Source organism: Camellia sinensis, chromosome 5 (assembly GCF_055761805.1).
Source record: "Camellia sinensis isolate YWXY chromosome 5, ASM5576180v1, whole genome shotgun sequence".
NCBI lineage: Eukaryota > Viridiplantae > Streptophyta > Magnoliopsida > Ericales > Theaceae > Camellia > Camellia sinensis.
In genome coordinates this window covers 175,993,725-176,065,813 of record NC_138965.1, presented here as the reverse complement: position 1 = coordinate 176,065,813, position 72,089 = coordinate 175,993,725, and the positions used below count along the sequence as shown (strand labels likewise).

General features: G+C 35.1%; 1 protein-coding gene across 1 annotated transcript; it reads right to left on the bottom strand.

The window, feature by feature from the left end:
• Positions 1-27,109: 27,109 nt before the first annotated feature.
• LOC114296664 (transcription factor KUA1) lies at positions 27,110-29,362 on the bottom strand. The gene is made up of 3 exons (XM_028240987.2): positions 28,805-29,362; positions 27,883-28,079; positions 27,110-27,629 (listed from the first exon to the last, which is right to left on the bottom strand). The coding sequence occupies exons 1-3, from the start codon at positions 29,109-29,111 to the stop codon at positions 27,282-27,284; spliced, it is 852 nt and encodes a 283-aa protein (XP_028096788.1). The 5' UTR covers positions 29,112-29,362; the 3' UTR covers positions 27,110-27,281.
• Positions 29,363-72,089: the final 42,727 nt, after the last annotated feature.

Genomic DNA, 72,089 nt, shown 5'->3' with positions numbered 1-72,089 from the left:
TCTGAGAGGAGAGTCCTCGGGGACAGCCAACTCCTTCAGAGCAGCTATCCAATCAAGGGTGTAACTCTTGTTGCACGCCTCTCTGACTTGTTTTTTGCAGTCCTCGCGGACGTCGGCTGCCCCCTTGGCATAGGCTTTCTCGTTTGCCGCTTTGATCTCGGCGACTTTTGTGGCCAGGGTATCTCGGAGTTCGGCTTGGACTTCGATCGTTTTTGCTTCGGCCTCTTTCTTCTCGGTCTTGAGGACCTCAGCAATAGCCTCTGCAGCCCCGATCCTTTCGTCGGCCTTGTCTTGAGCTTGCTTGGCTTCCTTGGCCTGATCTATCAAGGCTTTCATATTGGCATCGCCTTTGTTTAGGGACTTGAGCAAACTAGCAGCCTCCTTGGTCTTTTGGACCAGCTCCTTCTTTATTTCCTTTGCTTGCATCGCAAAGGAGTGGGATGCTGGATTGCCTAGAAAAAATGCAAAGAACAAAGTTAGTAAAACCTTTAAGTACGAAAACAGAGTACCAAGTGTTAAGGATTTACCAATACAGAGTGCTGCAACATTAGAGCGAAATTTTTGTATTTGCTGACCTCGGCGTTGCGGTTGAGGTTATTGGGAAGGAGCAAGGCAGTAGAGAGGGCAACGCCGACCTCGATGTTAGTAGCGCTATCACCGGCTCTAACTGGCTTGTCCTCGATTGTGATGGAGGGGGCCCAGGGGCCTTCAGATTTGAGAGAACTCGAGATAGCTACTGAGTTTGACCTCGGCTTCTTTGACTTAGTGGATTCGGAGGGGACAGCTTCGACGGGCCTCTTCTCGGCGGCGGAGGATCTTTTTTCTGCCTCGGCCATTTTTGAAATTGGCAAGGTATCCTCAGAATCGATATGAGTCACCGTTGCCTTTGCTTGTGCTTTCTTCAGCCTTTTTGGCTTCGGTTTTTGCTAGGATTGAGAGGGCGAAGATTGGACTATGATGACATTTGGGAGATCGGGCAAAAGGTCATCTGCAATAGCCTTCTTGCGACCCATCTCGTCGGCGGCAACAGCGACAGTGACCTTAGTGCCGATGTGGATCACTGAAAGTGCAGTCGGTGGGTTGGCTGGATCGTAAGCCGACAGCTCAGTACTTTGGTGTCTTTGGCTACGAGTTATGCCTGCTGGGGCAAGCAATGGGGCTTGACGTCAGCGTTGGCGCTGAGAGGGTGGAATCCGTTGTGGCGCAGAAGTTGACAGCTGTTTTGTTAGGTCAAATGTTTAGGCTTGATCTGGCCTTAGTGATGAGGTAGTTGGGGGAGTTATTGTAGATGGTGGAGACCTGCTTTTTTTGGGGACATCAGGCAATATGAATTTATAGGTCGGGATGTAGTTCAGAAGCAGAGGAGCCTTGCACTAATTAACAGGCAAGTCTAGCAGCCTCTTGAAGTCCTTACTGGAGAAGAATGTCTTGCGAAAGTCTTTGGGAGGCTGAGGAAGGACTGTAAGTAAGAAACAGATGTTAGAACATACAAAAATATCAAAATATAAAGACTTAAAAGCAAATAAAGTGACACTTGGATCTTACCATTTCCCTCTGTGAACACTGTTCGGCTTACGGGGTAGAGGTGAAGGTCATTTTCTGGTGGTAACTCCCAGTTGCCTAAGACGATGAAATAATCGTCTCTAGCACCCTTGTTGGAGTCTGGGAGGTCAACGATGAGTTTGAATTCTGTGGATCTCGGCTTAAGGTAATAGATGTATAACAGTATTGGATATCGGCTAGGGTTATCCTAGCGTTTTCTCAGCTAGTTAGGGCAAATGATACCGTTGATGACTCTGTAAGAGTTAATGGCTAATTGCATCAGGTTAAGCTTATAGTAGTGAAGGACTTGGCGGAAGAGGATGTTAAGGGGGAACCTAAGCCCGCATTCAATGAAGGCTACTACTGGGAAGGGCATGGAGTCGTCTTTGGGCATGATGGAGTCTTCCTCCCCAGCCAACCTAAGATGAAAGTCGGCAGGGATGGAGAACTCTTGCCTAAAGTATTCAAGCTTCTCTGGGGTGTCTACCCTCCACCTAAACATACCCATGATGTCGGTTAAGAGGGACAAAGAGAGAGTTCAGAAGAAAATGGTTTGCATGGGTTTGAGGGACCTCGGCTAAACCCAAAATAGAAACAGGGGCAAGGGTTTTTTCAAAGATCAAGGGAAGATTGTTACAGTTTCCCTAAAGTTTGTGAGTTCTAAGGCAAATCCCAAACCTAGAGCTATTGAAACAGAAATTAGGAGCAAGAACCTAGAAAATAAGACAAAAAGAAAGAAGAAAAGTAATGTGATTGAGAACCCAGAATGCACAAATCAAGAACGATTGTACAAAAATGTATGTAAATGAGCAACAAGCCAAGAACAATAGCAAGATAACAAGTGTGTGAACCAAATGTGTACCTAGAAAAAGATGGCACAGAAGCAGGATGACAAACAAATATGATGAAATTCAAAAACATAGATGAGGAATTCAAGAACTTGAAAGCATTCACAAAAACAGTGTACAAGAGTAACATAGTTCGAAGTAAGTCAAAAATTTGAAAAGAGGAAAAAACAGTAACTTACTAAAGAAAATGGCGCTGAAGTGAGATTCTCCGAAGTCAAATGACAACGGTGAATGGAACGGAGCGATGAATGCTTCACTGAAAGGGATGAACGGAGCAGGTTACAGAGCTTGGGAGCTTGAAACAATGAAGGATTTGAGAGATGAGTGTTAGAGAGAGAAAGCTTGGGAGAAGACGAAGATGCAAAAGTGAAAAGAGGGAGAGAGAGAGGCATTTTTTATTAAAACACGAAAAGACAGAAAAATCACAATTAGTGTGCCTAGGACGGCGTGTCTGTTAGGCGGCGCGCGCAAAAGCGATGCGACCTGATGGCGCGTGTCAGGTACTATTCAATAGGGAAGAGATGTGTGGCGAAAACGGTTGAGTTACTGTGCGTGACAGCTCATACGCGTGTAGAAACTCTTGGAGTTCTTGATTTAATGAAGCAAAGACCTCGGAGTAGGGAACGATCTTGGTTAAAGAACTTAGAAAACTTGGTTCTAAGGCATTAATAAAAACAAACTACAAGTCTTGGCCATATGGAGTCGACGAACGACGACCTCGGTAGTGGAGATAGAACAAACTTAGCCAACGTGCTGAATGGACAAATGATATAGGTTCCATCACCTCAGGATTCCGAGGTATTAGAACGTAGGGGGCAATTGTGGGGACATATTTTTTGAATAACAACACATGGCTGAAGTGGCACCGAAGTGCTAGCCGAGGTGCCATGTGTCTTGGTCTTGACGCCGAAATGATCTCGGCTAGACCGAGGTTATCTGCGGAGATACCGGAACCTGGGATAGACGGGTACGCTATAAGAGTCCTAGAATGGGGGATGACCTTAGCCTGGATAAGGATAAAGCTCTTAGGGAGTTTATCTTTATCTATTGGAGTGTCCAGGATGAGCATTGGGCCAAAGTCTAAGGGAAGCTAGGCTTCTACAGGGATTAGGATAGTGCTGACTATAAAAGTAAGGCACTCTCGTGGGTCTAAGGTACGCTTTTTATATTCTGACTAGTGAATTAAGTACTATTTGCTATCTTTGAGAGATAACTGAGTATTGACTTGATCGTCGGAGTGCCCCTAGGTGGATGAACCACCGCCGGAATTCTTATCTTTCTCGGTGTTCTCCAGCTGAGTACCTGTTTTGCAGTGTGGTCAGAAAACAGTATACACAATAACTATCAAAAAATATCCACAAAAATAACCACAAATTACATGATCATCATCCAAATGCATACTAAAAATTAATTTGATAAAAAAATAAAAATGTAAAAGATTTATCATTTTTATATAATTTTATTTTTGGTAGGTAGAAATAATTTTTAAAAATTCAAAAATATTTTTTTGACATTTATTTTTGTTAAATTAATTTATATTTTATAAAGTTGACGACTTTATCCTTAAAATAGAATAACAATGTTTTCAATTGTTCTTACTTAAAATAAGATTAAAAATTTAAGACCAAATATATCATAATTAAAAGATTAGTAAACAACCTCGTCACCAAATTAGTGTTCCATCTATGTGAGGGAGCTTTGTTCTATGGAAGTGATTTTCACATTGTTAGGGTTAAGGAAACGGCTCATTCATTCTGACAGTCAATTACTTAAGTTGGGTTTGAAACATCACTTCATATATAACATAGATTGGGAAAATCTTGGATTGGATTCCTCGGTGAGAGAGAGAGAAAGAAATATGCCTTTTCAGAGAGAGAGAGAGAGAAACAGAGAGAGAGAGAGAGAGAGATATGCCTTTTCCCTTTGTTTTTTTTGTGACTTTCCATAGCTTTCAAACATGTTGATATTGTCCCCACTTTTTTCAATGGTTTCCAGACAAAACTGCAAGTGGAAACCAATGACAGAGAGCTCTAGAAGGTTGTAGTGTCATCTATGTCTCTTCTGAAAAAAAAAAAAGAAGGGACAAGCTTTGTCTTTTCTCTTTTCACCATCCTTCTTGTGATAGCAATAGCATTACTCTATAATTGAAGTTTTGGTGTGTCAACTTCTCAATCACACAATTCTCACTTATACAAATTCAACATAACAATCTTTACTTCTAATCTAAATTCTTAGTCTTATGTCCATCTATTCACCCTACATTCCTTTGTCTAGGTTTGGGATAAGTTTGTCTAGGTTAGTTCAACATAAGTGAGTCACAATTCCCACCTCTATATAGTTGAAAACAAAATGAAAATTAAAAAAATTAAGAGTAAGTTCTGTAAATGGTCTTATAGTTTATACGATGTGTCGATTTGGTCTATATTATTTTAATTTGTTTGGTTTTACCTTCTTAATTTAACGGATTATATCATAGTAGTCCATTAAATAATGACTGTCAGGTTTAGTAGATAGAAAGTCAAATGATGTGTTAATTTGATCCCTCTAGTTTATACGATGTGTAAATTTGATCTCTGTTAAAATCGAGCAAATGAAAACAACAAGGACTAAATTGACACAGTGTATAAACTACATAAACCAAATTGACACATCATTTGAGCACGTCATGACTTTTCATCCATCAATCCTAACAATCATTATTTATTAGATTAATATTATACAATTCATTAAATTAAGGGATAAAATCAAGTAAATAAAAATAATAAGGATTAAATTGACACATCATGTAAACTGAAGGACCATTTACATAATTTATCCAAAAATTAAAATTAAAATTAAAATCGCACTAGTAGCCCAGCTGTTAAAGGGGACCAACTATGGGATGAAATGTACACTCAAATGTCTTGGGTTTGATTTTCGTTATTTTTAGGCTTAACCGATACTTCTAGTTTACGGTCGGGGAGGTTTTGGTTCTTAAAAAAATAACGAAAGAATCCTATATTGTCTTCAAATTTTGAATTTATAAATGGATACACTTTACAAATGAACCCACTTCACTACCTAATCTTTTAAGGGCAGATTATACAAATAGTCTCTATAATTTATATGATGTATTAATTTGATCCTTATTATTTTAATTTGTTCAATTTTATCACTTAATTTAACGGATTGTGTCATTTTAATCCAATAGATAACGGCTGTTAAGTTGGTGGACGGAAAGTTAAATTATATCAATTTGGTCCCTATAGTTTACACAATGTGTCAATTTGATCTCTGTCAAAATCGAGCAAATTAAAACAATAGGGACCAAATTGACACATTGTATAAACTACAAAGACCAAATTAATACATTATGTAGATTTTTCGTCTACTAAACTTAACAACTGTTATTTCTTAGACTAAATGACACAATCTGTTAAATTAAAGGAAAAATCGAGCAAATTGAAATAATAGGGACCAAATTGTCACATCGTTAAACTACATGGACCATTTGTATAATTTCCCCATCTTTTAACTATCCCAGTTAACTCCCTAGATTTTGACTCAAGTTGCAATTGCGTCCATTTGAATAACATTATTTAAAAAAAATTAATAGAGAATAGATAGTATTAATTACACTTAGCACTCTTATAGTTTTACCAAAATTCTACTTTAGTTCTTAATATTCTTCTATTTTACTAAAATTTCACTTTAGTCCCACCATTAGTTTTTGAAATGGTGTTGTAAGATTGGGCCCAATTGCAATTTGTCTCAAAATCTAGGAGTGAAATTAGGTGTAAAGTATAAGGTTCAACATGAGATTTTCCAAAAAAAAAGAAGAAGATAATAATAAAAATTCATTATATTCACATTTTACATTTTTTTTCTCCGTAAATTCTTTTCAAAATCCCAAAACAACTTTAGTGACGGTATTCCTATTAGTCTTATTTCTTGAAAACCAGAAAAAGAAAAACAGAACATGTTTTTGCAAAGTTCTGTCAAAAGTGTAATGCTTAAAAATCATTGAGATAAATTTTCAATCATTGATGATGTAAATTACCCTCTCAGATGACATATACCCCTCATCATTCAGGAAAAAAAGAAAAGAAAAATCTCAAATCAGAGCTCACAAAGCTATTTGGCTTTCCATTTTGGCTGTCCCTTTGAGATTTTTAGAATGGCTTTGTAGAAACAATTCTTCACTACTATTCTGTATAAAGAAATTTGGTGTTTGGATTTTAAATTTTATAGAGGAATTGGGAAGATAAAAAGAAGGTAAATTACACTTTTTATTCTCCAACTATCACTTGAATTTTACTTTGGTATTTTATCTTTTAATGATAACAATTAAGTTTTTAGGCCTCAATCCTGTTTCAATAGTCTTCCCGTCATCCCACCATTAAAAATTTGGACGGAATGTGCTCTTGTGAAGGCTGTGTGAGTAAATTTTAGGCGCATTGAAAGAAAGATTTGTATGAAAGATTCACTCAATAATTTTCATTTATATTTTATTTTGATATCTCATGTTCACGTGAAGGACGCGTAAGCACATTTACGATCATTGAAAAAAAAAAATATTTGAATGAATTACATTGTTGGTCGTTCTAATTTGAGCAAAGTGTCACTTTAATTCCCATAGTTTCCAATTTGAACTATGTATTTTCAATTTTGTTGCAATGCTGTTCCTCCATCATGTGCCATTAACATTTTGAACTGAAAAAAAACACGTATAGTTTCTTTTGAATTCCACGGTGGTCCTTCTAATTTTGTATTTGATTTTTTTTTTCATTCAAAATGTTAACGGCACATGATTGAGGGATAACATTACAATAAAATTTAAAATATATGGTTCAAATTGAAATACAGAGACTAAAATGACACTTCGATTAAACTAAAGAGACTAATGATGTAATTTATCCAAAAAAAATGTATGAAAAATTTATGTGAAAATTGCATTTCAGTTGGACAATGAGAAAATAATTCCATTACCATGGCAGTGCAAGTCTCTCATCTATATGGTGCAAATTTTTTTTGTATTTGGTACAAGTTTTTCATGTGTGCCAGATTCACATCAAAAAAAAAAAAAAAATTCACTTATAGTGTAATTATTTTAAAATTGTCCCACTCATTTGCAATTTCTCCAAAACTCATTTTGTAGCTTTTATTCAAATTTAACTTTATACCTCATATTTTAACTTTTATACAAATTTTAAATGGTGGGATGATGGAACCACATTAAAACACCGTACATAATTGATGCAATTAAAAGATGAAAGACAAAGTAAAATTTAGGTAAATGTTGAATGATGAAAAGTATAATTTAAAACAAAAGATGGTTTTTGATCCATTCACTTTTCCTTTCTTTTGATAAATTTCTTAAAACAAAATTAAAATCCAAATACAGTCTTCTTTCTCTCTCTCTCTCTAAAAAAAAAAAACCTATGTCCTCATTAATGTCCTTTGGGTGAAGAGTGGCTGCATTCTCTATAAAGATCAGAGATGGATGTAACGTAACAAAGGGGTAGAGAAAAGATCTGCAAAACTGGAATATCTTGGATTATATATTTATATTGTATTTAATTAATTGAATAAACAAGAGAACAAACCAAATAATAAATATCGCAGGTGCAACTAGATCTCTGCAAAAATTGATGCATTAATATTTTGGCTTGTAGTATATATAGAATAAATTATATTTGTGTTTGGTTTGAGTTTTTTGGATTAAATTTTTAAAAAATTGATTTTTTTGATTTTCGTATTTTTTTGTTTTTAATGAATATTTTTTAAATTTTAAACATTTTTCTTTTACTTTTTTAGATGCACCTTACTTAGATGTATCTAAAAAGTAAAAAATTTGTTAGAAAATATTTTAAAAAATTAATAAATACATAAAAATACAAAAAATGTACTGAATTCTTGTATTTTTTTTTATATTTTTGGTATTTAGTGAATTTTAAAATATTTTTTTTATAATTTTTTTACTTTTTAGGTGTATTTACGTTAGGTGTGTCTAAAAAGTAAAAAAATTGTTTAAAATATTAAAAAAATTCAGTAAAAACAAAAAAATACGGAAAATAAAAAAATAATTTTTTTTCCAAAGTGTCTTTTATATTGAAATATATATGTTACCTTGTGTATCTTTGTATCTTCATATCATTTGTATTCATTTTAGTCTCTTTAACGTTACAAAAAAAAAAAAAAAAAAAATCAACGTAATTATATCAAAATTATATAATTCTCCTTTGGAAATAAAATATTTTAGTAATTTTTTGATTTTTTACAAAAAAATGTGTAAAAAAATAAAAAAATTAATGTGATAACGTTACCAAAAAAAAAAAATCAACGTGATTATATCAAAATTATATAATTCTCCTTTGGAAATAAAATATTTTAGTAACTTTTTGATTTTTTATAAAAAAATGTGTAAAAAAATAAAAAGATTAATGTGATAACTTATAATAATTTTTTAACTTTTTAACTAAAATACTAGTCTTCAAATGAGAACCTCAAGAAAAGTCAATTTATTTACCATATATTATACTATGCGGAGATATGCATGTCTATATAATTTTCTTTTGGATAAATTATAAATACTCCTCCTGAGATTTAATTAAAATATAAATCGCCTCATGCGGTTCTGGAAATTATATTCCATCTATTGAGACTTTTAATTTCATAAAAAACCATCCATTTTATTAATAAATCATCAAGGCAATTAATAATTTTTAATGATATTATAAATATGTTTCAATTGATAATTTAAATAATTTTATTACTGCATAGGAGAACAATTATGAATTTTCTTTTTTTAGTTAATTCTGTTAAATAAAAAAATTTAACGAGAGGATATTTATAACTTTTAAAATTACAAGAAATAATTTATATTTTAAATAAATTTCAAAAAATATATTTATAATTTATCTTTTTCGTTTCTTCCTACATACTAGTTGATAGACAATAAATGAGGAATTGTTGATTGTGATTCTTCAGATAGATTTAGGTATAAGATTTATCATCCTAAAGAAACATGTGGACATCAAAACAAACATATATGTGAGGGGTGATTGAGGAAAAAAATAAAAATGATTGACACCACATTGATTGTTACAGGTACATAAAGAAGTCAGGCCTGGTTGTTCATATGTCACTGTTTCTTGAAATAATCCTTAAATGTGACATATCATTTGTGTTCAAGTTACTTGCAACATGGCATGTTTGTCTTACATGATACTTTTTGGGGTTGTTTTTTTATTTTATTTATTTTTCAGTCTTTACTTCAAGGCTTTTTTTTGTTTTGTTTGGTTCTCTTGTTTCATATTTACGTCTGGTTTGGTAATTTTTTATTTTAATTAAAAAATTAAAAAGTCATTATAAATTGTCACATTATTCTTTTTACTTTTTTATACAATTTTTCATAAAAAATTAAAAAATTATTAAAATAACTTATTTCCAAACGAAATCTAAACCAAATAAAATTGGATGATGTTACAATCATCTCTATAGTAGTCTACGTGTACAAAAGTGTATAGAAAATTTAGACACTGTTTGGGAAGATCGTTTGGGAGTTTTTTTGATTATTTTAGTCACAAAAAATAAAATAGACTATTTTAATCATAACAAACAAAACATCACATCCAATCTATAAACATTACACTCTTCTCTCACAAAAAAAATCAAAAAAACCAAAAAGCCCTTTCTAAATTAAGTTTTTTAGTCCAGGCTAAAATAATAAAAAAAACTAAAAAGCCAACCCACTTCCCAAACAGAACCTAACAAATTTGAATTACAAACTAATTTTTTCGTGCACTTTTCTATGCAAAATTCATTTCAAAGCTCCAAACATTTACGGTATGCCTATTGGCAATGTCGGAGCCATTATATGTGCCCCTCTGCAACTTTTAAACCTAAGGTTTTGAAATGTTTTTCAATCTCCCTCCTAACAGTTTAAAAATGTTAAAGAGGGGTACGTGCTCCTCATGTGAAGCAAATAAAGAGTCAATATATGTCGCTGTTCTGGTCAATAGTGTATGGTGTCAAGCGTATTTGGTCCTTTTACCTAGGGCTGAGCAAGTGATCCGTGAAATTCGTAATCCGATCCAGTCCAGTCCAATCCGATAGGTTTGAATTGGTTTTTTAAATCCGCGGTTCGGTTCCGGATTGAAGAATTAAAAATCCGTAGTTTACGGATTGGTTCTGGATTGAACCCCACGGTTCCGGATTAGAACCGATCCGAACCGTATACAAATAGTCTATATTTTTATTATACATCCTCCCCCATAGTATCTTCTCTTAATTCTATATAAAATCTAAACTCAAACCTAAAACCGTATAATATCTTTTTTTATTACTCTTGTTTGTTGGTTTTTAGTTTTTAGTTGTAATGGTTTAAACACTTATAGTGAAACCAATTTTCTTATGGTTGTTTAAATTTTAGAACAGTATGTCGCTATTATAGAAAAATATGTTGCTATTGTGGAACTAATGTAGCGCTATGTTTATATTTTTATAAAATTAAAGTGTTATAAATATATTTTTATTATTTAATTATGTGAATCCGTGGTTCTAAACCGATCCAATCCGTATTTAAATGGATTGGTTCGGATTGGTTCCATGATTTAAACGGATTGGATTGGTTCCAATTTTTTAGGAACCGTAGATAACGGATTGGTCCTGATTTTATCCCAATCCGGTCCAATCCGGACCATGCTCACCCCTACTTTTACCCACCCAAAAAAAAAAAAAAAAAAAAAAAATTGTATTTGGTCTCTATAGTTTAAGTTCAATGTCAATTTGGTCATTTCATCTAAATTATCGTCAATTATTTCTACGTGTACAATTCAGGAAGCTAACACATGTCACAAAATTTTAATGTCCAATTTGTACGGAGTGACTAATTTAAAACTGATCAATTTAAAGTGTAGAGATTAAAATAAATTGTTCAAATTAAAATAAATAACCAAAGCAAAATTTGTATCAAACTATTATAGTTAAAAATATAATTTACTGTTTAAAAAACGAATGGAGTACAAGGGAATATAGAAGGTGCCCACAAAGAATGCCAACATTTTCTAAAGCAAAACTACAATGGAGTAACTATGAGGCAAAATTGGGCCAAAAGTGTCTGAAATTGAGCATGTATTTCTTCATAGCTTTGGGACAGTGTACCTAAAAATAAAAAAAAAAGCAAATAGGTTGGGGACGAGTTTCCTTACCCTTTTCTCATCCTTGGAATAATTTTGAGAAATCCCATATATATGTACGTCAGTCTATTAATCACACATTCATATTTTCCATGGACACTCTGGTTATTGTCTCCATTGTGGTCCTACTTCAATGGTCCAACCTAGAAAGGGACACAATGGGTGAATTATATATTTATATCTATATATGATAAATTTGGTAGGGTCTACTCTTGAAAGATAAATAATTTTGTTACTGGGATTTTAAAGTATGACAAAATTGTACATTGCTGAAGAACATGCTGCTGGGATCTTAGATAGATACTCTCACGGTGTACATGTAAGATGTGTGATTAAGAAAACATAATCATGGATTAGCATATTTAGGTAGCGTTTGATAACATTTACGTTTTTTATTTATGTTTATAAAAATTTTATAAACTAGTTTTTGTTTATTTTTAGAAAAACATAAATTACAAACGCGTTTAGTTTGAACAAAATATTTTAAAAAATTTAAAAACATAAACTAAAAAATATGTTTGTTTAAGCCTAAAATATTTATATTTATTATTTATTATTTATGATAATGGGATCATACACATTATAATTGAAAAAAAAAATTAATTAAAAAAATTAATTGAAAAGAAAATTATTTGAAAAAAAAAATCGCTAGTCAAAATTTTAAATTTCTGATTAAAAACCAACATAAACTCATTTTTTGAGTTTACGCTTTTTTCTCAAATTTATAAACTGAGACAACCATTTATAAAGCAAAAGAATTATCAAACAAGTTTTTATGACAATTTTTAAAATTTTTATAAATATAAATTGAAAACTAAAAATGAAATGATTGTCAAACAGGCTCTTAGTATGTGTATTTTCCCTTAAAGTGACAGAAATTGGGCTAATTTTGCCGTCGAAAATTTATAAGAAGAAAAATATAAAAGAATCTAGAGTAAATTATACTCGCATCTCTAGAGATTTTGAGAAGATACAGTAAGTACCTTAGCTTTAGCATAATTATACTCAAATCTATTTTAGTAAAGTTAAAAAGACAGAATTTATGCAGATGGTATGAAAACTCATATCTCTTTTAGTAAGAAAAAATATGTTTTTTTGTGCCAAAAAAAATGACTACATCATTTTTGCTTCATATGATTATACCAAAAAAAAAAAAATTGAGTGTTATATAAATTAATTTTAAGAAAATGAACATAATTATATGTGAAAATCTTTGTTCTATATGCAACGAAATACATATGGAGTGTGAAAGACAAACGGATAAAAGTAGAACATGTTTAGTCATCATCAGATCGTATGTCTAAGGGAATGTATTTGGAATGCCCAATCATATGGAAACCAAGTATCCACTTCAATGCTCATAAATTGGGTAAATTACACTGTTGGTTTCTTTAGTTTATTCCTTATGTTAATCCTATTATTCAATTTTGATGATATCTAAAATATTATTTATAATAATTTAGATCTTTTTAATATACATATTATTTGACACAAAATATTATCTTTTTAAAATATATATATTTGTTAAATATTATAATAAAAATATTTTTGAAAACTTTACTATTCACTTTTTGAAAATTTAGGCTGATCACTATTCAATTTTTGACAAAATTAAAATTGATTAATTATATTATTTTGACAAAAATGATTAATTGATTATATTATCTTGACAAATATGATATTAATAAGTTGTCTTCTTTTGACAAAAGTGATATATCCAAATGTGTAGTTGTAGGATATATTTAGTTTAAAATTTCTACAACATATACAATATTTTAAAGAGGACATATATTTTCAGATCCATCATAAATATTATTAAAGAGATTTTTCTATATGCAAATATTTTATTAGAACATTATATATATAATGCATATAATATAAATAGAATACATCACGTGCGCTATTAAACTTTTTATACTACATTGATTATATGATATCACACTACACTAAATTGATTATATCATATTATAATCAAACAGGAAGAAAAAGATGGAGTTATATATATGTATATATATATATATATATAGAGCAAATCATCTGTTTGTTTAAAAGTTGTGAACTTTGTATTAAATTGTCTACAAAAACGCTGGCTCCATGTTTGAAAATAATATAACAAAAGGAAAAGAAAAAATTAGTCTTACTTTTATCTTTTTAATTATTAACATTTGCTGACTATTTCAAATCAAGGAGTGTGCTTATGTAAGCCATGACATCAAGAGCGTGCTTATGTAAGCCATGACGTCAGGAGCGTGCTATGTAAGCCATGACGTCAGCAAGGAGCGTCCAACGGATATATTTTGTGTATAAATAGAAGTATTGTGTGTGGAGAAAAAATCAAGAACTTAAAGAGAAAATTTTCTGTAAGCTCCAAATTGTATTCTGCTCTTTCACTTTCAGATCTAAGTCTAGCCTTTGTTCTTACACTTTCATATCTACTCTTTGTGAGAGAATTATTGTAAAAGAGGGTTTAAGTACCACTTATTCTTATTCCTTATTTTTGTGAGAGATTTTGTAAGGGTAAGGCTTTTATTGTTGAGTGAGGCTCAATAGATAAGAGTAAGTTCTGTACCAAATCCACAAGCTTGGTGGTGTATTTATTCAATTGATAGTAAAGAAATTTTCAAAGAGGTTCCTTGGGGAGTAGACGTAGGCCTGGTGTGCCGAACCACTATAAATCGCAGCGTTTGATTTTCTTTCCCTATCTCTCTTACTTTTATATTGATAATTATTATTCTGTTTTTTTTTTATTAAAATTCTGAATATTGTGTTAATTTTAATATTATGAAATTTTTAATAACCCAATTCACCTCCCTTCTTGGGTTGCCAATCTAGGACAACACCTTATAATTTTAATTTTAATAATTTACATCATACATTTTCAATTTTGGTGCAATGTGATTTCTTCATTACTGTTAGAATTTTAAATGAAAAAAATCATATATAAAACTAGGGGGACTGAGGTGAAATTCAAAAGAAACTATAGATATCACCAGCGTAATTTACCAATTTAAATTTAAATTTTGATTTGGAGTTTTGACTTTTTTAACAGTTTTTAAATTTTTTAGATTTTTTAATTAAGAGATGAAAAATGTTAATGTTCTCAGAAATGGCTGTTTTAATTGTATGAAAAAATGTGAATACTTTTTTATTTTTTTAGTGATAAATTAAATGAAATATTTTAGAAAGTGATGGGAAAATGGAGCCTGAAGCACGGAAATGATACTGAAAATAATAGTTTGGAATACATCAACATAGATTAGGACACAATTGGACAGTATATATATATATATACTAGCGGTTGGGCACACACGATGTGTGTGCAAATTAAATAAATAGGAATAAAAGAAAATAATAATGAAATTAATATTATAATGTGTACTTAGCTTAAGTGGTATGAGTCCTCATACTTAAACCCATGGTCATGGGTTCAAGCCTTGTCCATCTCTTTGTTTAACTTTTTTTAAAAAAATAAAAAACACTGCCACATGGCATGAGGAGAGTGAAGGAAGCTTTAGGACACCATATTTTGTGTTCACTTTATAATAGTATAGATAGTAGTATTGAGAGGAAAATAGATATATACATATATATATATATATATATATACACATAAATGAAGACAATTGAGGAAGATAAATGAGATTTTGAAGTTCAGGTTGGCAAAATTGGTCATGGTTTTGGTGGTTTACTCTCTCAAAGGTTCAGTACAAACTTCTATCATCCATACAAAACATGTGAATATATATATATATATATAGCGAGAGAGAAACATTTTTATTTTTACGACTCATTGATAGCTACAAGTTGTAAGAGTATTATTAAAAATTTTAAAAATTTTATTAAAATTTTTATCAAATGTTTTATATAGGTGTGGATCCACATAATGTGAGTTCTACATAATATGAGTCACACGTGAATTCTACACTCATATAAAACCTTTGATATACCTTTTAATAAAATTTTTAAGACCTCTAACATTCTTTTGATATCGTAAAGAAGTCATGTATTGGTGGTTCATAAGTAACTTTCTCTCAAAAGTGATCATCATACAATGGGGGTGTTTGTTTCAACTTTTCAGAGCTAACTTATGGCTTTTACGTTTGAAAAAGTTATTTTGGATTGTTTGGTTAAATTTATTTCAAACAGCTTCTGATTCTAGCAGCTTATTTGAACTCAAAAAAGCTGATTCTGAGCAGCTGCTCACCCCTTACTTCTCATTATCAGATTCTGCTGTGGACATGTTAATTTATGGTTATACTCTTAATTTTTTTTATTTTTTATTTTTTTAAAAATAGAAAAAGATCCAAAAGGACTATAGATTATTATTATTTTTTTTAATGAGAAAGGTAAAGAAACAAAAAATAAAAATTAATTGAAAAAACTATTTCACAATTTATTTAACAAACACTACTCAGCAACTTAAATCTATAATCTAACAGATACACCAAACAGATTAACAACTTCTGATTAAAATCATAATCTATAATCTGTTAAGGTATAATTTATAAATTATTTTAACAATTATACCAAACGGGGCCAATATGACAAAACAATGATGAATTAAGTTTTGTTAAAAAATAAATAGATTACCATAGGAGAGACAGAGAGAGGGTTGAGCACGGTTGTTACATTGCTCTCAAAGACGTCTTCCATCATGTCTTCTTGTATCGCAAAAAATTAGTATGTTTGGTTTCAATTTTTTGAATTAAATTTTTAAATTTTTTGTTTTTAGTGAATATTTTTAAAATTTTAAATATTTTTTTTTTACTTTTTTAGATCCACCTTACTTAGATGTATTTAAAAAGTAAAAAATTTGTGAAAAAATATTTTTAAAAATTAATAAATATATAAAAATATAAAAAATGTACTGAATTCTCGTATTTTTTTTTTTTATATTTTTGGTATTTAGTGAATTTTTAAAAGGCTTTTTTCAAATTTTTTTTTTACTTTTTAGGTATATGTATGTTAGGTATGTTTAAAAATTAAAAAAATTGCTCAAAGTATTAAAAAAATTCAGTAAAATCAAAAAAAACACGAAAAATAAAAAATAGAATTTTTTAAAAAGTGATTTTAAAAAATGATAACTAAGCACGGTGATAAAATTACATATATCTTAGCCTTTTTAAATTCTGTTTTAGAGATTATAGTGATTTAAATTTTTTGGTGAGCGTAGTCTAAAAAGTAAACTGTGGCGATCTTTGAAAAATTGAGCCTCCGTTTGGGAAGTGGGTTGGCTTTTTGACTTTTTGGTTTTTTAGCTTTTTTAGCTATTTTAGCCTGGGCAAAAAAGTTTGATTTGGGAAGAATTTTTTAACTTTTTCGTTTTTTTGACTTTTTTTTTGTAAGAGTAGAGTGTAATGATTATGGGTTGAATGTGATTTTTTGTTTATTGTGATTAAAATAACTTATTTTATCTTTTGTAACTATTTTAACCACAAACTAACTTGCAAACCGTTTTTGAATTTTTTTTAGTGATTCTTATACTGCAAATTAGATGGTTAAATCAATTTTTTAGCGAAAGTCTTATCTACTGTATCGCTTCTTTTTTTAATGTTTTTACACTATTGTGGTTTTATTTTTATTTTTATTTTTTGTATGTGAATGATATAGAAGTTGAAAAAAAATAGATTACTTTTATTTGATACCAAATAACTATTTTTTTTTTTTTGGTAGCTAATATTTGGTGTACGTAGAAATATTATTCACTAACAAGAAAAGATTTTAGGTCATTTTAGTTGGAAAATGGTTGATAACCATCCAAAGTTTCAAAGCTTAGAAAATCAAAATTTTGAGAATGATCTCCAAAACTGTGTTTCAATAATAAATTTGTTGAGGGATTTGTGAACAGGAATGAAAATATAAGGTAAAAAAAAAAAAAATCTTATATTTCATTCATTTTTATCTAAATTTTTTTCTCTTTAATTTGTTTATTCTTTTTTTTTTTATACTGAATTTATAATCCAAATGCAAGCTAATAGTATTATCTTTATTTTATTATGGTGATATGCATGTCCATGGTTTCTCATTATGTATTTGAATTTGAATGGTTTTGTCCAGTCTGTTCTATTATGTATTTGCATATACCTTATTCAATGCCTAATGTATGAAATAAACTTCCTTCAATTTTACTTGTTTCTTTATTTTGAAATTATGATAACATAAGTTATTCACCCAAAAAAAGAAATTATGATAAGTAATGCTTGCCTTATCCTCTGCATCTCTGTACCAATTAAGGTACAATATTAAATATACAGCATAAAGTCTTTCCTGGAAAAATGTAATCTTCTGTCTTTTTCAGTGACTTTGCTGCTAATTTTGGACTGAAGTAGAGGATGCACCATCCTAATTAAGAGAAAAATAATTCTAATAATAATGCCAAAGGCAAGTTTGGAAACGTATTAAAAAAATTAAAAGTTATTATTAATAATTTTTTTTTTTTTTTGCTCATCTTTTTATAGAAAGTAAAAAAATTTATAAAAATAGATAGTTCTCAAAACAATTCTTAAGTATTTGGAGATTTTATTTAGAAAAATACTCAGAATAATATTAGATAATTGCGATTTATTTTAAGCATGAATTTCATTATACAAAATTGAATCCAAACAGCACATTAATTTCTAGGTAAATTTTTGAAAATATTTTCTGATTCTCTAGCTTTGTGTGGCACTAAATCTTACTTTGGTCCGTACACTCGTGACAATTAATACCTTACATTTTTGGTTAAATCTCACTTTAATTCCTATACATAAAATTGTGACAGCCAACCCCCTGCACTTTTGGTCAAGTGTCAATTGCTCCTTTTGTTTCTCCATTATTTAAATTTTTAACAGAATCTAATCATAAAACAAACATGTGACTACAAAATGAAGGCAAGAGAGGAAAATCATTCTCATTTTCTACCAATATATATTTTATCCCACTTGATAAGCATGTGAAAGTTATATAATATAATGTGTGTGTGTGCGCGCGCCCGCTGAAAATTAGGACGAAGATGTAAGAAAGTAGATTTTTGAAATAAATTTTAAAAAAAGGCAACAGAGAAATTGAAGACTGTTATTGAGGAAAACAAAGTTTTATTATTCCAATTTTTGCAAAATCCTAATTTATTTCTTTAATCATTCATAATTTACGTTTTATTTTAGCTAAAATACAATCAAAATTTGATGTAAATTTTAGGATAAAATGTGTATAAACGGAAAATTTGGATGATTTTCCTTTTTTGCCACCATTTTATAGTTATATACTTGTTACATTACTGATTTTTGTTAAAGACTTATATGATGGAGTAACAAAAGAGAGATATTGACACTTGATTAGAAGTGTAGGGAGTTGATTATCACCATTTCATAAGTGAAGGGAATTAACTGTCACGATTTCATGTGTAAGGACCAAAGTGAGATTTAACCAGAAGCGTAAAGGGTTGACTATCATAATTTCATGTGTGGGGACCAAAATAAAATTTGGTGTAAAATGTAAGGGTGCGAAGTGTAATTTACCCCATTTTTTTATTTTTATTTTTATTTTTAAATCTCTACCTAAAATCATGATTTAAATGCAACCTAAGGGTAATTCCTAAAAACAATGATTTAAATGCAACCTAAGGGTAATTCCTAAAAACAAAACTAACTTAGTCGCCATTTGGCATTGACTCTTTTAGTTAGTTTTTTTGATTTGAGACTTTTTTAGTTTGGGATTAAAAAGTTTGTTGAGTTTGATTTTTTGGCTTTTTTGACTTTTATGAGAGAAAAAATGAAATGATTATTGTACAGGGGCAAATATTCGGTACCGCCCGTATTCCTTGCATCCAAGCTCCACTTCGATCCAATTAATCTGCGAGCACAACGGCGGTGAGCTACCTGGTGGCGTGTTGCCGGAAAATCCCTCCGACGGTCAAGTTAACACACACTTAGAGATAGAGAGAGAGAGGAAGAGAGTTTCTCTCACCAGATGAAGTTCCATCCTCAGCATGGGAGGCGTAGTCACGTTTACATACCTTCTGCGCGTGCCTCTGCATCCATTCGCCTATCGACGCGTGGACCTGCTCCCCTATCCTACTTTCCCACGTGTCAGCGCAAATACAGCTAAACACCACCTAACCAAACTGCCAAATGGCATTGGCGCGAACGGACAGCCCGGCGGCGCTACCCCATCTTCCTACGATCGTATTACTTCTAGGACATGCAATGCACCGAGCCGAGCTTCGTTATGATCGAGCTTAGCAGCCCCTCGTAATGACTGAGCACTTGCTTGGTTGGCCGGTCTGCGGAGGATCTTGTACGCCGATCTCAACGAGCAAACAACGCGAACTGGGCTAACAGAGAAGTTATCCCGGCCAAATTGGACTTGGGCTTTAACCGAGCGCATTGCACCTGGATTGCCCCAGTCCAGCTTGGCCTAAACATGCTCAGACCAATTTTAGCCCGGTCATTACCACGGCCCAAAGCCAGATTATGAAATCTCCCTCACAATTGCTCCTTAATTCCGTCCGTATTTGCGTGACCGAAATTACATTACAAGGCCGGTTTAGACTCTTTGCTCGGTGGTTCACTTTGCTCGGTCTAGAAACCTCAAAGTTGGCAAACAAAGTCAGCTCGTCAACTCGCTTCTTGGCGAGTAAAATCAGCTCAGCAACTTTCGAGGCGAACAAAATCAACTTGGCAAGGACCTTCAAAGTTAGCGAAAAAAGCCAGCTCAGCAACTTGATTCATGGCGAGCAAGATCAGCTCGGCAAAAAACTCTAAGGTCAGCGAGAAAGATCAGCTCGACGACTTTCTTTTTGACGAGCAAGATCAGCTCGGCAAGGAACTCCAAGGTCGGCGAGCAAGGTCAGCTCAGCGACTTTCTTCTTGGCGAGCAAGATTAGCTCGGCAAGGAACTCCAAGGTTGACGAGCAAGGTCCGCTCCGGGACTTGCTTCTAGGTGAGCAAGATCAGCTCGGCAAGGAACTCCAAGATCGGCGGGCAAGGTCCGCTCCGCGACTTGCTTCTTGGCGAGCAAGATTAGTTCGGCAAGGAACTCCATGGTCGACGAGCACGGTCTGCTCGGCGACTTGCTTCTTAGCGAGCAAGATCAGCTCGGCAAGGAACTCCAAGGTTAACGAGCAAGGTCAGCTCAGTGACTTTCTTTTTGGCGAGCAAGATCAGCTCGGCAAGGAACTCTAAGGTCCCGAGCAAAGTCCGCTCGGCAACTTGTTTCTTATCGAGCAAGATCAGCTCGGCAAATAACTCCAAGGTCGGTGATCAAGGTCAGCTCGGCGACTTTTTTCTTGGCGAGCAAGATCAGCTCGGCAAGGAACTCCAAGGTTGGCGAGCAAGATCAGCTCGGCAAGGAACTCAAAGGTCGGCGAGCAAGGTCAACTCGGCGACTTGCTTCTTGGCGAGCAAGATCAGCTCGGCAAAGAACTTAAAGGTCGGCGAGCAAGGCCAGCTCCGAGACTTGCTTCTTGGCGAGCAAGATCACCTCAGCAAGAAACTCCAAGGCCCGCGAGCAAGGTCAGCTCGGCGACTTGCTTCTTGGCGAGCAAGATCAGCTCGGCAAGGAACTCTAAGGTCGGCGAGCAAGGTCAGCGCTACTTTCTTCTTGGCAAGCAAGATCAGCTTGGCAAGGAACTCCAAGGTCGGCGAGCAAGGTCAGCTCGACAACTTGCTTCTTGGCGAGCAAGATCAGCTCGGCAAGGAACTCAAAGGTCGGTGAGCAAGGTCAGCTCGGTGACTTTCTTTTTGGCGAGCAAGATCAGTTCGGCAAGGAACTCCAAGGTCGCGATCAAGGTCTGCTCGACGACTTGCTTCTTGGCGAGCAAGATCAGCTCGAACTCCATGGTCAACAAGAAAGGTCAGCTTGGCGACTTGCTTCTTGGCGAGCAAGATTAGCTTGGCAAGGAACTCTAAGGTCGGCGAGCAAGGTCAACTCAGCGACTTTCTTCTTGGCGAGCAAGATCAGCTTGGCAAGGAACTCTTAGGTTGGCGAGCAAGGTCAGCTTGACGACTTGCTTCTTGGCGAGCAAAATTAATTCGACAAGGAACTCCAAGGTCGGCGAGCAAGGTCAGCTCGACGACTTGCTTCTTGGTGAACAAGATCAGCTCGGCAAGGAACTCAAAATTCGGTGGGCAAGGTCCACTCCGCGACTTGCTTCTTGGCGAGCAAGATCAGCTCAGTAAGGAACTCCATAGTCGACGACCAAGGTCCGCTTGGCGACTTACTTCTTGGCGAGAAAGATCAGCTCGGCAAGGAACTCCAAGGTCGCGAGCAAGGTCCGCTTGACGACTTGCATCTTGGCGAGCAAGATCAGCTCGGTAAGGAACTCTATGGTCAACGAGCAAGGTCAGCTCGGCGACTTGCTTCTTGGCGAGCAAAATCAGCTCGGCAAGGAACTCTAAGGTCGACGAGCAAGGTCAGCTCGGCGACTTTCTTCTTGGCGGGCAAGATCAGCTCGGCAAGGAACTCCAAGGTCGGCAAGCAAGGTCAACTCCGCGACTTACTTCTTGGCGAGCAAGATCAGCTCGGCAAGGAACTCAAAGGTCGGCGGGCAAGGTCCGCTCTGCGACTTACTTCTTGGCGAGCAAGATCAGCTCGGCAAGGAACTCCATGGTTGACGACCAAGGTCCGCTCGACGATTTACTTCTTGGCGAGTAAGATCAGCTCGGCAAGGAACTCCAAGGTCGGTGAGCAAGGTTAGCTCGACGACTTTCTTCTTGGCGAGCAAGATCAGCTTGGCAAGGAACTCCAAGGTCAGCGAGTAAGGTCAACTCGGCGACTTACTTCTTGGCAAGCAAGATTAGCTCGGTAAGGAACTCAAAGGTCGGCGAGCAACGTCAGCTCGGCGTCTTTCTTCTTGTTAGCAAGATCAGCTAGGTAAGGAACTCCAAGGTCGCGAGCAAGGTTAGCTCGGCGACTTGCTTCTTGGCGAGCAAGATTAGCTCGGTAAGAAATTCCTTGGTCGACGAGCACGGTCCGCTCGGCGACTTTTTTCTTGGCGAGCAAGATTAGCTCGGCAAGGAACTCCAAGGTTGATGAGCAAGGTCAGCTCGGCGACTTTCTTCTTGGCGAGCAAGATTAGCTCGGCAAGGAACTCCAAGGTCCCGAGCAAGGTCTGCTCGGCGACTTTCTTCTTATCGAGCAAGATCAGCTATGCAAATAACTCCAAGGTCGACGAGCAAGGTCAACTCGGCGACTTTCTTCTTGGCGAGCAAGATCAGTTTGGCAATAAACTCCAAGGTCGGCAAGCAAGGTCAGCTCAGCGACTTGCTTCTTGGCGAGCAAGATCGGCTCGGCAAGGAACTCAAAGGTCGGCTTCGCAAGGTAAGCTCTGCAAGGTCCCGAGCAAGGTCCGCTTGACGACTTGTTTCTCATCGAGCAAGATCAGCTCGGCAAATAACTCTAAGGTCGGCGGGCAAGGTCATCTTGGCGACTTTTTTCTTGGCGAGCAAGATCAGCTCGGTAAGGAACTCCAAGGTCGGCGAGCAAAGTCTGCTCGACAACTTGCTTCATGGCGAGCAAGAGCAGCTCGACACGGAACTCAAAGGTCGGCAAGCAAGGTCAGCTCCGCAACTTGCTTCTTGGCGAGCAAAATCAACTCGGCAAGGAACTCCAAGGTCCGTGAGCAAGGTCCGCTTGGCAACTTGCTTCTGGGCGAGCAAGATCAGCTCGACAAGGAACTCTAAGGTCGGCGGGCAAGGTCCGCTCGGCGACTTGCTTCTTGGTGAGCAAGATTAGCTCGGTAAGGAACTCAAAGGTTGGCGAGCAAGGTCAGCTCGGTGACTTGCTTCTTGGCGAACAAGACCAGCTCGGCAAGGAACTCCAAGGTCACGAGCAAGGTCCGCTCAGCGACTTGCTTCTTGGCGAGCAAGATCAGCTCGGCAAGGAGCTCCATAGTTAACGAGCAAGGTCTGCTCGGCAACTTGCTTCTTGGCGAGCAAGATCAGCTCGGCAAGGAACTCTAAGGTCGGCGAGCAAGGTCAGCTCGACGACTTTCTTCCTGGCGAGCAAGATCAGCTCGGCAAGGAACTCCAAGGTCGGCAAGGAAGGTCAGCTCGGCAACTTGTTTCTTGGTGAGCAAGATCAGCTCGGCAAGGAACTCAAAGGTCGGTGAGCAAGATCAGTTCGGTGGCTTTCTTCTTGGCGAACAAGATCAACTCGGCAAGGAACTCCAAGGTCGGCGAGCAAGGTCAGCTCAGCAACTTGTTTCTTGGCGAGTAAAATCAGCTCGGTAAGGAACTCCAAGGTCGGCGAGCAAGGTCAACTGGGTGACTTGTTTCTTAGCGAGCAAGATCAACTCGGCAAGAAATTCTAAAGTTGATTAAAACCATCAATAAACCTCTTGCCGAGTAAAATTCATCCGACAAGGAATTCCAGAGATAATAAAATCATCAACAAACCTCTTGCCGAGCAAAATCCGTCCGGTAAGGAATTCCAAAGTTGATCAAAACCATCAACAAACCGCTTGCCGAGCAAAATCAGCCCTGCAAAGAATTTTGATCTTTTCGTCAGAATGATTGTTAGTTGCCCATTGGACCGCACTAAATCCGCTTGGCGATGCAAAAATACAACAATTCTCAAGAAAATGGTCTACTTGTTTCATTGTGCCAATGGCAAAAAGGGTTACAAAAATAGAACTAAGAACATAACTTTAGATTGGCAGAGTTCGATGTTCTGAAAATGGATCGGCCATTTACATTCCGCGAGTTTTATGCCCCTTTTCCTCGGCCTTCTTACAAACGTCTTCCAAAAATTGAACTCCGTATATCTCTTCCATGGTGGTTTGCATGGCCATCATCTTGTCCTACTGCGTGAACCTTTCGCACTACTCTCTTATTCTCTACTACCGGACTTGTCGTCACGGTAGCTGCGGCTGCATCGTCTTTGACTCGGATGTGCTCATTAATGTGTTGCATGAGCAATTCCATGGTTGACGGTTGATTCATTGTGAGCAAGTCTCTTAGTCGATGTCTAACTGGAAGACCGCGCTTATACTGAGTGATTGCAAGGTTGGTCGAGCAATCAAGGATCTCGTTGAAAGTCTCCCAATACTTAGTGTTATACGCCTTCAAAGAGTCGCCTGGCTTCATCTTTACTATCAAAAGATGGTCAATTTCCTTGGGCATTTTGGCATTTGTCTTAAATCTGGTGACAAATGCCTCTGCCAACTGTTGCCACCCCTCGATGCTTTCCTCCGGCAGCCTCTCGAACCATTTTAGGCCCAACTCGCCCAAACTCAATGGAAAAACAAGGCACATGAGCGCATCGTTTCCCCTGTGCCCAGCCATAACCTGTCGGAAGTGGCTTACGTGCATATATGGATCAATCTTTCCGTCATAGAGCGTGAACTTTGGTTGACGGAACTCGGGGGGGGGGGAGCGATGTGTTCTTGATCTCTGTGGAAAAAAGGGTGGCACTCAGCCTTGCCAACTCTCTGTCTGGTGGTGCGTGTGCCGCCAAGCATGGTTGTGGCATGACGACCTTTTCACTGGCTCGCCCTCTAGAGACCAACTGATGCAATGCAAGCACCCTCTGCGCCTCCTTCCGGTGAGCGCGCTCCCCCAACACATCCCTTAAGTCTTTCGAACGGTCGGAGCAAGAATACCTCGACGCCGTCGTCGGGCGTGAGGAGTGGTAACTGCTGTCCTGTGTGCGAGATATCGTCGCCGGTGCTACATAGTCTCCTAGCTCTGAAGCTTTTCATGACAGAGAGTGAAGGGGTGCGACGTCTATCAAGACTACCGGAATGGCGGGAATGGGTGTGCTCACTGTGGTTTCCCACTCTAGCAATGCCCTTTCCTTTCATCTGGCGACTCATGGCCTCCATCTCCGTCGCCATTTTCTTGATGATGGTATCTTGGTCTCTCAGCTTGTTTTCCAAGTGTTGAGTGTGTGAATCTCGCCGTTGGTGACGCTCTTTTGGAATGACAAAGCGCCCAAAACTCCTTGCGCGTTTGTCTCGCGCATCCCTGGGAAGTCCTTGTGCGGAGGTCTCCAAATCAGCCATCGTCGGAATGGCAGACAGGCCATCTCTGAGACAAATGGACTTTGGCGTGATGCCGTCGATGGCGTGTAACAGAATGTTGTCGTGGTTCGCCATAAAAGATGACCGGAGAAGCTTAGAGGACAAGGTTTTGTCTGTCGAATTCCCACAGACGGCGCCAATTGTACAGGAGGCAAATATTCGGTACCGCCCGTATTCCTTGCATCCAAGTTCCGCTTCGATCCAATTAACCTGCGAGCACAGCATTGCCGAAAAACCCCTCCGGCGGTCAAGTTAGCACACACTCAGAGATAGAGAGAGAGAGGAAGAAAGTTTCTTTCACCAGATGAAGTTCTATTCTCAGCATGAGAGGTGTAGTCACGTTTACATACTAGATGAAGTTCCATCCTCACCAGAGTTTCTCTCACCAAATGAAGCCCCCGGCCCGTGCCTAGCACAATATTGTCTGCTTTGGCGTAAACCCGCCTCACGGTTTTGTTCCTCCCCCACTGAGGAAAAGGCCTTATGTTGGGTAGAGGAGGCAATTAGCTTATAAGGTGGGAAAGTAGTCTCTCACTGACCGATGTGGGATGTCCCCGCACAATTATGGTTTAGATATGACATTTCATCTTATTGACTTATTTAGTCTATTTTATCTTTTGTACCTTTTTAACCCAATTAAGTTAGCCAAATGACAGCTTTAGTTTCTTTTGTGTTTGTTTTTTTGTTTTGTTTTTTTTCCCTGCAGTTATTGCCGTGAACAAAACCATCAGTTCTAAAGAAATGAAAGTTTACCTAAAAATCTATTAATTAAAGCTCCAATTCAATGTGATCTAGTTGAAAAGGAGACAAAACTAGTTAAGTTAGGTATAGATATGGTGGTGTCTTCTTTTATTTGTTGAAGGTGGTAAGGTTGGCAATGTTACCAAAATGAACATGTTGAATTCTTTAATCTCTCATTATAATAATAATTGCACTGGTTTTGCCTCTTATACACTAATTACCACAAGAGTAATATTATATAAATAAAAAATATATATAATTTTTATTTTTATTTTTATACAGAATGATAGATATGTCTGTATTGTAAGCTTATCATTACAAAATAAAGAATCCATTAAGATGTAAAAATAGTTTTTCCCTTGGTACAATGGTTTTGGCCTATAGCTTAATTAAATGAACACATAAGTATATACCAATGTAAAACAAATTAAATTATTCAAATTCATACTCGACTTGTTAAAAAAAAAAAAAAAAAAAAAGTTAAGATTGACTTCTTCTATAAACAAAACAATACATTTAAAACTCGTGAAATTTTTAAGTTAAACTTAAATAACTTAATATACTTGACTTGAGAAGTTATGCACAACATAAAAAACTAAATTACTTGAGTTGCGCTAGTTATCGGTTTGATTAGTTCTTTTGAATATTGACTCGAAAGATAAAATAAATTAAATTTGAACATATTTTAATACTTGTTAAATTTGAACAATCTATTACCCGGCTCGATTTGAGTTATTTACAGCCTGGCATTTGATCCATGTATCAATCAGTACTGATGGCTACTTCTGTAATCTCTGTTATGGTATTCAACAACAAATCTGTTCATTCAAATTAGAAAAGAATATATATATACTGATACAGAACATACATATTATTAACTGTTCTGTTAATCCCATAACTAAAATAACATGTTCTCTGATCTAGTTGAGCTTGGAGGCTTAAAATGACCTCAAAATCATAATTTCAGTGGTTTCAGATAACGCTAATAGGTCCGATTAGGAGGGGACTAGATGATGATGATTTTGTTTGATCTGTTGGCCTTGGAGCTGCCAGTTTGAGCTCCAAATCAGGAGCTGAATTTGCAGAATTAATGGGCTTTGTTTGAATTGTTGCAGCAGCTGATGATTTCAGCTGTGAATTGGGTGATCCAAACAGCCACCCAGGTGATGATTGAGAGCAGTCAGTTTCTTGAATGTTGTGGGAGATGAGAGGCAGAGTGGTAAGATGATGTTGAGCTTCATGGTATGAGCTTTTCATGCTAAGACACTGAGCAAGAATAGCATCACTTGGTTTGGAATCAGAGTTGTTGCTACTTGAAACCTGTCAATTGTGAGGCAGAGATTTTTATTTATCTATTTAATTTTTATCAATGTTTCGTAGTCATATATCAAATCTATATAGAATGATGTGTCAAATTGATAGTCGTTCATTTTAAACTAAAAGGCCTGTGAAAATAACTTCATATTTCAAAACTGTCATCGACACATCATTCTAGTATGCCATATTTTTTTTTTGGGGTACAAAATTTTTGTTTGCAAATCACTTTCCAGGATTATAGGGAGGAGAATAATACCATGTCGAAGAGGCTTGAACGCCGCTTCTTCTTGTTGAGGCTTGCCTGCCGGAGAAAATACTTTTGAGCATGACTGGCAACTTGGGTCGGAGTCCTTGTAGTCACATAATTTCTTGAAATTCCTCTCCAGTCACCCTTGCCTAGCTTCTCTAGCCCAGACAGAAATGTCCGGTGCTCCTCCTCCGTCCATGGCACTCCTAATCATCCATCCATAAAAATATGTATTGAATATGAAATACCACAAGAACATTGGAAATTTGGGAATTGGAAAATATGAGAATCGAAGAACAATTTTTTTGGGTTCAGTTGTAGATCGGAGTGTGATAACTCAACTCAAAATTAATGGTCAAGAAAATGTGAGAAGTATAGGATGTTAAATTGGGGTCATTGAAGAGCAGACACTAGCATAGTACTCTGGATCCATGAAACCGTGAATAACTCGAGAAAGGGTGGTTTGGCCTAGCGGTAAAATTTGTTGTTAGTGGTGAAACAGGTTTTTTTTTTTTTTTTTGGGTGAATTTGTGAAATTGGTTCAATTCACAGAAATAATCTTTAAAAATGAGGATAAGACTATATACATCTTGCCTTGCTTTCTAGGATAACCCATTTTAATCTAGGATAAATTGAGGGACATATTTGGTGGAGATAAACAAAAGCATTTATGTGATGATTATGTGAACCAAAAGAAGAAAGAAGAAGATGATTATGTGAACCAAACCCCCTCCTTCTTTCTCCTTCCAAAAGGAAAAGAACCCAAAAAGAGAATAGAAAGAGACATCACATGCATGATACTAATATAAAGCTCCACATATACCATAAGAGAACAAACAACTAGAACTATTATTTTTCTTCTCAAAACTACCAAAAATCCATTAAAAGCCAGTCATGTAATTAAAAAAAAAAAAAACAGAAATTTTCATACCCTTCTTTCTTTCTTGGCTATGACCTAAGAGACCATCGGAGAGATAACCGATGGAGCTCTTATCTGAATTTTCATGGATGGAAACTCGCGAAGAAGACAATGAAGACGAAGGGGATGGCGATGATGACGAAGACAAGCAATCCATGCTGATACTCTTCTTCATCATGGCAATAGAAGAAGATGAAGAAGAAGACAAGTCAAGTTGCACTCCAAAGAGCCTTAGTCCACCAACAACAGTAGCTCTATAAGCAGTGCATGTTCTTGAGTTATGACCTATGTTTCCACAATGTGAGCACTTTCTTCCCATTTTTTTTTTTTTTTTCAAGTTCACAAGCTAAAAATGGCCGACACCCTCAATACCCACATCCACAGAAGAGAGAGAAAGAGAGAGGAGAGGAGAGGAGAGGAGAGAGAACTGGAAAAATAATTAAAAGAAGTATGTTTGGTGGTATATATGATGATGTGTTCGAGGTGGGGTTATTGAAAATGGATGCACACCAAGAGTTGATGATTGGAGATTGGACAAATTTTTTTTTGGGTTGGATATTTTTCCAACTTGAGAGTTTCTTTTTCTTTAACTAAAGAAAGCAATTAATTGTAGTATATAGGTTGTCTGAGAAAAGTTAGGGATTATGAATTTTTTTTTATAAAAATGATCATGAAAGATTTATGATTCTTTAATTACCTTAATTAGTGTGTGGTGTTTTATTCTAAGTGTAATCTAAGGGTCACAAAATTTTCATGATTATTTTTATGAAAGTTTTTCATGATACTTAGTATTGCTGGTTGTCTAGGATGAAACAAATTAAGAAGAGAGAAAAAAAACGAAAGTGATGCAAGTGGGATATATTTTTCTCATGAGTTTGGTTAGTGGCAGTGAAAATGGGGGACCCCCCATTTTTGCCTTCTTATTACCATGCATTGCATGTGGTGGTATATACAAACATATACATACTTTAAAAAATATATGCTGTTTGTGAATTACGGTGTCAGTACATACAAACATAAACTTCTTGTACATATCTCAAGTTAAATATCGACTGATTTGTATTCAATTTTTGATCTCTTGACATTTGTATCTCTTGATCGATTTAAATTCTTTTCATTACATGATTAAAATGAGAATCATAGATATTGACTGATTCACGATACATATCAACCTAAATATAATTGATTCGGTTAATTCAACTATTATAAAACTCTTTTTTGTAGTGACAGTATAGAGAATTATGTTATTCGATTCTTGATAAGTATTAATCGATACTTCTAATACCATTGTATCATGATAGATATCAAATTATCTTCTAATATTACTATTTAAAATTTTGATTAATAATCAAGGACAGGAGGGGGGGACGTGTGACTTAACAAAAGGGACAACAAGTAAATTATAGAAAATGACTTAGAAAGTTAATGTTGATAAACCAACAACACTTTCATAGGAAAATCATTAAAACCATGTCCTTGATTTCAACATCCAAAGATTTGAGAAACAAGAGAATAGAATATTTGAGGACAATTTTGGTTTGAATACTTTAAATTTCCTTGTTACTTCCAACCCAAATTTTACGAAGTAAGATTCTGTATGATGAGTCAATGAATATGTCCAAAATGTTAAAAGCCCCAAGACAAAATATAATCTTCAATGATTTGCAAAAACAAAAAACTCTACCTATGTCCTATCAAATTGTCATCCATAAAGATAAAAGAAGAAAAGCTCAAAACATCCAAAAAAACCAGTGGACCAAAAGCCCAAAACATATACCATTTCTTTCTGAGAAAATTCAGATTGGTTCTTGCTTGCTTAGGTAGGTTCATCACTGCTGTATTAGGGTTCCTTGTGGGCCCATTGTCAGATTAGACAAATTATAGTTTGACAATAATCATCTTTCACCTTATCTATCTAGAGGGCTACTTTGGGAAGTAAGTTATAATCCGCTTCCCAGATTATATCTCACTTCATCTCTCACAAAAAAGTTGTTTATAAGTTGCTTATAAGTTACTTTTTATCAAAAAGTTGATTATAACCATCTTTTCAAAATAGCCCAGAATCATCTTTCAAATCAAATACTGTAAAAAATAAATAAATAAACAAAGAAAGGAAAAAAAAAAGGCAATTTACAAATATAATTTGTTTATTGTGTCAATTTAGTTGCTGTAATTTTAATTATATAAATTATATTGTTTAATTTTTTATATTGTGCCAATTTAATGTCAGTAGTTTTAGTTATATAAATTTTGTCCTTTAATTTTTTTTTTTATATTATGTAATTTAATTCAATTGATAATATTTGTTCAAATGGTCAATTTTAAAAATGCATAGACTATTTTAATGATTTTTTTTAAATACTATTATACCCCTAAGTCAAATTACAAGGGAGGGGGCGCAGGGAGAAGTGGAGAGGGGGTATCGTGGAGGGAAGGGAAGGAGAGTAGACAACAGGAAGGGAAGGGAAGGGAAGGGAATTAATTGATGTGTCCAAAGAAATAGAATAACATTCAAATTTGGGAATTAGATGTCCAAAGAAAATGGATATCCAACAATACTTTTGGGAGGCACGTAGAGGCTTTCTTATTTTAAATTGGAGGTTAACCCCTTAACTATTTTGAGAATAATGTATAAATTATTTTTAATTTAATTTCTTAAAAGATATTATCAATTAAATTAAATTGACACAATGTAGAATATTGAAGGATAATTTCAATGTAATTGAACTATTAAAATTAAATTTACACAAGAGACAATATATCTATGAATGAAGGATGTAATTTGCCCAAAAATAATTACAAACTACAATTTGAGATCTAATATATGTTAGTTTCTTAAATTTTGGATCTTGAATTAACGAAGAGTAAGAAAAATAAATACTTTACTTCATTTTCATCCTGTCTTTTTCCTTTTCTTTTCATTTTGCTACACAAATCCTTCACTCCAAGCATAACCTATGTATGGTAAACCACTGACTTTTAGAATAGATATTGTTGTCATTAACAAAATCTTGGACTGAATTAATTAAAGGAGAAGACAGGATTGTTTCCCATATATAAGTAAACATTATTCTTGTATGTCAATTGATAGATGTGGACTGAGATATAAATTATTGGATGGATATCTTCCACTACTATTTTTTTTTTCTACATCTTAATTAATGGTTTATTGCTTTGGCCAACTTGTTAAGGATTAGTAGTTACTCGTTTTTATAGTATCTGAAAGCCAAGTTGAGGTGTTTTTTTTTTTTTTTTTTTTTTTAATGTGCTCATCTCTGTTAAACTAGAAAAGAAAACACCTTCATTTCCTTATTTCATTTGGACCCATTTGGCATTATCATAGAAAGGAATCTTCACATAAAGAATAAGAAAATTATTTGAGAAATGAATAAGGAGCTGCTAGGATGTCACAATTTTTTCGGGGGCTTCGTCTTAATTAATGTATAGATACATGTAGTTCTTTTTATTTTTTGTTTGATCGGCAAAAAAGGGGTATATTGATATATCAATATAATATAACAAGGTAAAGAGAGATACATCAATAATAGACAAGAAAGGAGGGAGACTCTATCAATGCTTGCAATATACATCCCAAATTGGTTGACACCTATAAGCAAGCAAAACAAGCGCAATCCCTTTACAAACACAAAGAAAATAGAATCTCTTTACAAACACAAAGAAAATAGAAGACGATATGCCAAACTAAAACACTAAAACAACTACCTTAAAGTAGCCACAACACAAGGGAGATCAAGAGGTCAAAGAATAGGAGGTTGCTTCTTTTTGGCTTTGATAATCCGATCTCCAGAATATGGAAAAGGAAGTCATGAATGGTGCGTTGGAAAAACTAAACAAGATTTATTGTCACAATAAAATACTAAACTAATAATAAATAATAAATAACATATAAATATTATTATTAGAGAGAAAAGTTTAGAGAAGCATGCATGGTGGTCGAGACATGTAGCTTGTACTCTCCTTAGGAACGATACATCTCTTTTTGCACCGAGTTGAATGGTGCTTGTCTCCCAAAATACAACGACCTTTGAAATCCCTTGTGTGCAGAACAATGAATTTCACGAACCTTAAATTGCCCAACATTCACTTGTAAACTCAATACAGTAAACTCACAAAAAAAGAACATAGTAGAAGAAGAGGTGAAAAAAGACTTATTTTCTATGTGTTTTGAAACAACGTTGAAATTTTATTAATATATACAATTAAGTAACAATAAATTGTTAGATAATGTCTCAATGGGACCACATAATTAAATGTGGTGTTATCATTTATAAGAAGCCTACAATTTAAGTGATTCAATTTAGTTAATAGGCTTAAGGGTATATGTGTTATGGACCTAATGTGTAGATACTAGTTGTATAATTTCTATTTCTATGAGGGGCAGAAATAGAAATTAAAACATATTGGTTAAAGTTGGTTTTCATTACCTTTCAGTTTTAAAACCAATAATAATAATGGTTAATTTATTAGTTTTTATTACCTTTCAGTTATGAAACTAATAATGGTTAATTTATTGGTTTTTATTACATTTCAGTTATGAAACCAATAATGGTTAATTTATTGGTTTTCATTACCTTTCAGTTATGAAAACCAATTACAACCTTTAAAAGGTTATGGTCCCTATTCCTTCCCAAGAGTGAAAAAACAAGAATACTGTTTTGTTTTCTAAATCCTCTCAAGGAGAAACATAAGGCACATAAGGGAAAGGATTAGAAGGCTCTAACAAAGTCAATATTAAGGTTTTATTGACAATCAGACGCTTCCGTTTAACCGTTCATCAATGGATTCAGGTATGTCATTTTGTCTTGATCTCTTGATAATACACATGGTAAATGATCCAAAGTGTAAGGTTTATGTTCTGAAATTTTATGTTTACAAGTGGTATCAGAGCCAACATATCATGTGTCTTATCAGAATTGATATGCTTTATTCATTCTATTTAGTTTCCTGGAATCAGATTCTGAATTTTCTTATGGATGTAAATTCTGTTTTTTCCTGTTTTGTTCTGTGAAAATGACAATCTATTTTCTGGCATTGTAAAATGATTCGGTGGATTCAGTTTTTTTTTGACCCGTCAATTCTATTTATATATGTATATATATAATTGGAATTGCTTCAGATTATATAACATATACGGGGTCACAAATTTAGAAATCTTTAAATTTAATGTAATTTCATACAACGTCTACAGAAATTTAATTTTCTAACATTCTCAATATAAGTCAATTCAAACAAGATGTCACAAAAGTGATCTCTCTTGTCTAGATTGTTTTATATGGAATGTTTTGATGTTCATGTCTGTGTATCTCATGCGGGTATTTATCGGTCCAAAGACATGATTAAAACTTGGCAGAATTACACACACATTTTGTGGTGATAAACATGTGCCAATTGTCAAGAAAACCTAATGTGAATAATAAATCCATCAAAAGATAGATTTGTTATTTGACATAACTTATTGTCAATGTTTGATCATTACAACAAGAATACCACTTACAGTTAATATCACTACCCAAAGGTTTGGTATTAATGTTGTGCTAGGTATCTTGAGATGTTGTCATTTTTTTATTTAGAGATTATCTGTTTGGTAACTTAATGTGAGCATTCCTTTTATTTTCTTGTCTATTCAGCTTTAATGTCGACTACTTCAATCTCTGCCAACATGAACAATGTTCCAATGTTAAATGGAACAAACTTTAAGTACTGGAAAGAGAACATATTGATTGTTCTCGGCTGCATGGACATAGACTTGGCATTAAGAATGCCAAAACCGAATGCTCTCACTGCACAAAGTACTCCTGAGGAAACTGTGTACTTTGAAAAGTGAGATCGTTCTAATAGGCTAAGTCTTATGATCATGAAGCGTGGGATTCCAGAAGTTTTTCGGGGTGCAATAACAGAGGATGTTACCGTTGCCGGTGAATTTCTTTCAGAAATTCAAAAGCGTTTTTCTAAAAACGATAAGGCTGAAACAAGCACGCTTTTAGCAAGCTTGATTTCAATAAAGTATAAAGGCAAGGGTAATGTTCGCGAGTACATCTAAAGCTCGACTTATCTGATGATTTGCTCGTGCATTTAGTTCTCATCTCTCTTCCTGCACAATTTAACCAATTTAAGGTCAGTTATAACTGCCAGAAGGAGAAATGGACTCTCAATGAGCTAAAATCATTTTGTGTGCAAGAGGAAGAGAGATTGAAGCAAGAAAGGACTGAAAGTGCTCATCTGGCAAGCACCTCCAAGCATACGGGCAAAAGAACGCATAAGGGAAAGGAAGTTGCTATTCCTCAGGGTCCGGAACCAAAGAAACAGAAAGTGCAGGATGGTTGTTTCTTTTGTGGCAAGCCCGGACACAGAAAGAAGGATTGTGCCAAATACGTCGCCTGGCGTGTAAAGAAAGGTACATTTCATGTTTTGGTCTGTTCTGAAATAAATTTAGCATCAGTACCAAGAAACACTTGGTGGGTAGATTCTGGTGCTACTACTCACATATGTGTTTCTATGCAGGGTTGCCTGAACTACCGAAAGCCAACTGATGCTGAAAGATACATCTTTGTGGGTGATGGCAAGTCGATAGAAGTGCAGGCAATAGCGCACTTTAGATTATTACTGAAAACTGGTTATTATTTGGATTTATTAGACACTTTTGTTGTACCGTCCTTTAGACGGAATTTAATTTCTGTTTCTGTATTGGACAAATTGGGATATTATTGTTCTTTTGGAAATATGAAGTTTAGTATGTCTATTAATTCCAATGTTGTTGGTACTAGTTTACTTAATGTGTTTGATAATCTATATTTGCTCGAAACTATTGCATCTTATAATGCAACCTTGCACGTGGAATCACGAGGTACAAAGCGTAAATTAACTAAGGAAAATTCAGCCTCATTATGGCACAAACGCCTAGGTCACATCTCTAAATCTAGAGATGAGCGCCTTGTGTCTGATGGAATTTTGGACTCTCTTGATTTTTCAGATTTTGATGTCTGTGTTGAGTGTATCAAGCGAAAACAAACCAAAATAAAGAAATATGGTGCCCATAGGACTACAGATGTCTTAGAATTAATTCATACGGACATTTGTGGCCCATTCCCTATGGCGTCTTGGAATGGTCAACATTATTTTATCACATTCATAGACGACTATTCCAGATATGGGTATCTATTTCTTATCCATGAGAAATCACAGTCTTTGGACGTATTCAAAAAATTTAAGGCCGAAGTTGAGTTACAACTCAACAAACGGATTAAAAGTGTCAGGTCTGACCGTGGTGGTGAATACTATGGCAGATATGATGGATCAGGTGAACAACATCCAGGACCGTTTGCAAAATACCTGGAGGAATGTGGAATCGTCCCACAATACACCATGCCAGGATCACCTATCATGAATGGTGTATCTGAGAGACGAAACCGGACTCTTAAGGATATGGTAAGAAGTATGATCAGTCATTCTACTTTACCAGAGTCCCTCTGGGGTGAGGCTCTAAAGACAACAACTTATATCTTAAATCGGGTGCCAACTAAAGCAGCTGCAAAAACACCTTATAAGCTTTGGGTTGGGCGAAAGCCTAGTCTAAAACATTTGCATGTGTGGGGATGTCCTGCTGAGGCGAGGCCTTATAAACCTCATGAACGAAAATTGGACTCTAAAACCATTAGCAGCTACTTTATTGGCTATGCCGAACAATCACGGGGTTACAAGTTTTATGATCCCACAAATAGGTCAATATTTGAGACGGGAATTGCAACATTTTTTGAGGATGTTGAGTTTGGGGAGAGAAATCCAGTTAGAGATATTGTCTTTGAGGAGGAACAAACTCTACAACCTCAACCTCAAGAATTTGTGCCATTAAGGCGATCCACCAGAGAAAGGAGATTTGCATTTTCAGATGATTATATTGTATATCTCCAGGAACATGAGGTAGAAAATGGAATGTCGAAAGATGATCCAATCAACTTTCGTCAAGCCATGGAAAGTTCCAACTCTCATAAGTGGATAAAAGCCATGAATGAAGAATATAAGTCTATGCAAGACAATAAAGTTTGGGAACTTGTCTCATTACCAGTTGGTGCGAAGCCCGTAGGTTGTAAATGGATATTTAAAACCAAAAGGGATTCAAATGGTAATGTGGAGAGGTATAAGGCACGTCTTGTAGCCAAAGGCTTTACTCAAAAAGAAGGAATTGACTTTAAAGAAACTTTCTCTCCAGTTTCTTCGAAAGATTCTTTTAGGACAATTATGGCGCTTGTTGCATATTTTGATCTTGAGTTGCATCAGATGGATGTCAAAACAGCTTTTCTTAATGGTGACATTAAAGAAACAATTTATATGGTGCAGCCAGAAAACTTTGTGTCAGGAGACCCAAAGAATATGGTTTGCAAATTGACTAAATCCATCTATGGACTCAAACAAGCTTCTCGTCAGTGGTACTTCAAATTTCATCAAGTTCTCACTTCGTATGGTCTTGAAACTAACGTTGTTGATGAATGTGTGTATCACAAGTTCAGTGGGAGTAAATACATATTTTTGGTTTTATATGTTGACGACATATTGCTTGCCACAAACGATATAAACTTATTGCATGACACCAAGAGATTTCTATCTAAGAATTTTGAAATGAAAGATCTTGGTGATGCTTCCTTTGTATTAGGAATCGAAATACTCCGAGATCGTTCTCGGGGTATTCTGGGATTATCACAAAGGAGCTATATCGAAAAAATACTCATTAGATTTGGCATGCAAAATTGTAAATCAGGTGAAACCCCGGTTGCTAAGGGAGACAAGTTTAGTCTCAGCCAATGCCCGAAGAACAGTCTTGAAATTCAAGAAATGCAGAAGATTCCTTGTGCCTCGGCTGTAGGGAGTCTAATGTATGCTCAAGTATGTACGCGTCCGGATATTGCGTTTATAGTTGGCATGTTAGGCAGATATTTAAGTAATCCTGGCATGGATCATTGGAAAGCAGTCAAGCGTGTTATGCGATATTTACAGAGAACAAAGGAATATATGCTCACATATAGGAGATCGGATAAGTTAGAGGTCATTGGATATTCCGACTCCGATTTTGCTGGATGCCAAGACAGTAGGAAATCCACATCAGGCTATATTTATCTGTTAGCTGGCGGAGCAATTTCTTGGAGGTCTGCAAAGCAGACGCTCATAGCTTCATCCACCATGGCTGCAGAATTTGTAGCATGTTATGAGGCATCAAACCAAGGGATATGGCTTCGGAATTTTGTCACTGGGTTGCGTATTTTGGAAGGCACTGAAAGACCACTTAAGATATATTGTGACAATAAGTCTGCAGTTTTATATTCCAATAACAACAGGAGCTCGACAAAATCAAAGCATATTGATATCAAGTTCCTAGTTGTAAAAGAAAGAGTGCAGAGTGGACAGATTTCCATAGAGCACATTGGGACAAACTCCATGATAGCGGATCCACTTACGAAGGGACTACCACCCAAGGTCTTTCATGAGCACACTGCTCAGATGGGTGTTGTTCTATTTGAGAACATTCTGGTTTAGTGGGAGTTTGTATTTATATTACTGCTTTATGTCAGTTTTGAGTTTTATCTATGTAATTAGATTAATTTCTGCAGAAATGAAGTATTCAGTTTATTACGCTCTGTTACGTATTGTGAAGTATTGATCTCAATAAAGTTAAGTAGGACCAGTTGGAAATAGGCATGTATGGATCACATCACATGTAATTTCCATGCTACGCATCCATGATTGATCTATGTCATTTAGCTGTATTAGTATACGTGACCATTGGTGGGTCGAGTTACGATTGATGTAACGAAGACCGCTTTGATCCTATATTAATATAGTTAATGGACAAGATTGTTTGGATACCCTCAAGTTATGATAACAAATTTCTGAGCTCACTAAAGTTAAGCACATTTTTCAGGATACATATGTGGTCCAGTGGGAGATTGTTAGATAATGTCTCAACGGGACCACATAATTAAATGTGGTGTTATCATTTATAAGAAGCCTACAATTTAAGTGATTCAATTTAGTTAATAGGCTTAAGGGTATATGTGTTATGGACCTAATGTGTAGATACTAGTTGTATAATTTCTATTTCTATGAGGGGCAGAAATAGAAATTAAAACATATTGGTTAAAGTTGGTTTTCATTACCTTTCAGTTTTAAAACCAATAATAATAATGGTTAATTTATTAGTTTTTATTACCTTTCAGTTATGAAACTAATAATGGTTAATTTATTGGTTTTTATTACATTTCAGTTATGAAACCAATAATGGTTAATTTATTGGTTTTCATTACCTTTCAGTTATGAAAACCAATTACAACCTTTAAAAGGTTATGGTCCCTATTCCTTCCCAAGAGTGAAAAAACAAGAATACTGTTTTGTTTTCTAAATCCTCTCAAGGAGAAACATAAGGCACATAAGGGAAAGGATTAGAAGGCTCTAATAAAGTCAATATTAAGGTTTTATTGACAAGCAGACGCTTCCGTTTAACCGTTCATCAATGGATTCAGGTATGTCATTTTGTCTTGATCTCTTGATAATACACATGGTAAATGATCCAAAGTGTAAGGTTTATGTTCTGAAATTTTATGTTTACATAAATTAGATATTTAGGAGATATTATAGAATAACCCAAAAGACTAAGAGACTAATATTAACGTTATAAACTAATTCTTAAAAAAATGCAAATATCAAATAAAATAACATTAAATAAATTAAATTAAATACAATTTTAAAATTACAAAATAACATGATGAAGCCGGAGAACCCCAAATTTTCTTGGATCCAGAGACAAGCCTGAATTTTCACATCTTCAATGAGTTTTTCCCAGCACACTTGGACTTGGTTGAATGTATACATATATATATGTTGGACAATTTTCACTCTATTTAAAAAATAAATTCTATTGTGTACTTAACAACAAACAGAATACAGAAGAAATAATGAAAATGAGAGAGATTGTTTGATTACAAAAATCAAAGCAGTAAATAAATAAATTAAAAAATAGATTTTTATTTTGTTACATAAACAAAAACAAAATCTAATATAAATAAATAATAAAACAGAAAAATAAATTAACAACTTACTTTATTAATTTCTCGAACAAAGTTTTGATCAAGTCCAGTATTTAACATTGTGTCCTTAAAACAGATTCGTCATCTCCACGGTGTTTTCAGATTGTGGGCGTCTATCTCTCAAGATAAAATGATCAACGTGAATAGTAGCAGCACTACACACTATTCACACAACGAACACACTAAGTGTTTACACTCTTTCTTACAAGGAAAATAATGCAGCAAAATATAAAGAGAGCAAGTAAAACTTGAGACAAAAATTAGAGTGAAAAAACCAAATGAGAGACTGCCTATTTATAGATGGAATGATGGCCTTTCAGTTTGAATTCAATAGGTATGGCACCTGTTCGGATAGATCTGGTTTGATTTTCAAACAGACAAAAAACTGTTTTGGGTTTGAACAGATTCGGATCTGTTGGACAGATAAGGAATTGTATAGAAATTCTGAAGAGGTGCAAACAGATTTGAATTCAAAAATTGAAATTAAACTGGATAGATTTTCAGAATTAATTTTGAATTCTGAACAGATTTTATTTTACTAAAAAATAAAATTAAATTCAAATGTTTTTAGCCCCCGGATAGCCCAATCCAACCTCACACCACGCACCCGTGCCCAAGCCTAGGCCTAGGCCCAGGCCCAACTCACCCGATTGACTGGCGGCGATGCGCGTGTGTATATTTATTTTTGGGTCCAATGGGTTTAGCCCAATTTGTCCATAACCTCTTCCTTCTACAAACTTGGGGTGCCCCTTGGGGCTCTCCCTAAGTTACAAATCCATGCCTTATAAACCCACATAAGTTTGCCCACCAAACCAATGTGAGACAAGCCTTAAACCAAACCTTAAGAAATTTCCACCAAAAACTCCATTTCCATAGAGCTCACTTTGGCTTCAATTTCCTATTCAACCGATAATGGTTTTGAGCAACCAAATATACTACGTGAATCACAACGCGACATAGAACGCGTTACCACTTAGACCCGCCAGCTTTGGCGCATGGGTTCTTCCTAAAGAATAGACCAAAGTTGAGAAAAAATCATATTTTTCAAAACCATTTCTAACAAGGGAAATTTAGCTATAAATCCCCTTTACCTTCCTTTCATTGTTAAAAGGACTACGAAAAAAATTATATTTTCTAAACCCCCTCATAATTATAAAGTCTTGCATAAAGGACAAAATTTATTATTTAAATATTTTATTAGACTATTATACCCTCAACTAAATTTTCTCACCTTCTCCACCCACTCTCTTCCCACCTTCTCTGCTCTTTTACGAGCTCTCTGTTATGATTCTCAACATTCTTCGATCTCCTCCTACACCAATTCAATTTTCCGATCACTCTCCGGCGGTTCATACGTCGCTGCCGATGTCTTCCTCAAGGCGGTGGAACATGATCGAAGCCTCAACCAAGCAAACGCACAAACAAATTCTCTCTTTTCCTTCTCTCTTCCATTCCTAGGGTTTGGATTGGATGCGTTCGGAGCTCTCGTGATTTCAGCCAAAACTGTGAATATACCTAAATCACTCTCAGTTGCAGAGAATTTTCTTTGAATGGCGCATAGGTTTCGCAGTGGAAGAGATCATCGGAGATGATCGGAGAAAGCTTCGACGATGTCGACGTATCGTCATCCAATTCTCATGAAGTTCATGTTCTTGTCGTTGATGATAGCCTCGTCGATCAAAAATTCGAATTGTGAAAGAGTATAGAGACGAATCGCGCTACCGTTCAAAATTTTCATATTTAAACACAGTTCTTTAGATTTTTCATATATATATGTGTGTGTGTTTGTGTGTGTGTGTGTGTGTGTGTGTGTGTGTGTGTGTGTGCATGTGAGGGAGAGATTTTTCATTTGGATAGTGTTGTTAGGTTCTTAAATTGATCTATTGATGAGTTGTTACTATGTTCTCTCAACTTTTTGTTGTAAAATTGTTTTTGATTTTGATAAATTTTTGTGTCGTGAGTGAGCAATATGGATTGTGTATATGTAATAGATAACAGAGAAGCCGGTGATACGAAAGAGGCAAGTAACTGTGAAGAAACAGAAGAACAGTGGTTGTGAATGATCTAATTTTATTTGATAGAACCAGAGTAAAATATTGCTCTGTTTTTTTCATTTGACAGAACCAGAGTAAAATTTTACTTTTATACAGAGTAAAATTTTACTTTTAGTTTCAGAGTGTAAAATTTTACTCTTATTCAGAGTAAAATTTTACTTTTATACATAGTAAAATTTTACTTTAGTTTCAGAGTATAACATTTTACTTTTATTCAGAGTAAAATTTTACTTTTATATAGAGTAAGATTTTACTTTTAGTTTAAGAGTGTAAAATTTTACTCTTATTCAGAGTAAAATTTTACTTTTATACAAAGTAAAATTTTACTTTAGTTTAAGAGTGTAACCTTTTACTCTTATTCAGAGTAAAATTTTACTTTCATACAGAGTAAAATTTTACTCTGAAATACATAGTGAAGATGGCTTAATAGGAGAGCTGATAGATATGAGGGTAATATAGTAAAAGAAACAAGTTTTAAAATATCAGGGGGTTTTGAAAGTACTTATATAATTCTTATCATTTTAAAAGACAAATTAGATAGTAAGGGAGCTATCACCAAATCCCCCTTCTAACAATCCCCCACATTAATAGAATTTGATGACAACAGAAATGCAACAATATGCGAAATTTTCTGAAAGAATATAAATAAAAAATATATTGCATCAGGATAGGTAGCTTGCGGCTTTGAACCTTCCTTAGTGATAACCTATCGGACTTACTAGCTAACTAGTGGACGCGATGCCTTGAATTGTTCAGCCGTTTGTGTAAGCCAATACAATAGATTTCACACAAAACATATTCTGATACATCGCGGTTCTCACGGTTGTGTTCATTTTGGCCTTGAATGCTCTTGGTTGTTCGTGAGTGCTTCTAGAGAATTTAGTCTCTTCATTCTTATAGAACTGGCCCCAGTTGGACACTCATATAGGTGATTCTTATTGTGAGTATCCTTATACTCGTCTTGTTTTTTATGCCTAAATCAAGATATAAGTAATCATTAAAAGCAAAGCTTATCCTTAAACCCCTGCATACAACACATGTTGCAGATATTACTCTCACCATAGGAATGGGTAGAGAATTTTAATCCCTTGGCGATTTCTGGCGAGCTATACATAACTTAGTTGTCCCTTTGAACTTAGTTCTTCGGAGCTCCAGTCATTTAAGTAGGGTTACCATTATGATGACTCTTATGTAATAAGCGTTAATCTCATCCCCTTTGATGAACTATACACTTGCTCTTTAGTCAAACCTTTTGTTAACGAATCTGCAATATTCTCTTTAGATTTTATATAATCTATTGAGATTATTTCATTTGAGAGCAATTGTCTTACGGTATTATGTCAACGACGAATATGTCGTGACTTACCATTATACATATGATTCTGTGCCCTGCCTATTGCAGATTGACTATCACAATGAATGCAAATAGCTGGCACAAGTTTAGGCCACATTGGAATGTCTTCTAAGAAGTGGCGAAGCTGTTCTGCTTCTTCTCCTTCTTTATCTAAAGCAATGAACTCAGATTCCATTATGGATCGTGCGATACATGTTTGTTTCGTGGATTTCCAAGAAACAACAGTGCCTCCCAGAGTAAAGACATATCCACTAGTGGATTTTAAATATTTAGTATTCGATATCCAATTGGCATCACAATAACCTTTGAGTACTGCTGGATATCAAGTAAAGTTCAAACCATGATCATGGGTAAATCTTAGATATCTAAGAACCCGAATGATCACTTTCCAATGGTCTTCTCCGAGGTTACTAGTGTACCTACTCAATATACTGACAGCATAAGCTATATCAGAACGAGTACAATTCATTAGGTACATTAGGCTTCCAATGATTTGGAAGTATTTTAACTGAGACACCGCATCATCTTTATTTTGCGAAAAATCTTGATAAATTTACCAAGAATTTTCTTACTATAATGTGATTGAGATAATGCATATCCGCCAAATGTTTTAGTAATTTTCATTCCTAATATTACATCTGCGACCCCCATATTTTTCATATCAAATCTTTTCTTTAACATTTGCTTAGTTGATTTGATCATGTTTTGACTGCTTTCAATGTTAAGCATGTCATCCATATAAAGACAAATGATGACATAACCTTTGTCAGTGTTTTTAACATAGATGCATTTGTCACATTCGTTTATCTTAAACCCGTTAGTAAGCATAGCATGATCAAATTTTTCATGTCATTGCTTAGGAGCTTGTTTTAATCCATAAAGAAATTTTACAAGCCGACAAACTTTCTTTTCTTGCCCTGGCACTACAACTCCTTCGGGTGGCTCCATATAGATCTCTTCATTTAGGTCACCGTTTAAGAAAGCTGTCTTAACATCCATTTGATGTATTTCTAAATTATATAACGCTGCTATAGCAATAAGCGTGCGAATGGATGTTATTCTTGTCACAGGGGAACATGTGTCAAAATAATCTAGACTTTTCTTTTGTCTTTAACCTTTTACTACAAGTCTTGCTTTATACTTGTCTATTGAGCCATCTGCTTTCATTTTTCTCTTGAATATCCACTTATATTCAAGAGGTTTAGAACCAAGTGGAAAATCCACCAATTCTCAAGTATGATTTTGCATAATGGATTCAATTTCATTATTAATAGCCTCTTTCCACAAACGTGCTTTAGGACCTGTCATTGCTTCCTTAAAGCTTTGAGATTCATTTTCTAACAGGTATGTCAGAAAATCTGGACTAAAGGATTTTGATGTTCTTGCTCTCTTACTTCGTCTTGGTTCATCATCAGTTAAATCCCGCTAGTCGAAACCATTACTAGTCTCTTGCGTTTGATTGTCATTAGTCTCTTGACTTTGTGTACAATCATAAGTTATTTTATGTGAACTTAATTCCGGTCCTCTCTTGTCAGGAAAATTATGTTCGAAAAATACAGCATTTCTTGACTCTATGATAGTATTCATATTTATATTAAGTATTTCTGATTTATAAGTCAAAAATCGATATACACTACTATTCTGAGCATAACCAATAAAAACACAATTCACGATTTTTGATCCTATCTTAGTCTTTTTAGGAATGAGAACTTCTACATTTGTCAAACACCCCCACACTTTTAAGTATTTGTAGGAAGGTGGTCGTCTTTTCCACAATTCATAAGGAGTGTTGTTAGTTTTTTTTTTTTTTTTTTTTTTTTTTTTTTGGATATTCTATTAAGAACATAATTAGTAGACAATATTGCTTCCCTCCCCCCTCCCTACAAGTTCTGCAGTAAGCCTGAACTTAGTAACATGGCATTCATCATTTATTTAAGGGTTCTATTCTTTCTTTCAGCAATTCCATTTTGCTGTGGAAAATAAGGTGTTGTAGTTTGGTGAATAATGCCATGTTGTGCACAAAATTCATTTAATAGTGCATCATATTCACCACCCCTATCACTTCTAACCATTTTAATGGTTTTACCAAGTTGATTTTTAACTTCAGTTTTGTAAAGTTTAAACATTTTTAAGGCTTCATCTTTACGTCTAAGTAAATTTACATAACAATATCTTGTGCAAACATTGATAAATGTTATGAAATAATTCTTGCTTCCTCTAGTTTGAACAAATTTAAGATCGCACACATCAGTATGAGTTAATTCTAGAGGTTCAATTTTTCTTTCAACCGATTTAAATAGAGCCTTAGTTAGTTTCGCTTCTACACAAATCTCACATTTGTGATTAGGATCAATTTCAAACTTTGGTATATAATCCAAACCAATTAATCTATGCAAAGCATCAAAATTTACATGTCCTAATCTACCATGCCATAAATTCGACTCAAGAATATAAGCGAAAGATGTGTTATTTTTATTAATAGCAAGTTTTGGCACAACCGTCATTACATTCAACTTGAAGAGACCATCACTCATGCATCCTTTACCAACATACATACCACACTTTGTTAATACAAATTTATTAGACTCAAATACAAGCCTAAAACTATTTTTACTTAACAAAGAACCAGAAACTAAATTCTTTCGGATGTCTGGTACATGCAGCACGTTGTTGAGGGATAGTTCCTTCCCTAATGTCATCTTCAAGATCATTTTTCCTTGTCTAGCCACAGTAGAAATAGAAAAATTTCTCATAAAAAGTTGTTCACCATTTGCAGCCTTATTATAAGTTGTGAACATCTTCTTGTCCGCACAAATGTGACGAGTTTCCCCAATGTCAATCTACCATTCCTTGGGATTTCCAACCAAATTAGCCTCAGGCACCATAATAGAGGGATTGATGTCATTTATCCCGTCAGAGATGTAATCTAATTCTGTCACATTGGCTTGATTGGTGGTCTTCTTGCTTATACTTCCGCGATCTTTCTTAGGCGACGACAATCAGAAGCTCGATGTCCAGTCTTGCCACAGTTATAGCATTTTCTATTGAACTTCTTATTGTCATTGCTGTCGCTTTGTTTAGGACCATCTCCAGTAAACTTCCTCTTTTTGTTATATGGTTTGTGCACTTGTTCAACCACATTAGCCTTGGACTTAGTGAGATTTTTACCATCCTCTTTTCAGCCTTCGGGTTATCTTCCTCAATTCTCAGTCTTACAATAAGTTCATCCATGGTCATCTCTTTACGTTTATGTTTTAAATAATATTTGAAATCTTTCCAAGCCGGTGGTAACTTTTCCACTAAAGCGGCGACTTGGAAAGATTCGCTAATTGACATACCTTCAGAATAAATGTCATGCAAAATTAATTGTAGACTTTGAACTTGAGAAATTACCATATGGGAATCTACCATAACGAAGTCCAGAAATTTACCGACAACAAATTTCTTTGTACCGGCATCCTCTGTCTTGCATTTTTTCTCTAAAGAATCCCATAATTCTTTTGCTATTTTCAGAGAGCTGTAAACATTATATAGCATGTTGTTAAGGCCATTGAGGGATGTAATTTCTGCACAGAAAATCAGAACGTTTCCAAGCGTCTACAGCGGCAACAACTTGCCGATCACTTTCACTTTCTCTAAGTAATGGAGCCTTTTCACGAAGAAACCGGGCCAGATTTAGAGTTGTAAGATAGAATAGTATTTTTTGCTGCCATCTCTTAAACCCAGTGCCATTAAATTTTTTTCGATTTTTCTCCATGATTTATTAGAACTTGAACATGGTTCTGGATAGGCACCAGAGTCGTTCTAACGATTGGATTTGGATTACTACTTTCATCAGCCATAATATATGATTACAAAAATCAGAAAAATCAAAACACAAATTAATTTTCTAGTTACTAAAACTAGAAAATAAATTATAACACAAAATAATTTTATTTTCCTTGTTATTAAAACTAGAAAGATAAAATACCACAATAATTTTTTGTAACACAAATTAATATTCTGCAATTGTTAATGACACCAGTATATTACTACTAGTTGTCAAAGAAAATAAACAGTATATTACTTGTCATGACCCGAACCCACCCCTATGGGTTAAGGACATAATCGGCCAGCAATCAAGGGATTACCTACGGCCTCAAACCAAACCAAACATAACTCATCAGAGTAAAGGGGCCAAACGGAAGCAAAATTTAAAACTTTTGTCCATAGAGCTGTGCTTATATGACACGTCATAACAAAGCATGTATATATATATATATATTTATTAATAACTCACATCAGAAAATACAGTAACATAAGTTCTGTACAGACATGATCATTTAAGTCTAGATCAGCCAATCAAAACTATATACAAACGTAAACTAAAGTCCTCGCCAACAAGACAAAATGAAACAAAATAGCAAAAGGACGAAGACTGGTCTCGTGCGTGAGACGCGAGGGCTGACTCTTCAAAACCTTGGTTATTCCACACAAGCTTTACTAAGGCTGGGTTTGGACCTCTCTTGGCTCACCTACAAACACACGAATGAGCGTAAGCGAAAGCCTAGTGAATAATATCAAATAAAGAAGATACATTAGAACAACATACACCAAACAGCCTTAGGCCCAATTCGTATTTCTATCAAGCGTATATACATATTTGTATAGGTCAAGTGACTGCAATTCCAAACACATCAGACGGCCTTGTGCCCAATTCGTTCTTGTCCGACGGCCTTTGGCCCAATCATTTGTGTCATACGGCCTCTGGCCCATCCATTTATGTCATGCGGCCTCTGGCCCATTCATTCATGTCAGACTACATTCGAGTCAGACTATCATTCGTGTCAGACTGGCCTCTGTCCCATTCAGACTCTCATTCATGTCAAACTGGCCTTTGGCCCATTCAGACTTTCATTCATATCAAACTGGCCTTTGGCCCATTCAGACTTTTATTCATGTCAAACTGGCCTTTGGCCCATTTAAACTTTCATTCATGTCAAACTGGCCTTTGGACCATTCAGACTTTCATTCAAATAAACAAACTTATAAGACTTACATAGAAGTAAGTAATTGGACAAATAACATACTTCAGATATCTTTAATAAGATATTACTCACAGTGATCGGCTGGATGATTTGCCCTGGAGCTTGACCCTACATTTTACATAGCACACATGGGTCACAAACGATTCGATCCGTTCCTTAATTCACATATTCCTCTTTAGGCTTCTTTCTTATCCTTTAAACTCATTTATAATGCTCAATGCATGCCTAAGAGTACTTAGAAGTGAAAGAGAACGGAAAACGAAGCACATAATGCATTTTCAAAATTTCAGAAACAGGGGTCCCCCGCTCGAGCTGAAAAACTTCTCTACGTGGCTTCCCGCTCGAGCGTGAACTTCCCCGCTCGAGCGGACGTCATGTCTGCAGAAAATACTAGGAGTCCGAATTTCACGCTCGAACGGCGGTTTTCCCGCTCGAGCGGACATCAAAATTTCTGGATTTTTCAGAACTTGTTCTAGAGCTTCAACTTGATATTCAAGGGCTCTAAACACATGATTTTGGCTCAAACTCCACATATACATGTACTAACGTGGTACAAACACCAAATTATAACATTATGAAGTGCAATTTCATGAATCAATTACATGCATGACTCAAATTGTTCCAAACTCATCACCAACATACCAAATTCAAACATTCAAGACTTACACCTCCATAATTTGTACTTGCATGTGGGATATACTCAATACTCTCAATTTAGTTGGTGAAGAGATGATCAAATACATGGACTTTAGATCAAAATCCAACATGGATCACACACATTATGCTTAAACATAGAAATTCATAGCAATATCTTTCATTCATGCACCTATTGACTTCAAATTCATCAAATACAACACAATCCTTGTTCTTGATTACCATTCAACTTTGAATTCACAAAATTACAACATTAAACCCATGAATTCATAATCAATCACTCACCTAGAAGCTCAATCTTTCCAAATTATGGTCAAATCTTGAATTGGTTTTCAATTTATTCAAGCTTCAAGATCAAAATCTGAACTTGAGCTATTCTTCTCTCTCTAAGTCGGCCTCTCCCTCTCTCCTTAGAGTGATTTCAGCCAAAATGAAATAAAGAGAGAAGTTGAGTGCATAGTGCCCTTTTATGTAAGTCCCACTAATCAAAATTATCAATATTAAATAATTGGGCACTTAATTAATCGTTCTGAATCTAATTATTTTGATTCGAATCAATTTTCAATTAAATTTCACCGTAGGCTCTAAAAATTACGCTAATCATAATGGCGTAATCAATTTCGGATTTTGTGGCCGATAAGGCCTTCAATTTAAATTCCAAAGCAGATAATCAAACAGATATTCCTACGGTGAACAGATAGAAATTCAAAGTCACAAATATTCACATAAATGGCACACAAAAATCATATCAAACACATAATCACATTCATAATAAGGACCAATTTGCATAATACAGAATAAGGTTATCACATTACTACTATTTGTATTTTCCAACCAGAAAATTACTTTGTGAAAGCACAGAAAAATAAATACAATGAAGACATCAAAAATAGTCTGTCTTAAGATTGTTGGACAATCTTCACTGTATTTAAAAAATAAATTCTGTTGTGTACTTAACAACAGATGGAATACAGAAGAAATAAAGGAAATGAGAGAGATTGTTTGATTGCAAAAATCAAACCAGTAAATAAATAAATTAAAAAATAGATTTTTATTTTGTTACAAAAATAAAAACAAAATCAAAATTTAATATAAATAAATAATAAAACAGAAAAATAAATTAACAACTTACTTTATTAATTTCTCGAACAAAGTTTTGATCAAATCCAGTGTTTAACACTGTGTCCTTAAGACAGATTCGTCATCTCCACGGTGCTTTCAGATTGTGGACGTCTATCTTTCAGGATAAAATGATCAACAGTGAATAGTAACAGCACTGCACACTATTCACACAACGAACACACTAAGTGTTTACACTCTTTCTCACAAGGAAAATAATGCAGCAAAATACAGAGAGAGCAGGCAGAACTTGGGACGAAAATTGGAGTGAAAAAACCAAATGAGAGACTGCCTATTTATAGATGGAATGATGGCCTTTCAGTTTGAATTCAACAGGTATGGCACCTGTTCGGACAGATCTGGTTTGATTTTCAAACAGATAAAAAACTGTTTTGGGTTTGAACAGATTCGGATCTGTTGGACAAATATGGAATTGTACAGAAATTCTGAAGAGGTTAAAACAGATTTGAATTCAAAAATTGAAATTAAACTAGACAAATTTTCAGAATTAATTTCAAATTCTGGACAGATTTTATTTTACCAAAAAATAAAATTAAATTCAAATGTTCTTGGCCCAAAAAGATAGGTATTCACTACAGGAAATGACACTTTTGGCTACTAAAATATTGGTCGCCAAAAGTCCGATATTTGGTCGCTGAAACAATTTAGTGACTAAAAAGTTCTATCGCTAAGTTCGTCGCCGATACCCCGTCGGTGATAGTATTGGTGACTAAACTTTTTTTGGTTGCCGAAAGTGAAACATTTTCCTACTAAATTTGTTTTAGTCCACAAATGTTATCTTTTAGCAACTAAAACCTTTAGACACCGAATGTGACTTTTGGCTACTAACGTTCATTTGATCGGGGAAGGTGTTCCTTTTTGCTACTAAAGAATTGGTCACCGAAAGTGAACATTTGGCTACAAAACCTTAGTTAGTCGGCAAAGGTGACATTTCGGCGACTAAATTGTTAGTCACTGAAAGTTCTACCATAAATTTTTTTCCAACTAGTAGAGACTAAATATTTTGGTCGCCAATAGAATACATATTTTTAGCGACCATGGAATTTTGTCATTGTGACTTTTGCCGACTACAATTGATCGTAGCCAAAAACCTCTTAAGTTTCACTTCATTACTTTTTGCCACCAAACGTTTTAGTCGCCAAATGATGTCGTTTTTTCCGTGATTAAAAAATTTTGTAGGCAATAGTTTCTTTCTCTCATTCTCAATTGTTTTAGCTACTAACTATTTGGTCGCAAAAACTTTTTTGGTTATGTTTTTACTACTAAATTATTAGTCGCCAAAACATTTGATTACGTATTTGGCTACCAAAATATTTGGTGGCCAAATACTTCTTTGTTGTTGTTTTTTTTTTTTAAATTTCTGAACAACCTGTATCCATTATTAGAACAACATGTATCCATTATTAGTACAACCCGTACCCTGTATAAACAATGTAATCCATCAACGCTAAATATATTATCAAGGGCAAATTACATATACCTCCCTCGAGGTTTAGCTAAATTATAGATACCCCCCTGAGATTTTAAAAATTACAGGTACCTCCCTAAGGTTTATATTTTCATAACAATTTGCCCCCTGAGGTTTATATTTTCATAATAATTTGCCCCCTAATTTGTTATGAAAATAGTATCTTCAGGGGGATATCTGTAATTTCTCAAACCTCAGGGGGGTATCTGTAATTTTGCTAAACCTCGAGGGGGTATATGTAATTTGCCCTATTATCAACCATTCAACAACGTGCACACATTTCACTTCCAACCATCCAAAAAATTAATATTGAACGTCTAATTCTATATATAATACAAATTTCATACGAACCAAGTCTAATCCAACGTCAATAATTTAATTCCATACATAATATAGGAATAACCAAACTAATTAACAAAAAAGACATATGTATCACAACAAAAATTCAATCTGTACTGCCCCAAAACTATTTTGTACCACATGCTATGTAATTTCTACCCTACCAAATTAGCTGATATTTACCACACCAAAAAAGTAATTTGTACGAACCACTATATATACGGATAGAGGTATAAAAACAATGCCCTCCCGTACTTGTCAAAAAAAATCATATCCACATTTGAGTGTCCAAAAAAAAATAAATAAATAAAAAAAAATTCATTAGTTTGTGCCTATAAAGGCACTTCTGAACGACATATAGCAACTATATTAATTTCAAACATTAAAAGACAAGGAGAGTAATAGCTATTAAATAATGAAAGACACCCAAACATGGACTGGTAGACGAGCATCGATTCTATGAATTAATGCCAAAAGTTATGTTTATGGCAATTAAAAGGGCCACAGTCAACAAAAACACTAAACAATTTACCAAAAATATTATTCGACATAAACTAATAAGGAAAGAGTTAAACAAACTATAGTTTAAGATGGTATAACCAAAATAGTTACCAACGACATGGGCATTTCATGTTCTACCACATAAACACATTGTTGCCCCCCAAACGCTTTTTTCGACTATTTTTATGACATTTTCAAGTCTAAATCCCAACATAGGTGTCCTATTTACGTACCGTCTATCCCTACATGTCACATTTGGCATCGGGAAGCTTCCCGTTACGTAAAAACAGTGGTTCGGAGGCTGTTTTGCATTTTCGCCCCCCCAACGCCTTTTTCCAACTAAATTTATGACATTTTCAACTCTAATTCCCAACGTATGTGTCCTATTTACGTACTGTCTGTCCCTACATGTCATATTTGTCATCGGGAAGCTTCCCGTTACGTAAAAACAGTGGTTCGAGGGCTGTTTTGCATTTTCGCCCCCCAAACGCCTTTTTCCGACTAAATTAGTATTACATTTTCAACTCTAACCCCCAACGTATGTGTCCTATTTACGTACCGTCTGTCCCTACAAGTCACATTTGTCACCGGGAAGCTTCCCGTTACGTAAAAACAGTGGTTCGGGGGCAGTTTTGCATTTTCGCCCCCCGAACGCCTTTTTTTGACTAAATTAGTATTACATTTTCAACTCTAACTCCCAACGTATGTGTCCTATTTACGTACCGTCTGTCCCTACATGTCACATTTGTCACCAGGAAGCTTCCCGTTACGTAAAAACAGTGGTTCAGGGGCTATTTTGCATTTTTGCCCCTCGAACGCCTTTTTCCGACTAAATTAGTATTACATTTTCAACTCTAACTCCCAACGTATGTGTCCTATTTACATACCGTCTGTCCCTACGTGTCACATTTGTCACCGAAAAACTTCCCGTTACGTTAAAACAGTGGTTGGGGGACTGTTTTGCATTTTCGCCCCCCGAACCCTTTTTTTCGACTAAATTAATGACATTTTCAACTCTAATTCCCAATGTAGGTGCCCTATTTACGTACTGTCTATCCCTACATGTCACATTTGGCATCGGGAAGCTTCTCGTTTCGTAAAAATAGTGGTTCGGGGGCTATTTTGCATTTTCGCCCCCCGAATGCCTTTTCTCGACTAAATTAGTATTACATTTTCAACTATAACTCCCAACGTATGTGTCCTATTTACATACCTTCTATCCTTACAGGTCACATTTGTCACCGAGAAGCTTCCCGTTACATAAAAATAGTGGTTCGGGGGCTGTTTTGCATTTTCACCCGCCGAACGCCTTTTCTCGACTATATTTATGTCATTTTCAACTCTAACTCCCAACGTAGGTGTCCTATTTACGTACCGTCTATCCCTATATGTCACATTTGTCACCGGGAAACTTCCCGTTACATTAAAACAGTGGTTCGGGGGCTGTTTTGCATTTTCGCCCCTCGAACCCTTTTTTTCGACTAAATTAATGACATTCTTAACTCTAACTCCCAACGTATGTGTCCTATTTATGTACCGTCTGTCCCTACATGTCACATTTGTCATCGGGAAGCTTCCCGTTGCGTTGAAACAGTGGTTCGGTGGTTGTTTTGCATTTTCGCCCCCCGAACGCCTTTTTCCGACTAAATTAGTATTACATTTTCAACTCTAAAATCCCAACGTATGTGTCCTAGTTACGTATCGTTTGTTCCTACATGTCATTTTTATCACCGGGAAACTTCCCGTTAGGTTAAAACAGTGGTTCGGGGGTTGTTTTGCATTTTCGCCCCCCGAACCCCTTTTTTTGACTACTTTTATGGCATTATCAACATAATTTTGCTAATCTTGGATGTGGTCCCTATCCTTGGGAGTTAGTCTGCTTCATAAATTCAATGGACAAGATTAAACAAATAGAACAAACGAAGCAATTAGATCAAATCCACCACTGCCACTGCTTGCAACCCCTTGGTAGCCCATGTACACCAAGACAAAGACACCTACTATTTCCCGACACTCGAAGGAACCAAAAAATATGCCAACCATAAGACAAAGCCAATCACAATTTTGAAAGCATCATGTATTATTTTCGGATAACCTTGAGCATTTGAGTAAAAATTTTGAACATGATTAGATGTCAATTGATAAATGTATAAATTAATAAAAACTCAAATCTCCTAAACTACCAAATATTATAGCACATTCTCTAACAATGATAGATATAAGTGAGCAATCAGATCAGTGCACCACTGGATGTTACATGAAGGCACAAAATCTATATATTTCTAATTACTGCATAATATTATCATATTTCTACATTATGTATGATTGAAGGCACAAATTCTATATATTACTTGCAATTACTGTGTAATATTATCACATTTCCACATTATGTATGATTGAAGGCACAAAATCTATATATTTCAAAGAACTATGTAATATTATCACATTTCGACATTATGTAATGACTGAGTTAATATTCAAAATACCACTGTTGGAAACAACATGCTACTTTAAAAGAAACATGAAATTCACTATGTTTTTTTAACATTTTGCTACAATGGTTAATCTTAATCAAGTAAATATGTTAAATAGAATTTCACTATTAAGAAAACTCAATACCAAACTCTAGTAACTACACAAGAAAACAATTGCATAAATAATATTCGCATTTTAGTGCATATTTCAGTCAGCCTTAATGATAGGTCTTATTTTTTCCCTCATAATCTACCTTAACTAAAAGCAGTTCTCATAGTGTCTATTTCGTATTCATTTACAGTGGCCTCTAACAAGACTAAACTTTGCACTAAAAAAGGAGGCAACGTTCTACAAACTAGGAATGTTGTTAGCCAATAGAAATCTAGGAATGAGTATAAAGAATCAGGTCAGAAACTTAAAAACAAAAGTTAAAGCGAACATATTTAAACAACTCCCATTGAATTTGTGAGGCAGACTAACTCCCAAATTGATGACATTTTCAACTCTTAAAGCGAACATATTTAAACAAAGTAAGTGTGACATTAATGAAATTGTTCTTACCAAAAAGCAAACGTCGGATGCCCGACTTAGATTCCCAAGAGTTGTGACAGTTTGGCGACTATGTTATTAAGATGCTTGACCTTTGTATTTGTCTCCTCCTTTGCTTTTTGTCCCTCCTTCCGCTCTTTCAACATCTCATTGGCTAATTGAATGTGCTCCTCTCGCTTTTTCAACATCTCATTGTAATATCTCTCACGCTCCTCTCGCTCTTTCATTAACTCGTCATGATCTTTTTGTCGCTCCTCACGAAGTGCTTCCACCTCAGCTTGCATTGCCTCCATGTCCTTATCGCGTTCTCGTGATGCAGTTATGATAGAGGGTTGTGGGCCACTCCCAAATCCAAGCAAGTACCTATTCTTCTGTCCAAGCACTTGCTTTGAAAGCTCCTCCTGTATCAATGGCGTCCCCAACTTGATGGTAGTCGCTTGTACATTGAGCATCTCTTGCTGTCATTGTAAATAAATAAGACAAAGAAAGGTAACTAACATATATGTATTATTGGGCACTAAGTAAAGTCATATTGAATACAATTATTTCATTGTTATATACTTACATACAGCTCACCGCATTTCGGATGGATCCAGTCATTTGTTTTCTTGGAAGTGTGGCTATCCTCACAGAACTTAGGAAAATCCAACTCTCCAGTTTTTGCTACCTGTTAACACATCAACGTATAAAACAATGACACTTTAAGTAGATTTTTGCAGACAGATTTTTTGCAGACAGATTTGTAGTTTAGACAGATTTCGAATTCAAACAGGTGGCAAGGGTATCATTAACAGATTTTTTGCACACAGTAGATGTTTAATAACAGAGTTTTTGCAGACATATTTGTAGATAGAGTTTTTGCAAACAGCAACAACCTATGGTGTTGAAAACATAACTATTTTACTTAAATGTCTGAGAATGTTATATATTTATACATTTCACATAACAGTTATTTTGTCTGTAGTGTTATTTTAATGAGCACAAAATCCCATTTGTTTTGTGATAATACAACTATTTGCCTAGAAAGAGAAAAAAAAAGCATGAAATGGAAACATAGCTCTTCTTCTTTTGCTTTAGAGTTTAATAACAGTACTAATTGACTCCAAATTGCCCCTAAAAATCACAACATAAATTTTCATATCCAAACAACATATAATGGATTTAATTTTAAATAAAACCATTCTCACCATAGCAACCATTGCGATAAGAAATGAGCGAGACACATTGGTATGATTGTACGGCAATTGACTCCTATTACTCTTGCCAGCTTTTGATAGTTTCTAAAAATAAGACAAGCAGATAAACAATTTTTTGGTAAATATTAAGGCATATCACATTTTGGCATAGATGTAGGTACTCTTTCTAGTATATTATTTTACTTGGTGAGATGCATCTTGCCATGCCACATCGATCAAATGCTTCTAATCATCTAAACTCACCCCTAGGGGCGGATGAGCATAGATCTCATCATTTGGAAGTCCCTCTAACAGTTGGAATTCTTGCTTCAAGATGTACCTCCAATCTTTGTACAACACATATGCCTTCTTATTCACAATTTGTTGTACTTGTAAGTCATTGTGGAAATCGTCTTCAATTTCAAACTTGTCCTACAAGCATAACAAATGGAAATTACAATCATTAAATAAAGTCTTTCTTATAAGTATACATAATACAATTACATCTTGTGGACAAGTAATATCCATTACAAGAACAGCTTGGATGGCGGCAGATTTTATAGTCTCATCAAGATCCAGCCATGACTTGACCTCTTTCACAAGGTACAAGCTCCTAATTTGAATTCCTAACTCGTTAGTTGCTGGAGTGTCATACTTGCTAGTCATTGCATTCAACGCACAATTAATGTGAACATAACATTTTTCCCCTTTCTTGGCTCTAATTATTTTTTGAATTCCTTTGCCAAGTGTCGGTCCGCGTACACGTGTGGGCTTCGAAGTCCTTGTTAACAAAATAACAATACGAAAATTGTAAATAATGGCAAGTGATAATTGATAAATTTGATACACTTTGATCTTACCTACGCCACTCGGTTGCATTTCAGATGGGACTTGTGTCTCATCAGAATCAACCAATGGTGGGCTAGTGGCATGATAAGATAGTCCCACATTTGATCGTATGGGGACAACAGGAGATGGAGCGACTATTGATCCTAAAGGAATAACAGCCGGCGAGTCTGTTATTGTGCTCGTGAGTGTCTTTTTCTGAAGCCGACCAGTCTTTAAGCCAAGAACCATTTTTCAAACGGCAATAACACAAGTAACACTATAAAGCATGATATACATGAAATAAAATACATTATAAAGCATGAAATACATAAAATAAATTAGACAAAAATAAATTAGAAAACATGAAATAACTCAACTAATACATGCTTAATTACATTATAAAGCATGATATACATGAACTAAATTAGACAAAAACAATAAAAAAATAAAAAAATTCGTCACAGAAAACTTTCAGTGGGACTTACTCTTAAAAATAAATTTGAACCACACAATCATTTTCTACGTTCGGTTTTTATCCGAGTAGTAATACACTGGGCGATCCTATTCTATTCTACAAAACAACAATTGCATTTAAATCATGTGAGAACTTGCATTTTCTCACCCTTCCTCTGCACATTCAAATCTTGTAAAATCATCTAGAACAAACAAAACTACATGAAAAATCTTGTCAGTTTTAATGCTCCAGAGTGACCTCAATCAAAACTAGGATTATGCCTACTACAAAACAAGTCAACCGTAATAAAAAGCACACATTAAGAGCCCAAAAATAGGCGGCTCGACCCACAGATTATTTGGCCAGTGGTTTCTTTGCTATCTTTCCCCCTCTTCACGGGTATGCCAATTGCAAGGTTCCCGAAAATGGCATCCTCTCTCTCTCAAGACGAAATCCCTGCATCGGGCTCTTAGATCCGAATAGAAATTCTTGACAAACTTGCTTCAAGCTCATTTAACTCATCCAAATCCAACTCATCATCGTCGTCATCAACATCAGGAAAAGCTTATTCAGAATCAGCAACTGCACTAGTAAAAGTGCTTGGACCTTCTGCCAAAGGATTTTTCTGGACCTGAAATTCAACATAATCAAATTCAAACCATAAAAGCTAGCCAAACTGATTTCAAATTGTTTCATGCAAGGCACAACTTATGGATATTCGTGCAATGATAAATATGAACAGAACACGCATGCCACAAATGTTGCAACCTATCACAGTTGTAAAGGTCATGCTGTAAAATTTTGAGACATCATGTGCCTATCGAATTGTAAGACCACCTCTAAAAGAAGTACAGCAGGCCATATGGTAAATAGGTAATGGGTTTTGTTGTGTCACATGGGCAAAATAGCCCTCCAAAACCAAATTTTCTACTTGCTTGAAACACAATAGCTTCGTCGTTTTCTATCTTGCTTGGCAAATTTATTATTTTGATTGTAATAATGATCGGGCTCATGGAATTGTTTAGAGACTATTTTTCATAAAGTGACATAATAGCTAAAAGGCAAAACAAGTAAGAAAATAATGAAGGTTCCTAGTTCTATTGGAATGTCATATCTCAAACATAGCAAATGGAGGTGGCAAATATGCCCAAGCACAACATAAGCTTAGACAAATAACATAAGCTTAGAAAAAACAAAAGTACAACTACCCCTATACTTTATCCTAACCCAGATAGTTTTGACCTATCTATCCCTATACTTGACCCTACCCTATTAATGCTCTCCAAAACTTTTTTCTTTATTAGAATCTGGTTTGGTCAAACACAATCGGGTCAGGGAACTTTGCCATCCCTAACCACAATGAAATAGGCTCATTCTTGATTTCCAAAATTTTCATCATTACAAGTACTGCCAAGTTATGCCATTCAAATAAATGCCCCAAGTCACATTGAGGGTGCACTTTACATAGATTATTCCAATCAATAATATCAACTAAAAAAGGTCAGGCCACTTAAATTCAAATGAAATTTTGAAACATTATTATATCTGAAGGAACAAAAAAACGTGCATTAAATGATCAATTAAGACAATTATACTATAGCATTTTTGGTTCAATGCTTGCAACAATTGTAAGCATTAGATAGACCAAAACTAGATGTAAACATGTCCTTCAAAACTAGTTGTGGATGTGTTGTGGCTGTTCAGCCGAATCCACTCTGTGCTATTTTCCTAGTTTTCCCTTCAAACAATTGCTTTTATTTCCTAGCCAAATGATACACATGAAGAATATAGGTTCATAAGTAACATAAATGTTATCTTACATGTTCAAAAGCATAGGTAGGACCACCAATACAAAGACAAATTATCCAAAGCACAGGATTGAAATCATTTGATAATCCTACTTTTCCACCCTTACTAGGTATGACTAATCAAATGCAAAATCTTTATATATTACTTGCAAAATTCAAATCATGAACACTTACCAACAGAGAAAGCAAAGAAAGAAAGAAAAATAGAAGTCCAACATGTTCTAAGCTAGAAGCGAAGCAATAATCACAATTGCAAAAAAACCAAATTATTTTCATGTGTGATTACAATAGTCAATGACATATGCAGCCTTCCACAAATTGGTAGTTTAACCTAACCTGAACAATTTTGTTATATGTCATCTTATAGAATTTTCATAATTTATAGAGTTGTTTGAGATAATCTATATAGTTATTTGAGATAATTTGAATTTCGATAAGAGGCCACCCTACCCAACCTGATCCGCGAGCACCCCTAATTTAAATTATTAACCTTTATGGATATAAGATTTGTGGTGCCTTGCCTTGCCTCAAATGAGTTCAATGATAACTTAGGACATTACTAGCTAGTAAATGAAGCCTATTGTATAAGTAAATTCCCTTTATGCAGCCCTTGGGTAGGGAACAAATTCATTTGGGTGGAAAACTTTATGTTAAAAGGATCCGGCGTACCACTTCATTAGGCATGATAATATCTCCAATTATTAGAAAGCCGAGGAAAAATCACACCACATCCTAGATATGTAATGCAAACACTATTCAGAAAGCAAATTTACTGAGCAAAAGACTATCAACAAACTCTATCAAAATGCTGTAAATCTGTCCATTACATGCAGTAAAGGCAACCAGGTGAGGAGGACTCTCAACCCATGAAGTTTGTTATTTCAATTTACTATCCAATTAAGAAAAAAACAAGTGGTTTACAAATCAATAAACTAATCTATTTTGGAAACTCCAATAATTGCAATAGAAGTATAATAAAAGTTTGATGAGCACCAATTGTTCAAAAATAAATAAAAATAAAAACATGATCACTGTATATCTGCATGAAGTATGCAAAATTCTACTGGTGTAACTTTCATTTTTGTGCAAATTTGGTCTTATTTCACATGCTTTATCATCCTGTCAATTTTTAAAAGATTTAATTCTCCCCACACACCGAATACAACTAGTGTTTTATATCTACGACATATTGACATTTACAAAGAGAGAGCCTCCATTTTATAATGAGTTTGATTTGCATTTGTGCACCAATAGAACATTGACATTGCTCTAATTATTACATGAACTAAAGCATGATATACATCAAGATTTTACATCAACATCTGTATCAAAATCACTTTGTAGGTCATATTCTTCGTCTGGGTCGTCACCCTCCCTAATTAATCCATCTTCATCATCACAGATGAAGGCATCATCTGTAACACCCTTGGCTTCTACACCTCTGATATATTGCAAAACTTTCATTGGAATAATTTCAGATTCAATATCATGTTGACGCAAAACCATATCATCACCAATAGCCATAGCAGGTACGACCTTGGTGGTTTCTTTTTGTTGGAATACATCATCAGGTTCTACGTCATCCATCTCTGGCATATCCCAAATTCCTCGATGTTGAAACTTTTCTACGACTCTCCAATTGGTACCTAATTTGGTGTCATTAACATAGAATACTTGTTTAACTTGACTTGGTAATACAAATGAGTCATCTTTGTACCATCGACTTCTTACATCAATTGTTGTCAAATGTGGTTTTACACGCATAGTTCTACTACTACCAGTGTTAAACCATTCACATTGGAACAATACAATCCGATGTCTGAACAAATAGTTCAGTTCCCACACTCTGTACAAGTGTCCATAGAAGTGTATCAATTGGCCTTCATGTTCCCCTTCCACGACTAATCCACTATTCGGACTTTTACGACGGTTGTCACGATCGATAGTATGAAAACGGACACCATTACAAATACATCCTGAATATGTGTTCACTAAGCCACTAGGACCATTGGCTAATGACCACATCTCATCAGTTGCTTCGGGGGAAACTTGGCTCCGCAATTCATTCATCTACATGAAGAACATGTGTCATGTTACAAGCATGCACAATATTAACGTAATCTGCGATTAATTGTATGCAGAGAATACTAGCTTACATGATCTTTGAACCATTTAGGGAATTCTTTGCATTGTCTATTTTCAATGTCGAATGCACCGGCTCTTTGTTGTAATAAGTTCTTGTGCTCCCTAGTTACAAGAAATGCGATTCAAAAATATTTACTAAGATAAAGACTAATCAATTTACAACTATAACATTCTAAATATGTTTGAAGGATTCATACTCTACGTATTTTTCCACTTCTGTGCTATTACGTAGGACAAACCAATGAGCCATCTCGCGTTCAGCTACAGACACAGCAGACGCCCTTGTTATTAGACCAAGGGGACGGACATTTTGAGTGAATACCACTAACCTTGGGCCACAGTCACCCATGTCATAATTCCTCTCTGGATGGTTAAACAATGTTTCAACTCCATCCAAATACATTGAACAGAATGTTATACATTCTTTGGAAACGTAAGCCTCGGCAATAGAACCTTCAGGATGAGCTTTATTGGCCACAAACCCTTTTAGACAGCCAAGCAACCTAACGATCAAGCCGATGACAATGTTATACTGCAATCTTTATATCAACACTAAAGCGTTAATTAAAATTTGACACTAATAAGAGGTTTAAGTTAATACCTCTCAATTGGGTACATCCACTAATATTGCACTGGGCCTCCAAGCATAGCCTCTCGAGGCAAATGAATTGCCAAGTGGACCATGACATCAAAAAAAGCCGGTGGGAAAATCTTCTCAAGCTTACAAAGTATGAGTACGATTTGTTCATTCAAGTTCTCCAAATCTAAATGCCTGAATGTCTTTGAACACAACTGTTTGAAGAAATTTCCCAAATTAAAAAGTGTGGTTCCAATTTCCTTATTAAGGTAGCCACACATCCCAATTGGAAGAAGTCGTTGTATAAGGACATGACAGTCATGACTTTTGAGGCCAGATAATTTTCCAGCTTGAGCGGTCACGTAATTGGAGATATTTGCTGTATAGCCATCAGGGTACTTAATTGATTTCAAGAAATCACAAAAGCCTTCTCTCTCTTTCACAGACAATGTGTACAATGCGGGAGGCTTCTCAAAGGACCTATTAGAACGCCTTTTCAAGTGTAACTCTTTACGTATTCTTATGTCCTCCAAATCTAAGTGTGCTTTATCCGTGTCCTTGTTTTTTCCATCTATGCTCAAAAGTGTCCCAACGACATTGTCACATATATTCTTTTCAATATGCATGACATCAAGGTTGTGTCGAAGCTTCAACGTTTTCCAATAGGGCAAGTCAAACATAATGCTTCTCTTAGTCCAATTCAAATTTTGATTTTCATTCCTTTGTCGTTTTCGATTTTGTGGGTGCTTTCCATACAACTTGTAAGTCCCAGAATCAATTTGCTCTAGTATTTGTTCCCCCGATAAGTCAAAAGGTTTGGACCTATGCTCCGTTTGACCGTTGAAGAGCTTACTTGTTCGCCCAGTGTGGTTCTCAAGCAAGTAGCGACGAGCACCCATGTACCCTATTTTACTTCATAAACCCTAGGACGATGCATTATTGTTACAATTAGGGCAAGCCAAGTAACTTTTTGTACTCCATCCTGACATGTTACCATACGCAGGGAAGTCATTTATGGTCCACATTACCGCAGCATGCATTCTAAAAATTTGCTCGTTCAATGCATCATATGTTTGCACACCATGCTCCCACAAATTATTTAATTCTTCTATTAATGGTTGCAAGTAAATGTCAATATCTCTTCCAGGTGCCGAACGTCCGGGAATAAGCAATGACATCATGCAAAATGGCTCTTTCACACACTTCCACGGTGGGAGATTGTAAGGCATTAAGATTACGGGCCACATGCTATATGATGTGCTCATATTTCCAAATGGATTGAAACCATTTGTTGCCAGCCCTAGCCTTACATTTCGAAAGTCATCAGAAAACGTCAGATGTTGCTTATCAAAGTCCTTCCATGTTTCATCATCAGCCGGATGCCTTAATATGTCATCATCCACACGCTTCTCATTGTGCTATCTCATATCTGCAGCTATTTTTTTGGACATATACAGTCTTTTCAACCTCGGTGTCAAAGGAAAGTACCACAAGACCTTATGTGGAATCTTTTTATCACCATCATCATTCAACTTGTATCTACGCGCGTCACAGTAGGGCATTTCTCCAAATTTGCACTCTCCTTCCAAAATAGTGTACGATCATTCTTGCACGAATGAATTGTTTCATATCACAAACCCAAGTCACGTAAGAACTTCTTAGCATCATAGAGTGTCCATGGAACAGCTTGATCACATTCTGGTAGAGTGTCCTTGAATACCTGCATAACCATATCGAATGACTTGTTGCTCCATTTGTTGTACACCTTCACATGAAACATCTTAATGACGAATAATAACACAGAGAACTTTTCACATGTCGAGTAAACTTTGCATTGTGCATCTTTGAATAACCTAATGAAATTATGCAAATCCTCCCTCTCCAAACCATTAGGTTCCTCGTCGGTATGATCATCCATAAGACCACTCACGTAAATTTCTTCTAACATAATAGGCAATTCACCCATGAGCGGATCATCGATATCTGTCATACATTCGTCACTACCTCCACATTGGTCATTTGATACACTAGGATGAGACATGAGAACATGTTCCCCGTGGTGCACCCAAGTTATATACGAAGATGCCATTCCTCTTCGAATCAAGTGCATCCACACAACTTGTCTGCTATATTTTGTGCCATTAATGCAATTGACATATGGACACCTAATTTCATCCTCTACGCCTAAATTTGCCGTAGCAAAATCAAGGAATGACTTCACCCCTTGTTGATACTCTTTACTTGTGAACCTATTATTTATCATCATCCAACTCTTGTCCATTTTTTGTCACCTACAACTCAAGCAAAGATTAACTGAGGAACAAATGAGAACACGCATTTCAAGTTGAGATAGATTATCTTGTTTTTTCATTCACTATTTGGCTTATCACATAAATCTTTTTTAGGGTGGGACCAAATGAAACAATTTGTACCATGAGGGGCCTGTCTTTCCCTAACACCTAAGTTAACATATGTATGAAGTTCTTATAAGTACCGATATATATATATATATATATATATATATATATATATATATCCATCCATGGCCAACACTCAAAAAAAAGAAATAAAGAAATAAAAAATTGTCTATTTCTAATATTAGGAGTATGATAATTTTGTCATATCATTAGAATACAGTAGGCATATAAGCCTCTAACTCCAAAATTGTCTATATAGCCAATGTTGGGGCTTTGATGATCTTGTCATATAATTAGAATACATTAAGCATATAAACATCTAACTTAATTTGAGCATTCACAATCATTACATAGATAAGTATTCCAGCAAAACTATTCAATGAATAAAGAAACAAATATAATTCAGTCTGTGCTTTACATATATACATATGCATCCTTTAATACATAATAAAATATAAGTGTGTGTGTATCAGCATATATAACACCATCACATGCTCGTTATGTTCGTGTCATGCTTATTTAAAGCTGACCAGATAAACAAACGTGTTTCTTGTTAATAAGTAGGAAAGAAATTGTCACACGGAAGCTCAATTCAATTTGTTAAATACAAGGTAACAACACAGACATGGTTTCAAATTTCAAACAAGCAAAATGTTCAAAGTATGGTCTTTTCTCAACCATGTGAAACAAAAAAAGAAAGTAATCCAAAACTCAAAGCAACAAATGTTTTGTCCAAATATGTATAAAATTGAATGTTATTATTCTTCTTTTCAATACCTTATGGTCCTTATAGTTTATATTTAATTCAACATTCAGAATCAAACTAAGGAGTAACACTCTCAAAAATAATTACCATCTACTGAGAACTTAATATACTGTCAACTTATTGCTACTTGTTCTATGATGAAGATGATCAAATCAACAAAGGTTCCTATCCGACTTATGCTGAATACAGTCTAGTCATAGTTATGTTGCAAGAAGTTCATTGATATCCTTTCATTGCTACTCAAAGAATAAAATATGTGTAAATGAGAGATTGCAAACAATTTCCACAGAGAAAGAGAGAAAGAGGGAAAAGTTACCTGCAGTTGTGAAGAGTGCTCTGCAGTTGCTGATGGAATTGTTGCTGCTGGAACTGGAACTGCCAAGCTGGTTTGTACAAGAAAATGTTTCCTCCCAAAAATGAAATAGCATTTCCTTAGCTAATATAATAAATATACTCACATTATACTAGAATTTTCGATAATGTTTTATGATCAACAGAGGCCAATGGACTATAAGATTGAGCCACATCATAATCAACACAAGATTTCACCCATTTAGCTAAAATTGAATCAGAAACAACATCCAAATACAAAAGCTAAAAATTCAATATAGATATACTTAATCTCCTCCACCACAACCCTAGCCCACATCCACATCCACATCCACATCAGTTACAAGCAAACCCGTCAGTTACCACACTTCAATTAATATATGAAAAACAAATTAACATCTCCACAGAAAATGAAGGGAATTTAAACTCAAATTCTCATTAAAATGGCAGAAAATGCAAAACCCATCAAGAAATGGGCTCAAAATTCACATACAAGTAAGAGAAATAGCAAAACAAGTATGGATTAGAAACCCATGAAATGCCTATGCATATGCAGGCAAGAAAAGGGGCTGCTGCCTACATTCATCCACCAAAGTCAAAAAAATTCTCCTCAAACATATTGCCAACTTAAATCTGAACATGAAATTCGATGTATCCTGATCTCCTCTAAGTTCTAATAGAAAAGGCACTAACATCGTGAAAAAGTTGTATAACTAGCAACTGGAAAAGGGAGAGAGGGAGAAAAAGAGCAACTTGCACTAGTGTAAAATATCATTATTAGCCCGCAATAATCTTAAACTTTTTTGTTGGACCTTACTTCGAACCAAGCCCATTGCATGGGTCAACTGCCATGCCCATCATGCTTCTGTAATATAAGTCATATAACACTCCAATCTAGAGAATTTTTTTATGTTTTAGATTTCTATAAGAAAAGGTTTAGATTATGGATCGAATAGCTAGGTATATCCACATACATGTTTGCCGAGAGAGAGGAGTTATATGTCGGTGAACTGTTTGCTAACATTAGTAATGTGTTATAAAATGGAATTTCAATAAATGAAAAAATGAAACTGACATTATGTATGCATGCATAATAAAAGTAGAAAAATTCAATGAATTTAACAAATTATGAAACTTGAGGCTTTAAATGGCAGAGCATTATAGTTGTTGGCAACCTCAAATTCTAAGGATTGACACTCAAATAGATATGGCAAGTCCTACAATATACATCATTCTCAATCCGAACTGGAGGGCTCTTTGGATTTCTGAGCATAGTCTAGACAAGCAAGAAGTTACTATTAGTTCAGTTCTAATTTCAATAACATCTCAGCCCAAGCATTGCCCTAATTTTTAATTTCAATCACATTTCAATAATAATGCCCTAATTTTCAGCATTTCCTATATGATTTCTGTGTATATATATGTGTGTGTGTGTGTGTGTGCGCGCGTGTAAACAGAGATAGAGAAAGAGAGAGGGAGACAATAAGAAGAAGATAGAGAAATCGAGAGGGAGATACAGAGAGAGGGAGAGACAGATGCGAAATAGAGGACATACCTGGAAGGGAGACAAAGCGATGATCCAGCAACCTTTGCGGTGATGGCGATGAAGACAAAGCTATAGAGAAGAGGGTAGAGGCGTGAGTGAGACGCAGTCACAGAGGCGTGGGTGTACCAGTGTATAATCGATTATATATTGGATCAAGGTTGTGTATATATGATTTGTGTGTGTATATATATGTATATATATATATATGCATGTATGGGTGTGTGTGTGTGTGTGTAAATAGCGAAAGAGAGAAAGAGGGAACCGAGAGGCCTCTGTGATGAGGACACAGAAATCGAGAGGGAGATACAGAGAGATAGAGGCGAAATAGAGGACATACCTGGGAGGGAGACAAAATGATGATCCAGCAAGCCTTGCGATGATGGCGATGGAGACAGAGCAGTGACAGAGGCAGGAGTGAGAGAGGGAGGGAAATGGACTTCTATTGCAATAAAAATAAAACTTTTTACCAATTTATTCCCGACCAAAATCCAAATTTGGTCACTAATGTTTTTAATGTTCCCTCCTGAATTTTTTGCCACGTTTGGCTACTGAATTATAGTTGGTAAAGATTTTAGATTTAGCGACCAAAATAAAAATAGTAGCCCAAAACCTTATTTTACACGACTAAAACACTTTAGTAGCCAAAAATGAATTAATAATATCTAAAGACTGTGCAATTAGCGACAAACATCATTTTTAGTCGCCCAAAATGATATTTTTAATGACTAACACGTAATTAGTCGCCAAAAGTAAAGACAATACCAACTAAATGTATTTTTAGTAACAAAATAGTGGACTTTTACCGACCAAAAAGTTTTAGTAGCTAATGCATGTACCTTTGGCGACTAAATATTGTTTAGTAGCTAATGTGTTTACCATTGGCAACAAACAAATTTTTAGTAGCTAATGTGTATACCTTTGGCGACTAAATTTAGTTTAGTCGGCAAAATTAGTCACCGAATGTGTTATTTCTTATGGTGATTGGGCTGGACAAACCCAACCCAACCTCACACCACGTACCCGTGCCCGACCGACCGGAGGCGGCGGCGCGCGTGTGTTTATTTTTTGGTCTAATGGGTCTAGCCCAATTTGCCCATAACCTCTCCCTTCTACAAATTTGGGGTGTCCCTTTAGGCCCTCCCCAAGTTACAAACCCATGTCTTATAAACCCATATAAGTTTGCCCACCAAACCAATGTAGGACAAGCTTTAAACCAAGCCTTAAGGAATTTCCACCAAAAACTCCATTTCCATGGAGCTGACTTTGGCTTCAATTTTTCATTCACCCGATAGTGGTTTTGAACAACCAAATATACTACGTGAATCACAACGCGGCATAGAACGCGTTACCACTTAGACCCGCCAACTTTGGCGCATGAGTTCCACCTAAAAAATAGACCAAAGTTGAGGAAAAATCATATTTTTCAAAACCATTTCTAACAATATATACTAGTAAAGCAAGCCCATATAAGGCACGGGTTGGTTATACAAGATACTTGAATTTTATTTTTAATTTGAATAAATTATAAATATGCTTTCTAATATTTGTAATACAACCATAATGATGTAAACTTTTTAGGTGTTCATCTTTTTAGTCAATTGAGCATAAAATTTAAATTGACAAAATCTAAAATTGCAAATTTATTTTGTTATAAACGTAAAACTCTGTTTTTTCTTTTTCTCTTTTTAGGGGGTAATAACCATGCACCATAAGTTTTTTTTTTTTTTTTTTTTGGATGACTAATATTTAATTTTACAAAAGTTCAATAAGCATTCCATTAGTTATGTATCAACGTTCTAACAAAAATACTTGTATGCATCAAAAACCCCAAGTTCAGAGGGGTTCAATAGTCAAAAGTTGAGAATATACCAACCATACAAACAATCACTTCAAAATCACTTTTAAAGAAAATGGAAAAATGCTATGATATAACTTTACAACAAAATGTGTGTCTGTCATAAAATGCAAATTTTACCACCAAACTTTGTAACATCAACTAGAAAATGAGTAATTGGCAACAAATTGGTGTAAAAAATGTTCAAATTTTGGTTATGGTGCAAAAATTTGTGACTTAGTTACGACATTTTTTATTACTCCAATTTGTATCAAGATTCTGCATATTGTGGTTAATGTTGCAAAATTTTGTGGTAAAGTTTTTTTTTTTTTTTTTTTTTTTTGTAATAAGGTGCATATGGTATGCACCTCTAATGGGGTGCATATTATAGTATTTTCCAAGAAAATAACTCTACAAAATCCCAGCTTTTAATTTGTTTTTTCATCACATGGTCTATGGGCACGGGTCAAATGTTAAAATACAAAAAATTGTATGAAAAAATGTAAGTTAATTAAATTATTTAAGTTGATTTTTACCTGTATACTATCTTTTATGAGAGGATAGACCGCTTAGCTTTTTATAAATTTTGGGCACTAAAATTTAAATGAAGCATTTTTATATATTTTATACATCTTAATATTTTAAATTAAAATATTAATAGGCTTCGTTTGGGAAGTTAGGTTAGCTTTTTGACTTTTTGGCCCTAACTAAAAAGTGCGTTTAGGGTTTTTTTTTTTAAACTTTTGTGAGAGAAAAAGTGAAATAATTATGGTTTGGATGTAACATTTTGTCTTATTGACTTTTTAACATATTTTATCTTTTCGTGGCTAATTTAGCCAAAAAGCCAAAAAAAACCAACATCCCAAACAATACCATAAATAAATCATTAAGTCAATTAATATTTTTTAATGATATAAGAAATATCTTTCAATGAATAATTTTGATAATTTTATTGCTGCACAAGATAGTAGTTATTTATTTATTTTTGTTGTAGTTGTAATTTCTAGTATTATAAGGGCAATTCATATTTTAAACAAACCTCATGGGTGTATTTTTAATTTATTTAAAAACAAAATATTCATATTTTATTATTGACCAAGTTTTTCTGCATAATTATGAAAAAACTATCGTCTAAATTAGTGCCAACAATATTGGTAAATATTACTAAAAATATAGGGCAAAATGGAGAAAAAAAATACAAGCCTCTTTGGTCCCGCTCGGTACTTATCTCAGCTAGCTGTGCCCTCAGTTCTTTCAACTAGGTGTCCTTCGCGTTGTTATCAGCAATGGCCACTTTGGCGGTCTTCCTCAAGTCCATCACATGTTGATTTGCCACTTGACTCTTCTTTACGACTTACGAATAACTGAGCAAATAGTTAGAAAAACCAAGGAGACCAACTAGAGACTTATAACTCACCAAAACAAGAGACTTCGTAGCCGACCTGATGGCCTTCAAATCGGTAAGCTGCTTATGTCTCTCCATGTCGATAGGAAGGCAGAGACCCTTGGCTTGGTTAAAGGCCAATTGGTGGTCCTTGTCAGCGCAGACCAATCTGATGTGGTCACAGATTAGCCTTTATAAGTCAATATCGACACCCATACTGGGGGGGGGGGGAGGGGTTAGCCCATTCGGTCTGACTGCCCTTCAATAGAGTATCCAAATCAAACAGCTTGGCAGTTGCTACTCAGTCTCTTCTTCGTCCACCAGGCACTGTTTGGTGGGCGTAGTTCGAGCCCTTTAATTAGGCCGAGATAAAGAAGCCCTAGTTGTTGGAAGGGCAACGACGACAGCCCTCCTTTGAGGTAATTCTATTTCCACACACTAAATTCGCTCCGTGCACATCTTTTCTCTAGACACGTACTTAATGAATTTTGAAATCTTATGATTTGCTTAGTACACATCCTACCCTACCAAAATACCCTCTCCTTCTTCATCATTCAAACCCTAACCCTAGCTCCCTAATTCTTATCTTCTTCATTCATCGCTGAACAATCACCATCTCCTCTACTGAAAAACTTGTATCACCACCGCCACTCATGCTTCTACTGTCGTTTGCTACCATTACTAATCCATTTACTCCATAGCATCTAATTTTGCTACCCACTATTTCTTTCTAAACCCTAGGCACCTGACTCTCATATCTACACTACCCTATTTTCCATGAATATGGACCCTTTCAGTAAAGAGGATAAGGAGGATGACGTCGAAGACAAAGTTGGAAAAGATGGCACCGTAGAAAGAGTAGTGGAGATCATTGTCGCCAAGGGAGTGGTGGGAGATTACGGCTTAGGAATTAAGATTTTGGATGAGGAAGATAAGGTCATTTTAATAATTTTATTCTTAGACAAAATTGTAATTTAAAAAAAAAGATTCATTAAGTGTGTGTACAAAGAGTATACAGTGTGTGGAAATAAAATTAGCCGTATTTTCAAAATAAAATATTCATGTTTCATAACTGACTAAGTTTTTCTACATAATTATGAAAAAACCCTCATCTAAATTAGTACAAGCAATATTGGTAAATATTTCCAAAACAAGAGGGCAAAATAGGAAAAAAGTACAAGCCTCTTTGACCAAAGCTATTCTTATATATATAGATATATATCAATAATTATCAAGCTTATATCTTAGAGTGAGCTCAAGATAGAAAATGAAACTTTTATTCATCTTTTGAGGTTCGAACATATGACTTTCAATATATAAGTAATAGATCCTAGCCAACTGAATCAATCCAAACACTAACCGTATTATCAGTAACATGA

What these genes read in the sequence shown, in the direction of transcription:
- LOC114296664 (XM_028240987.2), bottom strand. Translation starts at nt 29,111, where the DNA reads ATGGGAAGAAAGTGCTCACATTGTGGAAACATAGGTCATAACTCAAGA. An exon ending in TAGCCAAGAAAGAAAGAAGG is followed by an intron (nt 28,080 to 28,804) that starts GTATGAAAATTT and finishes ATGGATGATTAG; the next exon opens with GAGTGCCATGGACGGAGGAG. An exon ending in GTTCAAGCCTCTTCGACATG is followed by an intron (nt 27,630 to 27,882) that starts GTATTATTCTCC and finishes CACAATTGACAG; the next exon opens with GTTTCAAGTAGCAACAACTC.